Source organism: Podarcis cretensis, assembly GCF_951804945.1.
Source record: "Podarcis cretensis genome assembly, chromosome: 13".
NCBI lineage: Eukaryota > Metazoa > Chordata > Lepidosauria > Squamata > Lacertidae > Podarcis > Podarcis cretensis.
Genome location: NC_137182.1, coordinates 10,459,814 through 10,531,489, shown reverse-complemented (window position 1 = coordinate 10,531,489; position 71,676 = coordinate 10,459,814). Strand labels below are relative to the sequence as shown.

The window sequence follows — 71,676 nt, the reverse complement described above, 5'->3', positions numbered from 1 at the left end:
ACAAGGATTTCAAATAGAGCAATATTGGACCTCTGAGAAGTAGAAGCATGCATATGTACTCAGTGCTTGGTTTGGGCCCCTTTTGCATCAATTACTGCCTCAATGCGGTGTGGCATGGATGCTATCAGCCTGTGGCACTGCTGATGTGTTATGGAAGACCAGGATGCTTCAATAGCAGCCTTCAGCTCTTCTGCATCACTCAGTCTCATGTCTCTCATCTGTCTCTTGGCAATGCCCCATAGATTCTCTATGGGGTTCAGGTCAGGCGAGTTTGCTGGCCAATCAAGCACAGTAATCCCATGGGCATTGAATCAGGTTTTGGTACTTTGGGCAGTGTGGGCAGGTGCCAAAGTCCTGCTGGAAAATAAAGTCAGCATCCCCATAAAGCTCGTCTGCGGAAGGAAGCATGAAGTGCTCCAAAATCTCCTGGTAGACGGCTGTGTTGACCCTGGACTTAATGAAGCACAGTGGACCAACACCAGCTGATGACATGGCTCCCCAAATCAACCCAGACTATGGAAACTTCACACTGGACTTCAAGCATCTGGCATTGTGTGCCTCCCCATTCTTCCTCCAGACTCTGGGTCCTTGGTTTCCAAATGAGATGCAAAAGCTGCTCTCATCAGAAAAGAGATTTGCCAAGAGACAGATGAGAGACATGAGACCGAGCAATGCAGAAGAGCTTTTCCACGATATTCTAATTTTCCGAGTTTCACCTGTATGGCTGAATGGAGACATCTGAAAATAGTTCCGTGTTTAAAAGGTGATAAAACGAATGGCCTGAACGTTCTCCCCTGCTGAGATAGCGACAATACTGAAAACAGATCTGGCCTTCGTAGTGTAGTTGCGGCCTCCGTTGTTGTTTAGCTTAGTCCTTCCCTTTCCTTGCCAGGCAAAATGATTTCTCCCTCTCCCCCTACAAGAGAGCTTTGAACCTTTGTCACACCACAGAGCTCCCTTCACAAATTTGAGACAGAGTGATGGTTGGCCATAGTGGCCAGGTCCAAAGATGTTTTTTTAAGAAGCGGTTGGATAATGGCCTCTTGAAGAGGGCCTGGGAACACTCCCTCACAGAGGGAAGCATTCACCACCCTACAGAGCCCATTAACCCAGCCCTTCCTGGCTTGCTTTTATGAGCCACGATGGTCAAGGAGACAGGTTTCGCTCATCCAAGCAGCCTGTCCACATCCTCGGAGGTAACTGTATGAATCTTTGCTCTTCACAAAAAACACCTCAAGGCCAAAGGACCAAACCATGTGAGATACCACAAATCCATGGCTGTCTCTTCCACAAATAAAAAAATTACATTGGGCTACATTGTGACTGTGGGGGGCAGTTTAACCCTTTCACCCCATTCCATTTTTCCAGTAAAGGTTGCTGCCTTTACTGCTACTATTTGCCTTGTTAAGGACTGTCCATTCAGAATGGTACACAAACACTTTCTCTAAAAATAGCAGCGGGGGGGGGGGCAGAAAGAAAATTGTGTGGCAGCAAGCTCTTCCCCCAATGTTCTGTTCCTGATCCAGATCGTTCCTGCTCTGCAGTTGCTAAATCTGAAAGAGATGGGAATTTCAGTCTGTGCCCGATGAGCCTCTGTTAATTCCCTGTCTTAGCATCTCTTGCAGAAGTGGCTGCTTATTACACAGAAAATGCCTTAATAACTGTTGGAAAAGCAGCTTTGTGATTCCTTTAAACAAGGTACCTTGGGTTAAGTACTTAATACGTTCTGGAGGTCCGTTCTTAACCTGAAACTGTTCTTAACCTGAAGCACCACTTTAGCTAATGGGGCCTCCCGCTGCTGCTGCTGCTGCGCCGCTGGAGCACGATTTCTGTTCTTATCCTGAAGCAAAGTTCTTAACCTGAAACACTATTTCTGGGTTAGCGGAGTCTGTAACCTGAAGCGTATGTAACCTGAAGCGTATGTAACCCGAGGTACCACTGTACAGTGGTGCCTCACAAGACGAAAATAATCTGTTCCGCGAGTCTCTTCGTCTAGCGGTTTTTTCGTCTTGCGAAGCATCCCTATTAGCGGCTTAGCGGCTTAGCGGCTATTAGCGGCTTAGCAGCTTAGAAAAAGGGGGGGGGGAGGAAAAAAACTCACAAAACTCGCAAGACTCACAAGACGTTTTCGTCTTGCGAAGCAAGCCCATAGGGAAATTCGTCTTGCGAAGAGCATCGAAAAACGGAAAACCCTTTCGTCTAGTGGGTTTTTCGTCTTGCGAGGCGTTCGTCTTGCGGGGCACCACTGTATTTGTCTTTTTCCTCCCATTTAAGACCACTGAGGAGACAGATTGGTGTATGGGATGCAGCCAAGGCTTCTGCAATATGGATTATTTATACAGTGGTACCTCTGGTTATGGTGCTGGAGGAGACTCTTGAGAGTCCCATGGACTGCAAGAAGATCAAACTGATCCATTCTGAAGGAAATCTGCCCTGAGTGCTCACTGGAAGGACAGATCCTGAAGCTGAGGCTCCAATACTTTGGCCACCTCATGAAAAGAGAAGACTCCCTGGAAAAGACCCTGATGTTGGGAAAGATGGAGGGCACAAGGAGAAGGGGACGACAGAGGGCAAGATGGTTGGACAGTGTTCTCGAAGCTACCAGCATGAGTTTGACTAAACTGCGGGAGGCAGTGGAAGACAAAAGTGCCTGGCGTGCTCAGGTCCAGGGGGTCACGAAGAGTCGGACACGACTAAATGACTAAACAACAACAACAACCTCTGGTTACGAACTTAATTCGTTCCGGAGGTTCGTTCTTAAGCTGAAACCATTTTTATCCTGAGGCGCGCTTTCACTAATGGGGCCTCTGGCGCGCGATTTCTGTTCGCAACCTGGGGCAAAGTTTGCAACCAGGAGCAGCTACTTCCGGGTTAGCAGACCTCATAACCTGAAGCGTTTGTAACCAGAGCGTTTGTAACCAGAGGTACCACTGTATTGAAATTATCCTCTCTGAACACTTTTAGTATTGGTTATATAAAGATCAGCATGGAAACAGCACCACCTGCAGGAAGGAAGGCAGCATATGCAATTCTAGAAATTGTACACCTGGTTTGGCTCCTCTGTGACTCAGTTTGTTGCTGGACATGGGCAGCAGTTAAGGCTGGGATTTTGGAAGGCTGAGAGCATTTGGAATTGGGCCAGGTCTTTCTGTTTAAATCTAAGATGAATGTAAAAGCCTGATCCCTCCACCCCACCCTAGCTAAGAATTCTCAAAACTTATACAAAAATTGTCCAGTAGCACCTTAGAGAGGAAGGACGTGGGTGGCGCTGTGGGTTAAACCACAGAGCCTAGGACTTGCTGATCGGAAGGTTAGCAGTTCAAATCCCCGCAACGGGGTGAGCTCCCATTGCTCGGTCCCTGCTCCTGCCCACCTAGCAGTTCGAAAGCACACCAGTGAAAGTAGATAAATAGGTACTGCTCCGGCGGGAAGGTAAATGGCGTTTCCGTGTGCCGCTCTGGTCCGCCAGAAGCAGCTTAGTCATGCTGCCCACATGACCCGGAAGCATTTCGGAGAGGAGCTGTTGATGGGAAGGAATGAACCCCATTTCTCTGTTGCACCTTCCCAAATGCCCCTGTTCCTCTAGAAATTCAAAGAAATTGGGAGGCAAAGCTGCACACAGCACTGTTAGTATATAGCATGTAGTTTGGCCCTTGAATATAGACCACTCTACTTCCATAAGGGGGACGCCGGTGGCGCTGTGGGTTAAACCACAGAGCCTAGGGCTTGCTGATCAGAAGGTCGGCGGTTCGAATCCCTGCAATGGGGTGAGCTCCCGTTGCCCGGTCCCTGCTCCTGCCAACCTAGCAGTTTGAAAGCGCCTCAAAAGTGCAAGTAGATAAATAGGTACCGCTCCAGTGGGAAGGTAAATGGTGTTTCCATGTGCTGCTCTGGTTTGCCAGAAGCGGCTTAGTCATGCTGGCCACATGACCCGGAAGCTATACGCCGGCTCCCTCGGCCAATAAAGCGAGATGAGCGCCGCAACCCCAGAGTCAGCCACGGCTGGACCTAATGGTCAGGGGTCCCTTTACCTTTACTTTTAGCACCTTAGAGACCAACAAAGTTTATTCTTGGTATAAGCTTTCATGTGCATGCACTTATACCAAGAACAAACTTAGTTGGTCTCTAAGGTGCTACTGGAAAATTTTCTTATATACAGTGGTGCCTCGCAAGACAAAATTAATTCGTTCCGCGAGTTTTTTCGTCTTGCGATTTTTTCGTCTTGCGAAGCACGGACTTTGGAAAAGCTTCAAAAATCACCAAAGTCCTCAAAAACCTCAAAAAAGGCTACCACACACCGCGTGCTATGAGTTGCTCCTCGAAGTGAATGCACGGTTTTAAGAAAAAGGAAACAAACTTGCAAGACAAAGGAAACAAACTTGCAAGACGTTTTCGTCTTGCGAAGCAAGCCCATAGGGAAATCCGTCTTGCGAAGCAACTCAAAAAACGAAAAACTCTTTCGTTTTGTGAGTTTTTCGTCTTACGAGGCATTCGTCTTGCGAGGTACCACTGTATTTCGACTGCGTCAGACCAACACAGCTACCTACCTGAATCAATTTTCAAAACTGCTCAGGATGCTTATTCCAAATGGATTTTGAGAGTCCAACATGCAAGGTTCAGAGAACTCCTAGAAGCATGCTAAATGGGGGGGGGACTATTATTATTATTATTATTATTATTATTATTATTATTATTATTATTATCCCACCTTTTCCCCTGACCAGGACTCAAGGTGACTTACAGCTAAAAATAAGGACAGAACAATTTCATTTTAAAAAACCCCAAGCCAGCCATGAAGAATCGTTCAGGTGGCCAAACACAGTCTTAAGCAAAATGAGTGCAGCAAGCCACCCCAGTTTGTTTTGTCCATTTGTTGTTTATTTAAAAGGCACAGTGACCTGAACAATTCTATCTTTGATTATTGATTCTAAGATATATGCACTGCACAGTGGTACTGTCCATTTCAATACACCGTTCAAATTAGGGCTCTGGTTTTACTTTGGTAAGCAGGTATATCATATCCCTGCTATGATATACACAAATGTAAAAATACACTAAATATAAACAACTGTCTCTGGTATCTAACAGGTCTTCAGGCCTCCAAGGTCCTGTGTCCAAATGTCCATAGCTGGTATCCTGTGTTGCTTGCAGAACTAGAACCAGAAAGAAAGAAAAAATAAAATAAATATATCTGGGGTGCATTTCAGGGATGGGTACTTCCAGAAGCTAAAACAATAACTTTCATAATGGGAATAAATGCAGAGCTCTATGCAGGAAAGAGAGGGAGTTCTTCTTCACCTATTACATAATTAACTTATGGAACCCACCGCCACAAGATGTGACATCACTGGCATAGAGGGCTTCAATACAATATTCAACAAATTTGTGCTAACTAAATAGAGCCAGGGATTGATTAATCCATCTCCTTCTGTGTCACTTTAGCATGTGGAATAGACCAGCAAGGCATGTGGAATAGCATGTGGAATGAACCAGCAAGGTAAATAGAGGTAAAGGTAAATAAAGGGACCCCTGACCATTAGGTCCAGTCGTGGCCGACTCTGGGGTTGTGGCACTCATCTCGCTTTATTGGCCAAGGGAGCCGGCGTACAGCTTCCGGGTCATGTGGCCAGCATGACTAAGCCACTTCTGGTGAACCAGAGCAGCGCACGGAAACGCCGTTTACCTTCCTGCCGGAAGGTAAATGGAATTTCTGTGTGCTGCTCTGGTTCACCGGAAGTGGCTTAGTCATGCTGGCCGCATGACCTGGAAGCTGTCTGCGGACAAACGCCTGCTCCCTTGGGCTATAGAGCGAGATGAGTGCGCAACCCCAGAGTCGTCCGCGACTGGACCTAACGGTCAGGGGACCCTTTACATTTACCTTTAATCTACTGATGGTAATGGGGCCCTTTATATGTCCAGCTGTCCTTTGTCAACAACAAATTGCTGCTGTTTTTTGTGTTGAATATATGCTATATGGTAATTTATGGACCTAATAGGAATCTAAAGCCATTTTACTTGTTTTTTTATCTTATACAGTGGTGCCTCGCAAGACGAAATTAATTCACTGGGTCTAATCTTCGTCTAGCGGTTTTTTCGTCTTGCGAAGCAAGCCCATTGACGCCTTAGCGGATTAGCGCTATTAGCGGCTTTTAGCGGCTTATCGGCTTAGCGGATAAGCAGATAAGCGGCTTAGCGGCTTAGAAAAAGGGGGGGGGGGAAGGAAAAAAAACCCGCAGGAACTCGCAAGACATTTTCGTCTTGCGAAGCAAGCCCATAGGAAATTCGTTTTGCGAAGCACCTCCAAAACGGAAAACCCTTTCGTCTAGTGGGTTTTCCGTCTTGCGAGGCGTTCGTCTTGCAGGGCACTACTGTATTTTGAAAATATACATCCAGTTTTTTCCCCTTCAAAATTTTTTGGGGGGCCCCCAAGAGAGTGGGGCCCTAAGCTATAGCTTGTTTAGCTTATACAGTACGTAAATTCGGGACTGGGTGGGCAGGTAGTCCTTCACCCTGCTTGCAAAAGAGGACACAAATTTGCACAAGATACAAAGAACATGAGAATTTTATGCAAGTGTGTGCCCTCTTTTGTAAGTAGGGCCGGCAGCCAAATCCACACACCATGGACTGGACCCCCACCTTCAATTACTGTTGCCAATGGCACTCCTGATACCACAGGGTCCAATTTAGAACATACCATAATAACTATTGCTGTACACTTTCAAGATGCTGTGTTCACTGCTATTGATGTTTGAGAGGGCATCCGGTGACAGAAATTGGTTACGGGCTTGACTGCTGAGCAGAAAGATGAGACAGGGTTCCGATTCTTCCAGTTCAGCTTCTTCAAGAAAATATTGTAGTTGTCCATGTATTCAGATACCCAGGGGTTCCTGTATTGGGGGGAGGGAGGAGAGAGAAAGAGCGAAGGAGAGTCATGGCAGGATAAAATGGAGAATCCGGGGTGGGTGGGTGTACCCTCTTAACTTTAGAAGCCATGTGGCTACGTCAGATAACTTTGTAGCCTTCTGCTCAGTTGCACTGTTGCTCATGGGAATCCCATTGCATGAAGAAAATGGCTCCAGCACCAGTAACTTCTAGAAGTGGGCTATTTAATTTCTGCAGCCTTTTGGTGGAGCTTTAAAGGCTCAATTGATGGACTAGTTCAGACGGATTCTGGCAACACGGTGATGAGAATGCCTCTTTCAGAAATACGGAGTAAGCCAAGTGTAGGCAACATAGATGTCAATCTTTGCCTTTTTTTAAAGGGAAATTCCCTTAAATTCCTCACAAGAAAAGGGAAAGTTTGAGAGCTATGGTAGGCAAACTAAGGCCCGGGGGCCGGATCTGGCCCAATCGCCTTCTAAATCTGGCCCACGGACAGTCCAGGAATCAGCGTGATTTTACATGAGTAGAATGTGTCCTTTTATTTAAAATGCATCTCTGGGTTATTTGTGGGGCATAGGAATCCGTTCATTTTTTCTTTTTTCAAAATATAGTCCAAACCCTCACAAGGTCTGAGGGACAGTGGACCGGCCCCCTGCTAATAAAGTTTGCTGACCCCTGGTGTAAGCCCTTGTGGGTGCAATGATTTGAGCTTGGAAGGACAAACACCCACCATTCATTATGGTTTGAAGAATTTACTGCATTGTAAAGGACAGTTGTACCTTGTTTCTCGAACGTAATCCATTCCGGAAGACCGTTCGACTTCCGAAACGTTCGAAAACCGAGGCCCAAAGGGCTGGCTGCAAGTTCCATTGAGAAAACTGATAAACACCCAGCAGAATCCGTTCAACTTCTGAGGCACGTTTGAAAACGGAAGCATTTACTTCCAGGTTTTCAGCAAAACATTCAGCTTCCAAGATGCTCATAAACCAAGGTACCACTGTACATCTTATAATTTTCCATCTCCTTTGAACACGCAGACGGCCAACAAAAGAGACCTTGCATTGAACGGATCCTGAGACCCATAATGTAATGTATGAGTGTAAATGTTACTGTTCTGTTGCTTCCCTTGGTCCCACCACCACCACACCAATAAAGTATTTGCAAAGACTCTTACTCAGTGTAGTAGCCATCGTCAAAGACAAGATTGGAGAAATTCCTATTTGCGCTACAAAATCCACTTCGGAGTCTGGGCCAGGGTACGTAATCTCTTTGGTAAGTACTTGGTTCGGTCCTGGGATAAACTTCTATGAAAAGAGAGAATATTCAGCCACCAAATGGAGTTGGCACAGTTGTATGTCTTCTGCTGTCATTAAGAGTATTATACATCATTTTGTAGTTCTTTGGGAATATTGAGTTAACTCAACTGACCTGGCTGAAACACAGTAGATCCCACATGTGATTTCTTAATTTCACGAAGTTGCATTTGAGTAGCTCGCTGCGTTTCCAAGAGAAACTGTTGATAGTCGCTCCAATTCTGGCCCTGTTCTGGGCAGATGCAAGGAGACGGTACTTGATCTGGAGAAGGGGGAAGTCCACATTTGTAACACAGGCACTGCAAAATTAGTTCTTCTTCACTCATGCCCAAAAGGCAGACTATATTGCATGTTAGTCAACAAAGAATCAGTCATACTCAGAGGAAATGTTTAGCTTCCCAGGAGGACTTCTTTTCTTTTCTTTTCTTTTCTTTTCTTTTCTTTTCTTTTCTTTTCTTTTCTTTTATTAAATTATTTTATTTTTAATGCAAAATCATAACAAAAATTACAAACATTGAATCCAAAATAACACTATACAAACAAGAAAGAAAAACAGAACAAACAAAAAAGGGGGAAACAAAGCAAAAAACAAGACAAAAAAGTATACATCTACAAATAAAAGCGTATCATCATTCTAATCTGTTCAATACATACATATACACATATTGACTTCCTTCATTTGTTCTAAGACCACAAAATTTTTACTCTTACTGTATTGTTGTGTCTAATGTAAATTACTTCCATCTTTGTACTTTTTTTTACACCATTTTTCTTTTTCTTTAACCCTGTAAAGCATCATTCATTACATACCGATATGCTTACTCCAGAACAATGTTTTTTCATATACTCTTTAGCACATCCCCATTCTTTTAATAATTTCTGGTCCGATTGTCTCCTTATGAATGCTGTGAGTCTTGCCAGATTTATATATTCACAAAATTTAATTTGCCATTCTTTCATTGGTGGAATTTCTCTCCCTTTCCAGTTTTTTGCTATAAGCATCCTGGCAGCTGTCGTTGCATAAAGGAATACTTTCCTTTGATTGTCGCGAATATCGTTTGTGATTATACCTAAAAGGAATGCCTCCGGTTTTTTACTGAAATATATTTTAAACATCTTTTAAAATATTTGATTTCTTCATAAATTTCATTCCAGAATTGTTTAATAGGGCGGCATTCCCACCACATATGAAACATTGTTCCTATTTCTTTTTTGCATCTCCAACAGGTATTTGATTTTAATTTGTAAATTTTAGCCAATTTTACCAGAGTTAAGTACCATTGGTACACCATTTTCATGAAATTTTCTCTGACTGTATAACATGCCGTAAATTTAATATCACATTTCCACAATTTCTCCCATTGGTCCAGCCGAATTGCATATCTTATATCGCATGCCCATTTAATCATAACTTCTTTTACTTCTTCATCCTTTAACTCCCATTCTAATAATAAATTATACATTTTGGATATATTCTTTTTTGAGTTTTGTAATAATACTTTTTGTAATTTTGATTCTTCTTTTTCAAATCCTATTGCTTTATCCTGATTGAATATTTGGGCAATTTGGTGAGGAGGACTTCATTTCTAAGGACTCAGCTATGTTAGGCAAAAAAACAACGCTTTGAATGTGTTATAAACATGCAGCACCAGATGGCGCCAGAGAGCAAACAATTTTTCTATGCGATTTCTACATAGGGTTTTTTCTTCTTCTTTTGTTACATCAATTTAATTTCTGGCTTATTTATAGTATTCCCCCCCTGTGTAGATCCACCCTATATCTCACTTACCCGATCCTTCTTGCAAGAAGCATATTTAAACTATGGAATTTGCTACTACAACAATGACGTGTGCTAAGAGGCTATTGTAGGCTTTGCTGGGTGATGGGAAAACAACCACAGCTTTCTCTTTTTAAAAAATAAATGCTAGAAAAGAAAGGTTTGCTAACAGTGTTGGGTCCCTTAGTTGCAAAACCTGAGTGGGTAAAGAATGGAAAGAATATCTGCCCTTTGGGTTGGATAATCAAAATACAGTGGTACCTCTGGTTATGTACTAATTCGTTCTGGAGGTCCATTCTTAACCTGAAACCATTCTTAACCTGAGGTACCACTTTAGCTAATGGGGCCTCCCACTGCCGCCGTGCCACTGCCACACGATTTCTGTTCTCATCCTGAGGCAAAGTTCTTAACCCAAGGTACTACTTTCGTGTTAGCGGAGTCTGTAACCCAAGGTGTTTGTAACCCAAGGTGTTTGTAACCCAAGGTGTTTGTAACCCAAGGTGTTTGTAACCCGAGGTCCCACCATAAGATGTAGTCAACTACCAACTTGGACAGGTTGAAAACAGAATTAGACAAATTTATGGAGGCTATAAATGGCGAAATATATTGTGTTGATTTCCCCCCCACTTAACAATTAAAATTATTTTTTTAATTTAAAAAGGTTTTCCTTAAAAATAGGAAGCGGTATAGAAATGAAATGAATAATATAATACATAATGATATTGCCTCCAGTATTACAGGCAGTCGCTGGAGATCATGAATGTGAGAATGCATGTTACAGTGCTCAGGTCATGCTTGCTGGCCACTGTCAGAACAGAATGTTGGTTTAGATGTGGCTTTGGCTGGACCTCGCAGTGATCTCCTTAAGTTTTTAAGACTCATGCGGCAAAGAACTGCAGGACTCTTTACCTGGTGGAATACATGCATCTGCCTGTTGAGCTAGTCTCTCTGCTTCCATCTTCTGTACTGCGCTTTGCTTGGGAAGAAGGTGGCAAACCTGCGGATCTTCTTGGACCTGCTGAAATGGTGGTGGAGCCGCTTGGCTTGTGGACAGCCTCCGGCCCAGGTCCATAGGATAAGGTGGTCGAACTTCTTGGCAGCCAGCTGCTTCAACATATTTCACAGGTTCAGGCTCAACAGGTGTATGGAACTCCTTGGCCTTCAGCTGGGCTTCCAGTTTCAGCATCTGCACAAACAATTCACACAAGATGTGGATCTGGCTGGAAAGATTCATTAGAAACTTCCTGCAAACACAATACTCAGTGTCCACCATTTCTCTGAGGAAAATAAAGGTAAAGGTAAAGGTACCCCTGCCCGTACGGGCCAGTCTTGACAGACTCTGGGGTTGTGCGCCCATCTCACTTAAGAGGCCAGGGGCCAGTGCTGTCCGGAGACACTTCCGGGTCACGTGGCCAGCGTGACATCGCTGCTCTGGCGAGCCAGAGCCGCACACGGAAACGCCGTTTACCTTCCCGCTGGTAAGCGGTCCCTATTTATCTACTTGCACCCGGAGGTGCTTTCGAACTGCTAGGTTGGCAGGCACTGGGACCGAGCAGCGGGAGCGCACCCCGCCGCAGGGATTCGAACCGCCGACCTTTCGATCGGCAAGTCCTAGGCTCTGAGGCTTTAACCCACAGCGCCACCTGCGTCTGAGGAAAATAGGCATGCCCTATCCAACTGGGTGGCTTCCAACATATAGAAAAATATAACAAAACATTTAAAAGCTTCTCTGTACAGTTGTACCTTGGTTTAGGAACTTAATCTGTTCCTGAAGTCAGTTCTTAAACCAAATCCATTCTTAAACTGAGGCGCGCCTTCCCTAATGAGGCCTCCCGCCGCCGGTGCCCTTCCACCGTTCGGCTTCCGTTCATAGACTGAGATAAAGTTCGCAAACTGGGACACTACTTCTGGTTTTGCGGAGTTCGTAAACCGAATAGTTCATAAACAGGACTGTTTGTAAACCGAGGTACCACTGGCCTTCAGATGTCTTCCAAAGGTTGTGTAGTTACATATCTCCTTGGCCCGGGGTCACACAACTCCATACCCTCCAACATTTCTCTGATGAAAATAGGGACGTCCTAAGGAGAAGCGGGACATTCTGGGATCAAGTCAGAAAACGGTTGAGAAGAACGTTGCCTACCTGTGAGGCATCCATTGTCGGCACCTGGTAGTGATAGTCGTCATAGTGTATGTAGTCTTTAGTGTACAAGGTGTTGTACATATCCTTGTTCACAGGTGGCTGAGCATTGGGGGAGAATGGAGGAGAAAGGGATAATTCAAATTATTATGGTTTCCATCGTCAGATTGCTCACGAAAGCAGCAGCAGAATGGAGAGAGGTTCTAAGTTCTTCTGTGACACACAAACTTTCCCCCCTGAACAGTTTGCAAAGAGAGAGAATAGAATTTATTTCTGAGGTCAGTCTGAAAAGGGGTTTGTGTTTGTGTGTGATGGGCTGTGGGGCATGAAGGCTGCGCCCTGCAAGGCCCTTTCCACCTGGCCTAAGGGGCAGGGCCCAGACTCACCAGCCCTACTATGTTAAATATGTATTCTGTAGCTGACCTCCTTTGTAATGTTTTATTTTGAAATCTTTAAGATACCGTATTTTTCGCTCTATAAGATGCACCAGACCATAAGACGTACCTAGTTTTTGGAGGAGGAAAACAAGAAAAAAAATATTCTAAATCCCAGAAGCCAGAACAGCAAGAGGGATCTCTGCGCAGTGAAAGCAGCAATCCCTCTTGCTGTTCTGGCTTCTGGGATAGCTGCGCAGCCTGCTTTCGCTCCATAAGACGCTCACACATTTCCCCTTACTTTTTAGGAGGGAAAAAGTAAGTCTTACAGAGCAAAAAATACGGTAATATTTTCGTTTTCTGTTATGTTGCTTTGACTATCTTTGAATTTCCTCAGATTGTTTTATTTATGTTTTATTGATTTAATATGCTGTAAACCACTTTGAGGTTTTTCTTAAAAATATAAAGCGGTATAGAAATTTTAAAAATTAAAATTAAATTAAATTATGCTGCACTTTCAGAGAGTCAATGCAATGTGGATACATCTGGAATAGGTATGGCATCAAAACAATTAACTCACAACTATTCTATTTCCGAATATACTCTACTGATTGGAAGTTGCAATTTAGGCATATCTATTTTGCTGCAGATTTTTAATTGCCAAAGCATTTCTTAAGAGCCTGCAGGATCAGGCCAACGGCCCATCTAGTCCAGCGTCCTGTTCTCACAGTGGCCAAGCAGATGCCTGCGATAAACCCACGAGCAGGATCCGAGCACATGAGCACTCCCTAAAGTAGGTTTTGAAAATTTGGCCTGTTTTAGCATCATAGAATCATAGAGTTGGAAAAACGCCCGGGAAGGCCAAGACACGGCTCCCAAGACATGGGAGCGTCTCTCCAGTGGTCACCCTCTGGCTATAAATCTTCCTCAGTCCAGAGAGACCGGTGATAAGTGACCCCTCCCTCCTGAGAGGAACACGCTCGTCTTCTTGCATCTCATTGCAGAAGAAAGAGACAATCGTAGCTTTAAAACTACTTTATTCAACAGTCTATATACAGAGACTCCATGAGCATGTCTGCTGTCTCTCAGCAGCAGTACAGAACAACCATCACACACAGAAGTGAAAGTAACTTCTCACAGTACTCCAACAGTAAGGAGACTTCCTGTCTCACGCTCTCAGACACTCACATGATATAAACAACCATAGTGCTGTCGAGGAGGCAAAGGAGAAAGTTGCTGTTGTTGAACCTAAAGTAATACAAGTGGGAGCCCCAGCCTTACAGAGGCAAATTGAGGACTATAAGTTGAGGCCTTTTACGACTGAATTTAGAAAAAGTCAGATTTTGAGGATCGGAGCCCTGCCTGGACTGGAGAAGGAAAGTTGGATAGATCTCTTCATGCAGGGATTTACTGACTTTTGGGATTTGGACTTGGGTCATGAGGAGATTGGAGCTGCGGGGGCCTTTAGATTTGGAGGAATTTTGAAACATGTCCTGAAATACCTTATGGATTTTAGAATTAACCATGGAGATTTGGTTGACCTGTCGAGAAGGAATAAAAGCATTGCTAGGTTGGAGCTTCCCCGAGATCTGCTCTTCAGTATCAAAGGAAGGAAAATAAGAACAAGATCAGTAGAAGACAAAGTAAAGTGCATGTATAAATATGAAGAAGACCTCCAGAAGGGACTTGGAAAAGAGTTAAGAGCCTCGGACAGAAGATCACCAGGCTGATGGACTATATGGAATTGACGAATGACTGGCAGTATCCGAGACCAGGGAGAAGAGATGGTGGAAGAAGATTGGAAAAAGTTTAAAGTTTATTTTTAGAAATAGAAATATTGTAAAATTACTGAGTGTTAGAAAAATGTTGGAATGAAATCTTATGGCTTTAGTAGAAATGTTATAAGGAGTTAAGCATAAATAAGCATTATAGTATTAATGGAAAATAAGGGTAGAAATAAGTTAAGATATTTATATGACAGAAAATAGAGAAAGATGGAAAGGAATTGCTGAAACAATTAATAGAAGTGGAATACAAAAAGGGAGGTGAGAGGAGGTTGATGAAACAAGGGTATGAAAGATAGAGTACTGAAATGGTATGATGTATGTTTTTAAATTGTTTTTGTTTTGTTTTGTTTAGGTCAATGTGTCAATGTTGTGTTTTGTATTGTTTATATATTGTATTGTATTGTTTTTTCCCTTTCTTGTTTTTTTTTCTTTTTTTCTTTTTGTCTTTTTTCTTCTTTTTCTTTTTTGTAAGTTTTAAAAGTAATAAATATTATTTAAATATATATATATATATAAACAACCATAGTGCTACTTGCTGAGCAGCTGGAGAGATAAAAATCCTAACAGGGACCCCGAGAATCACGCTCCGAACTGCAGCAGTATGCACCTGTCCCACAAGGAGATTGAACCTTCAACCTTGGTGCCACGGCCTAAAAACACCAATTTATGTCTTACCTTGGAAAGGGCAATTCTTTGCATTACGTCCGTCATGTTGCACTGGTTCTCTGGAACAAAGGAAAATGACAATGGAGCCATTAAGGGATTTCCACCCCCTGTTGTACCACAGTTCAAAATGTGCCCGGTGATGGTTGGCAGAACGTTGCAGGGCTGATGTTGGAATGTGCACTTTCTTTCGCCGCTGTCGGATTAGATGAGAGCTCTTGGCAAGGGTGTCATACCCATAGAGGCTAGTGGCACGGGGTGCCAGGGCACCAAGTTCTGAAGGGCGCCAGGGAAGAGGCAGAGGCTGGACGTGGCACCTCCCGGCATCAGCTCGCCGCCCTCGCCCGCCTCTGGGGAGAGCCAGTGTGGTGTAGTGGTTAAGAGCGGTAGACTCGTAATCTGGTGAACCGGGTTCGCTTCCCCGCTCCTCCACATGCAGCTGCTGGGTGACCTTGGGCCAGTCACACTTCTTTGAAGTCTCTCAGCCCCACTCACCTCACAGAGTGTTTGTTGTGGGGGAGGAAGGGAAAGGAGAATGTTAGTCGCTTTCCGACTCCTTCGGGTAGTGATAAAGCGGGATATCAAATCCAAACTCTTCTTCTGAACACGAGATGAGCGCTGCAACCCCATAGTTGCCTTTGACTGGACTTAACTGAGTGAGAGAGTGAGTGAGCCAGGTAGGGGCAGAGAGCTGCGAGCGCGCCCCCCCAAATGTTGCGCCCGGTGCGGCTGGCACCCCCTGCACCCCCACGCTATGCCACTGCACAGTCCATAAGAAATCCAGTTGCAGCGCTCACAAAAACTTATAAACGCCACTGCCCCCTCCTACTACCTGCCTCCTGTTCCAGCATCTGAGTTGTTGCTTTGAGGAGTGACAGGCAGCAGGGGCATCTCACCCATAGAGGCTAGTGGCGTGGGGCACCAGGGCACCAAGTTCTGAAGGGTGCCAGGGAAGAGGCAGAGGCTGGACGTGGCACCTCCCGGCATCAGCTCGCCGCCCTCGCCCGCCTCTGCCATGCCGTGCCAAAGCAGCGCCACTCCCGGAGCCTCCATCTGCTGTGGCCACCGTGGCACAAAGTGGCCAGCTGAGCCGGGAGGCATCATGTCCAGTCTCCGCCTATTCCCCGCCGGAGGAGCCGCCCTCCAGCCGCTGCCCACCTCCTCCAATCCCATCAGCAACGCTGTCCTCCCTAAAAAAACTCTGGGAAACGGGTGTGTGTGTGTGTGTGTGTGTGTGTGTGTGTGTGTGCCAGAGGGAGCTTTGCTTAAGACAGCCCTGGCTCTTGGGCAAGTATAAGCTCTCATTTCTATAGAGTGGTGGGGAAAACTTCCCCCTTGCTGCTGAATTTCCCCTGATAAATAATAATAATAATAATAATAATAATAATAATAATAATAATAATTTATTTATACCCTGCCCATCTGGCTATGTTTCCCCAGCCACTCTGGGCGGCTTCCAATCAAGTGTTAAAAACAATACAGCATTACATATTAAAAACTTCCCTAAACAGGGCTGCCTTCAGATGTCTTTTAAAGAGAAGATAGCTGCTTATTTCCTTCACATCTGCTGGGAGGGCGTTCCACAGGGCGGGCGCCACTACCGAGAAGGCCCTCTGTCTGGTTCCCTGTAACCTGGCTTCTCGCAATGAGGGAACCTCCAGAAGGCCCTCAGAGTTGGATCTCAGTGTCCGGGCTGAACAATGGGGGTGGAGATGCTCCTTCAGGTATACAGGACCGAGGCCTTTTAGGGCTTTAAAGGTCAGCACCAACCCTTTGAATTGTGCTCGGAAACGTACTGGGAGCCAATGGAGGTCTTTCATATCTCTCTTCTGTCTGATCAACAGACAGAAGCCTGCTAGAAGGGAAAATGTAATGGAAGAGGGAAGCCTCGCTCCAAGTTAAAATACACAGAGAAACAACCGTAGTGTCCCTATGGGCTCTGGGAAAATTTGCTCCTGAGGGCTGAAAGACCCTTGGGAATGGTGTATGGGAGAGATGGTGGGAATGGCCCCAGATTACCACAAATAGGAGAGCAATTGAGGCCGCCTTCGCAGTCCTGTTTCCTCTGTGCGCACAAGGTTTCCAATGAAAGGTTTTTAATCTACGTTCACACAATGTGATCCGAAATGCATATGCACATGCCCGGATATTATGAGCCCAGAGATGGAAAGAAGACACAGTCCCTACCAGAGAAGAATGGCAGGTCAAACTGATGGGCTATGCAGAAATGGCAAAAATGACCGGAAGAGTCAGAAATTGGGAAGACTAAAAATTTAATAAGGAATGGGAGAAATATATAATTTATTTTAAAAATCATTGTAAGCAATTAAAATTATTAGTAGGACCGGAACAACACTTGTAGTTGAATGTTGGACTGTGGTTCTAATGGAGATTTAATAGAATTGGATCAACAGAAAAGATACAGGAGAAAAGAAAAGATAACATAAGGACCCACAAAGGGGAGGAGGAAAGTCCATGGGAATCTATGGAATTTTCTTTTCGTTTTGGTTGCTTGATGGTTGTTTCTAAATTTGAAAATTTGAAAATTTGAAAATTTGAAAATTTGAAAATTTGAAAATTTGAAAATTTAATAAATTTATTTTTTAAAAGGGAAAAAAAACCCCAAATGCATATGCATTATAAACATGCTACTGTTTCCGGGGCAGGAAGATAGGAGGAGTGGATCACAGCACAAAGAGTCTTGATTCAAATAATAATAAATGTTGTGTGTGTCCATGTCTAATCTTGTGCCTTTTTAAAATTAATTTATTGGTGTGTGTTTTCCTTTCTGTAAATCTATCAAAGAATAAAATAAAATCAGGATTAAGGGGTTTTTCTCAGAAAGGTGGAGGGCTTGTGTGCTATGCCCAATGGGTGTCGTGGGGGCGGCACTCGCCCTGCTTCTGACAGGAGATGCTCTGTGGGAGACAATGACCAAAAATGGGGGGTTGAAGAGGATCACTTGGAGAGGAATGTTAGTGGTGTCTACTAAGGTAAAGGTATGGGATGCGGGTGGCGCTGTGGGTTAAACCACAGAGCCTAGGACTTGCCGATCAGTAGGTCGGCGGTTTGAATCCCCATGACGGGGCAAGCTTCCGTTGCTCGGTCCCTGCTCCTGCCAACCTGGCAGTTTGAAAGCATGTCAAAGTGCAAGTAGATAAATAGGTACCGCTCCGGCGGGAAGGTAAACGGCGTTTCCGTGCGCTGCTCTGGTTCGCCAGAAGTGGCTTAGTTATGCTGGCCACATGATCCGGAAGCTGTAAGCCGGCTCCCTCAGCCAATAAAGCGAGATGAACGCCGCAACCCCAGAGTTGGTCACGACTGGACCTAATGGTCAGGGGTCCCTTTACCTTTACCTTACTAAGGTAAAGGTAAAGGTAAAGGCCCCCTGGATGATTAAGTCCAATCAAAGGCGACTATGGAGTTCCAGTGCTCATCTCGCTTTCAGCCTGACTAAACTGCTTCTGGCACAATGGAACAACTTATGGAAACCAGAGAGCACGGAAATGCCGTTTACCTTCCCGCCGCAGTGGTACCTATTTATCTACTTGCACTGGCATGCTTTCAAACTGCTAGGTTGGCAGGAGCAGGGACCGAGCAACAGGAGCTCCTTCTGGTGTGGGGATTCGAACCGCCAACCTTCTAATCGGCAAGCCCAAGAGGCTCAGTGGTTTAGACCACAGTGCCACCCGCGTCCCTTCTTGGTGTCTACTACCCTCAACTTGGCACCACAAAGAAGTTGACTATGATAGAGCGTATGGCGATGGAGAGTCACCACCAGTGACTTCACACTATAGCTAAGAGGGCTTTGGGGACATTTCAGCACCTTGTTGCTAGCCAGCCGTCGCACCCTAAGGAAGCGAAAGAGCCGTTACCTCTGAGCTGGGGTCTTGACTGCTGCTGTTCTGGCATTGTGGTGGTATTGCTTGACCGGGCTTTGCTAGGCCAAGAGTATAAGGCTGGACTCTTTCTGGAGAGGCAGAAGAATGTTCACCCTTTATGAGGTATTGGAGCTCTTAGCACGTTCCAAAGCAATCTGATGCCACGGAAACAAAATGGCCCTGCCTCTTTCCTCCTCCATGTTTCCTCAGGCCAGAAGAGACACCACCCGATGACAAAAGTCAAAAATTCTCCTCCTGATAGTATTTAAAGGAGTAGGAGAGATTTAGTTTTGAGAGAGTTCAGATTTAAACATGTGTTTGGTATGTTACAAATGGTATGCTACAAAATACAGGTGAAACTTGGAAAATTAGAATATCGTGGAAAAGTTCATTTATTTCAGTAATTCAACTTAAAAGGTGAAGCTAATATATGAGATAGACTCATGGCATGCAAAGCGAGATATGTCAAGCCTTTATTTGTTATAATTGCGATGATTATGGCATACAGCTGATGAAAACCCCAAATTAACAATCTCAGAAAATTAGAATATTAAATGAAATCAGCAAAACAAGGACTGCAAATAGAGGAATATTGGACCTCTGAGAAGTAGAAGCATGCATATGTACTCAGTACTTGGTTTGGGCCCCTTTTGCATCAATTACTGTCTCAGTGTGGCGTGGCATGGATGCTATCAGCCTGGGCACTGCTGAGGTGTTATGGAAGACCAGGATGCTTCAATAGCAGCCTTCAGCTCTTCTGCATCACTCAGTCTCATGTCTCTCATCTGTCTCTTGGCAATGACCCATAGATTCTCTATGGGGTTCAGGTCAGGCGAGTTTGCTGGCCAATCAAGCACAGTAATCCCATGGGCATTGAATCAGGTTTTGGTACTTTGGGCAGTGTGGGCAGGTGCCGAAGTCCTGCTGGAAAATGAAGTCAGCATCCCCATAAAGCTCGTCTGCGGAAGGAAGCATGAAGTGCTCCAAAATCTCCTGGTAGACGGCTGCGTTGACCCTGGACTCAATGAAGCACAGTGGACCAACACCAGCTGATGACATGGCCCCCCAAATCAACCCAGACTATGGAAACTTCACACTGGACTTCAAGCACCTGGCATTGTGTGCCTCCCCATTCTTCCTCCAGACTCTGGGTCCTTGGTTTCCAAATGAGATGCAAAAGCTGCTCTCATCAGAAAAGAGATTTGGGGAGCCATGTCATCAACTGGTGTTGGTCCACTGTGCTTCGTTAAGTCCAGGGTCAATGAACTTTTCCACGATATTCTAATTTTCCGAGTTTCACCTGTACTTTTGGCATGGCCGAGGGCAGGGCCGGACCAAGACGTTTTGGCACCTGAGGCAAACCACAAAATGGCGCTCCACTCTCCACCTGGGAAGAAGGGGTGAGTGAAGGTCTCTGAGGGAAAAAGGAGACCAGCAGTGATTCCTATTCCCCAAGAGGTCACTGTAGAGGCAGCACTGGGGATAGCTGCCATGCATTCCTTGGAGATCAGATCTGCTGCCCCTGTGGATCCTACCACCTGAGGTGATCGCTTCACCTTGCCTCATGGGTGGGCTGGCCCTGGTTGAGGGCTTGCTGTGCCTAATAAAAAATTGGGCTTTTCCCCTTGGGGATATATATATATACTGTTTGGGAGCCATATATATATATATATATATATATATATATATATATATATATGGCTCCCAAACAGTAATTAATATATATATATATATATATATATATATATATATATATATATATTACTGTTTGGAACCTCCCAACAGTTCAAGCTTGTAAAAGTAATAATTCCTTTACGGCTTTATCAGAAGCTCACATTGGGTGGCATGCAGCTACGTTTTACTCTGAGTAAACCCATTAAAATTAGGAACCAGGTGCATTAATTTCAATGGATCTCCTCTGAGTAACATTTTTTCTGACTAATGCCTGGAGTGTATTAACTTTATCCTATACAATATATCCCATACAGTGGTACCTCAGGTTACATACGCTTCAGGTTACAGACTCCTCTAACCCAGAAATAGTGCTTCAGGTTAAGAACTTTGCTTCAGGATAAGAACAGAAATCGGGCTCCAGCGGCGCGGCGGCAGCAGGAGGCCCCATTAGCTAAAGTGGTGCTTCAGGTTAAGAACAGTTTCTTTTCTTTTTTTATAAATAATTTTATTAGTTTTCATCCAGTTATACATTTTATATCGAATACAACATATTATACCTGTTTTGAACTTCCTTCAGCGCCTCTGAAATCATTCGTACTTATACCTTTAGTACACATTCCCTTTTTCCATATTGCCATTATTCCTCCTTATTCCCATTTTTTTTTATAAACAATACTTATTTGTATTTTTACAGTGCCTCTTGGAATCCCACTAACGTTGTGTTTATACCACAAATGTTTTTCAGGTTAAGAACAGTTTCAGGTTAAGAACGGACCTCCGGAACGAATTAAGTACTTAACCTGAGGTACCACTGTACTTTCAATCTTTAATTTGTGGAAACTCCATGGTGTTTACTGGGAAGTAAATTTCACTGGTGCCAGCAGAACTTCATCCCAAGTGAAAATTTAGCACTGCGGAACTGAATGACATTTTGCAGTGTTCTTTACTTAATATTACTGTTCCAACAACAAAGTAGTATTTTTCTGAAATCTGGGATCCTGCCGGTTGCCTAGGATTGCCCAAAACAACAGGAGAAAGATCTCAGCTCGCATTAAAGGGATTACAATCTACTTCCTTCCTAATCTGGCTAAGGCCCCTGATGGGAAACCCCCCCAGGCCTGGGATTTAAGCGTTCGCTCAATTAATTAGGAACCAACCCCTGTCGTAAACCAAAAACACCCTATAAGGAAGCAGCTTCTCTTCCTCTTGACCCCAAGAGTACTACTTAAATTCCCACGTCAACGAAACAGAATTTTCCTCCTTTCTTTGCAGAATTCCTTGAATACCAGTTGTTAAAATGGAAGATACGATAGGTGTTAGGGACTCCAACTGAAAACTCCTCCAGGCAACCACAGCTAGATGTTTGGTAGAGGAGTTCCAGGAAGGAGGCCAAATAAAGTGCCATCCAACCATCTTAGGGACTCCACTCCCGATTTGTGTAGGAGTTATTCCTTAGACTTTTGTGTAGGAGTTATTCCTGAGCCAGTGTGGTGTAGTGGTTAAGAGCGGTAGTCTCGTAATCTGGGGAACCGGGTTCGTGTCTCCACTCCTCCACATGCAGCTGCTGGGTGACCTTGGGCCAGTCACACTTCTCTGAAGTCTCTCAGCCCCACTCACCTCACAAGAGTGTTTGTTGTGGGGGAGGAAGGGAGAGGAGAATGTTAGCCGCTTTGAGACTCCTTAAAGGGAGTGAAAGGCGGGATATCAAATCCAAACTCCTCCTCCTCCTCCTCTTCTTCTTCTTCTTCTTCTTCTTCTTCTTAGCCTTTTCTTCTGCTGAAGATGTTCTACAAGGCAGCGGAGGTTGGGGATAAGCAGTTTCCTTCTCCTAAATGAGTTACCTTCTCAGATTGACCATTCCAATCTGCCCCTCACTTCCCTCTACAGCACATGAAGAAACCAATACATACAAACATACACATTTCATATAACCTTTCATGCCACAGTTCTTTGGTTGGGATTTCTTCGTTCTTCCATCCTTGTGCAATTAAGACTCTTGCCACCGTTGCCGCCTACATGAAAATGTTCTTCAATTTCCTTGGCAGGTCTCATTCAAACTGGCTTAAGTTACCCATTTCTGTGTAGAGCTGAACATCAAACAAAGTTGGGGGCATACAGCCCATTAGGTACAACAAATGCATAAATGCACAAAAGCTGTTGTTTTGTCATCATTATTATTTTAATAAGCATGACCCGCCCTTCGTGTTAAGGTCCTAGTGTGGGTTACAACCATCTAAAATACATCAATAAAACAGTTTCCAAAGCTTACAATAGAAGGGAAAACGCAACCACAGAAGTAGGGTTGGTCCACTAAAATGTTCATTGCAGTTGTCATTGGCAAGGGTGAAGAGGTATATCATCATCTGCTAAAAACTGTACAGTGGTACCTCGGGTTACAGATGCTTCAGGTTACAGACACTTCAGGTTACAGACTCTGCTAATCCAGAAATAGTACCTCAAGTTAAGAACTTTGCTTCAGGATGAGAACAGAAATCATGTGGCGGCAGCACGGCGGCAGCGGGAGGCCCCATTAGCTAAAGTGGTGCTTCAGGTTAAGAACAGTTTCAGGTTAAGAACGGACCTCCAGAACGAATTAAGTTCTTAACCCGAGGTACCATTGTATAATGAAGATGAACTGCTTCGGAGAGGGACTTCCACAGCTTTAGGAACTGTCACACAGAATGCCTTCTCCTGGGCCACTGCCGCCCAGAGCTTCTGAGGGTAGCAGAATTTGCAAGAGGATCCCTTTTGCCCATAATAACACCTGATAGGGACTGTTGGCAGGAGGCTGTCTTTCAGACTGCTGCCTTCAGAAGGCCCATATCTGCTGATGAAGAGCAAAGGCAATAGCTCAATGTTGAGTTAGAAGTACCAAAGTCTGTTTGTTCTTCACCCTTTGCATTTATGGAGTATCAGAACAATGGAAAGCACAGAGAGGTTTCCTGAACAAAAGGGCTGGAGGTTGAGTAATAATTATATATTACTCATCTCTCTCAAAATTGTTCCAGGTCCTTCAGTTTTTGGTTTATTCCCCCCCCCCCAGCCTGTAAATTTGTAAACGTCACGCACACATACAAACATCTGGAGGTTGAAATAAAGAAGCCCAAATTGAAAATCTGGGAAAGGACCTGGGATATTTTTTGAAGAGCCTTCGTCTGCAGGCTTTTCCATGGCTATGGCTCAAGTAACTTTGCCCAGGCATCTCTCTTGTCCTTCCATACTTTTTTAAAAACTGCTTTTACTGCTGCTTCAGTTGCTGCTGTAGTAAAAATGAGGACAACTATATTTGCTTTTTGAGACTGAAGACAACTTGAAGACATTAGAGGTGCTAAAAACCCTCTCCACCAACCTTTTGGTAAACAAATTTCCATCCAGATGGAAATAATGGCTTGTTATCCTAATGGCTTTTTAAAAATGCTGAAAGCTAAAAGAGAGAGCAAGCAATACCCCAATTCTGAGCAATAAGACCATACAACACATGTAATCTGTGGAGTGATCTCTACTTGTGTTAACAGGGCACCCAGGGAGAAGAATTTGAGAAGAGAAAATCTGTTTAAGTGTTGACAGATTATTTGGGCAGTACGAGGTCAAACCCCGATTACGGTTTAATAACAGAAACTCTTAGGGATGTGCTCGATGTGATGGCTTGTGTCCTCCCCCCCCCCTATTGACAAATGTACATGTTGTATTTATTTCTTAGTTTCAAGGGGTTAGGATGAGCATTGCTGAGCTGAGCTGATGGATTCTGAGCACGCTTAAGGTTTACTTAGTTAAAGCCTTGCTGGCTTGAGGGCCTTTTCACACCTTTGCCCAGTTTGCAACATAAACCATGGCTTGCCATGAACAAGCGATATGTTGGTGCTAACAAGTAAGAATGCTGAACCACTCCTGTTTTTCTCCTCGCTTTGTCAGGCCGGAAGTAGCAAACCATGGGTTGTGGTCTACCATGTTTCATTGTCTTTTACGACCCCTGGGTGGTGACCTCACTGGGCGCGGTAATCCAGTCAGGAAAAAAGGGAGGCAGACTATGTTTAGGGCACCTTTTCTAGCCTCTCCCCCTTTTCAGGGTGAGCAGGTAAAGGTAAAGGGACCCCTGACCATTAGGTCCAGTCGTGGCCGACTCTGGGGTTGCGGCACTCATCTTGCTTTGTTGGCCAAGGGAGCCGGCGTACAGCTTCCGGGTCATGTGGCCAGCATGACTAAGCCACTTCTGGCGAACCAGAGCAGTGCACGGAAACGCCGTTTACCTTCCCGACGGAGTGGTACCTATTTACCTACTTGCACTTTGACATGCTTTCGAACTGCTAGGTTGGCAGGAGCAGGGACCGAGCAACGGGAGCTCACCCTGTCGTGGGGATTCAAACCACCGACCTTCTGATCGGCAAGTCCTAGGCTCTGTGGTTTAACCCACAGTGGGGTGAGGAGAGTGGATCCTAAAAAGGGCTGCTCAGTCATGGATACAGCTACCGAGCTGCTCAACTGCCTCGTTCCTTTTATATATATATATATATATATAATATTTTTATTCATTTTTCCAATACAAAATTTATACAATTCATAGATCTTTTTTTTTAACTCCATTCTCTTTTTGACTTCCCTCAACTTGACTGATACTCCTTCCCTTCTTAATTTCTTACACATTTCTAAAATCTTACTTCCATTGTTTTTTATAAATTAGTTCTTATTTTTGCTCACAGTCTAATGTTTCTTCTCACAGAACTTCATTAAAACTTACAAATGTTATTTGATTATCACTTAATTTATGCATATATTCTATAAACTTTTCCCAATCTTCTGTAAATCTCTGATCTTGTCGATTTCGGATCCTTCCCGTCAATCTATCAAGTTCTGCATAGTCCATCATCTTCATTCTCCATTCTTCTGACGTAGGTAGCTCTTCTTGCTTCCATTTCTGGGCCATCAATTCAACTGCCTTGTTCCTTGAGTCAGAATGACTGAATCTGTATCCACCGCCCATGTGCCGGTTCATGACTAGGGGCTTCCAGATTTCATGATCCTGATTCCATTACCATTTGCCGATCGCCATGGGACTTTGGGGGTTTGGGTTTGGGGTGGGTTTTTGGAAGATGCCTGTGCGTGAATTTGTTTTATGTGTGTGGATCAGTGCACGTTGACCAGCGCGCAGTCTTTGCAGTAAGGCTCTGTTCCGATGGCATGAGTAGTCACTACAACCAGTAGATTCTTATCTGCTATAGCCTTCATCCGCCTTCACAGCCGTTGTAAAATACCGCTTGTTATCATCCGCCTGTTCTGTCGTTGAGGACTTCTTGGATCATTCTTAGTCTAGCTCCTTCCCTTGGACCTTACCGCCTTGGGTGACCCTGCTGGGAGTACAAGAGTCCCAAAGGCTTGGATCACAAGGGTCATAGGAATGTGCAAGCCCACTCACCATGACAAAGTGATGATCCAGCGAGTCAGTGGTCTACCAAGACATGGGAATCAGCACTCATGGTTTGTTGCTCTCCCAGTAAACAATGGCGTTAAGCCAAGGTTTGTTCTTTATGGTTTATGGCTTGCTGTGTCGCACTAACAGGGCCATTACACGATAGCAAGCTCCAGTTTGCCAGTGAAATTACATTCAGCTGGGTGCCACTATCAATCCCAATGAATGTATGTACATGAGACATGTGCCTTCAGTGTACACTAAACATATTAGGCCTTGTACTCAGTCACAATACATTTTCAGGTGGTATGAGCATAGCTCACATTGCATTTTGTTTGTGGGTATATTTTCATACGCTGCACTTTTGTGGCCACACGGCTAGAGGATTTTTTAAAATCCCCTTTTCATTGTATGTTTTGTCTTCATGCATGATGTTTTATTTATCATACAAATATATGTGTTTGCATGGTCACATATGCAGCAAAACTATTCTTTCACCAGCCAGCACTCAGGTTGTCGTAGCATGTGGTCTCATCCTCTCATTCTGCAATGTGAATATGGCGGCGGGGTGGGTGGGACTAATGAATATGCTTTAAAAACATAAAAAGTGAAGAGTCCTTGAACAATGGCTGGTTGTGTTCATAGCTCTTCCTTTTATTCATTAAATTTATAACCCATGCTTCCTCCAAAAAGAGCCTATTTCATGTTACTACTGGAATCATTTGTTTTCCTGTGTAGAAAGATCATTCATTCATTCATTCGTATAGAGGAGCCACTCTATCATGAAGGCCTGGAAGGGATAACCAAATAACACACAAGCCACTAACTCGAAAACAGCAAACAGAATAATAATATTTCATCAAATTTCAGAGGCAAACACACCTACCAGATAGGCATTAGTTTCAAATGGAGGAACGCATTGCCTCATTTTGAGCAAAGCCGTATATTTACTTCCTTATGCTTAATATTAAAATCAAAAGTGTAGTGTAAGAGTGATTGTAAAGCAAACCTAAACGTTTATTTAGAAAAGCTATGTGAAAAGTTAAAAATATTTAATGGGGGGGGGGGGCTTTTCACACCTGCTGTTAATGGCCTCTTCCCCCCTCATTACCTTGGAGAGGAAACATATTCTCTTGAAAACGTTTTCAGTCACTCAGTCTAAGGTAAACATACCTGTGGCCCAGTGCTTCTTCGTATCAAATATCCAAGGCTTTGTTAAGTCTAAAGACTTGAGGTATCCATTCCATCGTGGTTAACTTCTGAGGTGATGAAGGCTCAGAGATGTGATCTCACGTCATCTCTCGGAAGACACTAGAAAGCATCTGAAATGCACAAAAAAAGCATGCACACAAATTCATGCTCTTTTATAGCACCCACACTTCTTTTTCGTCCACCTTCCTCCTTTCCTTCTGCTTTTTCTCCCTGAGCATCTTGAAAAGCCTAATCGTGATTTTGTCCCTGCTTCAGGTGTTTGTTTTCCAAGCAGAAATGATGATAATGGAACAAACTTCGATTGGGAAAGGTGGTGGAAGAAAGGGGTTATGTTTACTGCATGTATGGTATTAAAAGAAAACATTATGAAAATGATGTATAGGTGGTACTTAACCCCGGTAAAATTAGCAAAGATTTATCACACAACTGATAACTTATGTTGGAAGTGTAAAGGAAAAGAAGGCACCTTTTATCATATGTGGTGGAAGTGTCCCAAGGCTAAGGACTTCTGGGAAAAGATTTATAATGAGTTGGAAAATGTGTTGAAAAATACATTTGTTAAGAAACCAGAAGCCTTTTTACTTGGAATAATAGGATTGGAATTGCCCAAAAAAGATGTTAGATTATTTTTGTATGCCACTACAGCGGCAAGATTGCTTTTAGCTAAAAACTGGAAATCTCAAGAAATACCAACTGTGGAAGAATGGCAGATGAAGATGTTGGACTTTTTGGAGCTGACCGACCTGACTGGGAGAATACACGATCAGAAAGAAGAGGAATACTAAGAAGACTGGAAGAAATTTGAAGATTATCTAGCTAAATATTGTAATATAAAATAATTAGAAGTCACTTGAAAGTATCAAATAGGCTTAGGATTAGAATAAGAATGAGTTGTAAAGTATTATGGATTTAGACTAATAAGAAAAGAGAAGAAGATAGTAAATTGAAGGAGTTAATTTTATTAGAAAGATGATTTTGGAGAACTGTTACAGTTTTTTCCTTTTAGTATTGTAATGTGTTTTCTTCTGTGTGTTTTATATGTTATATTTGTTAAATGTGGAAAATCAATTTTAAAAATTTGATTAACAAATGCGGGGGGGGGGGGGAGATAATGGAACAAACTTCACAATGTAGACCTAATAGGATGCAACCACAGCCACTTCCGGAATGGCTTATGATTGAATAGACACGATACAAAAGGAGGAAAGTGGATATTGGAAGGAAGAAGAAATGGGTATCGGTGTAATATGGCTGGAGGCCGAAGTGCCTTGGTCAAGTGGATCACAGCAAACACAACAAATCAGACAAGCTATCTCTGTAGTCGTAATGGAAGATCAGTCTGCAGGGACTCTCAGAGATTTATTTTATTTCATTTACCAGAGCTCTTCAAGAGCAGAAACACAGAATCTACACAATTTTTCTCATCATCTTTACAGCATCTTAAAAAGCAGAGACATCACCTTGCCAACAAAGGTCCGTATAAGTTAAAGCTATGGTTTTCCCAGCAGTGATGTATGGAAGTGAGAGCTGGACCATAAAGAAAGCTGATCGCCAAAGAATTGATGCTTTTGAATTATGGTGCTGGAGGAAACTCTTGAGAGTCCCATGGACTGCAAGAAGATCAACCCTATCCATTCTGGAGGAAATCAGCCCTGAGTGCTCACTGGAAGGACAGATCGTGAAGCTGAGGCTCCAATACTTTGGCCACCTCATGAGAAGAGAAGACTCCCTGGAAAAGACCCTGATGTTGGGAAAGATGGAGGGCACAAGGAGAAGGGGACGACAAAGGACGAGGTGGTTGGACAGTATTCTTGAAGTGACCAACACGAGTTTGACCAAACTGTGGGAGGCAGTGGAAGACAGGAGTGCCTGGCGTGCTCTGGTCCATGGGGTCACGAAGGGTCGGACACAACTAAATGACTAAACAACAACAACAACATCATTACTTTGGTCTGATTGATTCTGCTTCTGATAAAGAGACCTGCTTCTACCCCATTCGTTTCAGCTCAATCAGCCACAATTCAGTGCCCTGCGACGAGCTATGAGAAACTGGCTGGATTTACTAAAAACTGGTTAGCTTACTTCATCAACACCGTACTGATTAAGGCCAGAAAAGCTCTCCTCCAATTTACTGTCCTTTTGTGGGGGGCAAATGTGGTGATACTTTCTGGGGGTAGAACTTTCTTACAAGATTTGCAAAGGGCCTACCTTTCAGTGACAATAGTTGTGATTCCCTTGCTCCACAGAATCTGTGTTTGTTATACATTAAGCCTGTAACTCATGCACATTTAACTTGCATGCATTCAGCGAAATAAATAAATAGGGGCAGAAAGGGGGTGGGCATCTGGGGGGAAAGAGTCTGGCAATCCCACCCACTTTTGAACCCAATGTGTTTTGACTATACGCGGGTTTGGCTTTGGGTGCGATCCACAGAACGTAAACTCCATGTAAGTTGCAGGCTTACTCTACAGTGGTACCTTGGTTTACGAACTTAATCCGTTCCGGAAGTCCATTCTTTTTTTAAAAAAATAAATATTATCAATAAAAAAGTTTGTGTATGTTTATTCAAAACCTGCCATTTCATTTTGTTGTTTCTTTAAGTATTTTGTAAAGGGTTCCCATTCATCTTTAAAGTCACAGTTATCCTTGTCATGTAATTTATGTGTCAGTTTTGCCAGTTCTGCTTAGTCCATCAGTTTCCCTTGCTACCGTTCTTTGGTCGGGATTTCTTCATTTTTCCAACCTTCTGCTATTAAGACTCTTGCCGCCGTTGTCGCATACATAAAGATATTTTTCAGCTTGCTTGGCAAGTCTTTTCCTACAATCCCCAGAAGTCCGTTCTTAAACTGAAACTGTTCTTAAACCGAGGCGCACTTTCCCTAATGGGGCCTCCCACCACCAGTGCCCTTCCACCATTTGGCTTCTGTTCTTAGAACAAGGTACAGTTTGCAAACCGGGACGCTACTTCCAGTTTTGCGGAGTTCGTAAACCAAAACAGGGCTGTTCTTAAACCGAGGTACCACTGTATTTGCCATTGAAGTGGTGAATAAATAATCCTGCATCACCAATTTGCCACATTTCTTCACAGCTCAAGCAGCAGCCCAGCTGTTTTTAATGTGCCAGGGAATAAGAAGCAAGCAGCAAACCGCCCTGTTTCTCAGAGACAGAAGAAGCCGGATGTGATCGAATTCCCATGAGGGCTGAGAATTTGACCAATGGGATGAGCAATGTCACTTGCAATAGGCTTTCCTTCTCCTCTGGTATTTGCTTCAGTGAAGGATTATATGGCTGAGGGTGTTTTAGGAATATCAGGTGAACCAACCATCTTAGTCCGACTCTGCCATGAATTCTGAAATGTTTGTCTTCTCTCTAGAAAGATCACCTTTCCCTCATTTCCTCACTGAAAACCCAAGTCCCCCGGTTTCCTTAAAGTATCCTATCTACCACCTTGAGTATTTTTTAAAATAAATACACTATATGAGTGTTAGTTTTTGTTGAGTTTTCATATATTAATTTTTTTTTTTGCAAAAAGGTGTGTGTGTCTGTGTGTTTAATTAAACTTTCTCTACTCTGATTTCGGTATAATTATTTCACAGCATTAAGTATGGGCCTTCTTTCCTGGTGCAATGAAATCACTAAGACTAGGAACTGTAAACCGGGGTTCCCTGTTTTAATTTTAATCTCAGCTATAACCAGTGGTGGAGCTTCATGCACCGGGGGGGGGGGGCAGAGAGCAGGCAGGGGTGTGGCTGGGGGGTGCCCCGGGGGCGTGGCATGCTGCCTGCAGGGGCGTGGCCCAGTGCGCAGGGGGGGGACCATGGTTGCACCCCACCGGGATCCTGGTGCAGGGGGCGGTACACTCCCCCCGCCCCCATCTTCCTCCGCCAGTGGCTATAACTTCATGAGATGGCTTCTGGCTAGTCACTGTCTCTTAGCCCCAACCTCTTCATTCCCTATACAGTGGTGCCCTGCAAGACGAATGCCTCGCAAGACAGAAAACCCGATAGACGAAAGGGTTTTCCGTTTTGCAGGTGCTTCGCAAAACGAATTTCCTATGGGCTTGCTTCGCAAGACGAAAATGTCTTGTGAGTTCCTGCAGGTTTTTCCCCCTTTCCCCCCCTTTTTCTAAGCCGCTAAGCCACTTATCAGCTGATCCGCTAAGCCGCTAAGCCGCTTAACAGCTGATCCGCTAAGCCGCTAAACCGCTTATCAGCTGATCCGCAAAGCCGCTAAACCACTTACCAGCTGATCCGCTAAGCCGCTTATCAGCTGATCCGCTAAGCCGCTAAGCCGCTTATCAGCTGATCCACTAAGCCGCTTATCAGCTGATCCACTAAGCCGCTAAGCCGCTAATAGCGCTAATCCGCTAAGCTGTCAAAGGGCTTGCTTCGCAAGACGAAAAAACTGCAAGACGAAGAGACTCGCGGAACGGATTCTTTTCGTCTTGCGAGGCACCACTGTATTCGAATAATAATGCTGGCCTCCTTTACAGGCCTATTCTAAGAATTATTGAGATACAGTGGTACCTCTGGTTATGTACTTAATTCGTTCCGGAGGTCCATTCTTAACCTGAAACTGTTCTTAACCTGAAGCACCACTTTAGCTAATGGGGCCTCCTGCTGCTGCTGTGCCACTGGAGCACGATTTCTGTTCTCATCCTGAAGCAAAGTTCTTAACCCGAGGTACTATTTCTGGGTTAGCGGAGTCTGTAACCTGAAGTGTATATAACCTGAAGCGGATGTAACCCGAGGTACCACTGTAATGTATGAGAAGCATTTCAAATGCACTCTATAATTATAAAGTGGCATTACAGTTATTAGGATTGTGACATCAAACAGAACTGGAACAGAGGTGTGTTAGACAGCATACAGGTGTCTAGCAAACGAAGATTTATTCGACAGCTAGCTATCTTAAGGCAGCATACCAAATCATGATGGCTGACCTCTTTTTACAGGAGAACTGAGGGATACATGTATCTGGGGCTATTTGCCCTACTCTGGTCCTATAGAGCAGTGTTCCCCAACCTTGGGCCTCCAGCTGTTTTTGGACTACAATTCCCATCATCCTTGACCACTGGTCTTACTAGCGAGGGATGATGGGAGTTGTAGTCCAAAAACAGCTGGAGGCCCAAGGTTGGGGAACACTGCTATAGAGGAAACCACGGAGAAAGATGGCAGAGTTGCTTAGTTGTTGCAGCACCATGGAGAGCTCCTGGTGAGAAACAAGGTTGGAAGTGAACTGAGACCCTTTCAGCTTCTGACTGGAGACCATCTCCCCTAAGGTCCACCCCCTTTTAGAAATCCAGGGGTCAGCAAACATTTTCAGCAGGGGGCCGGTCCACTGTCCCTCAGACCTTGTGGAGGGCCAGACTATATTTTTTTGGGGGGGAATGAACAAATTCCTGTGCCCCACAAATAACCCAGAGGTGCATTTTAAATAAAAGGACACATTCTGCTCATGTAAAAACACACCGATTCCCGGACCATCCACGGGCCAGATTTAGAAAGCGATTGGGCTGGATTAGGGCCCCATTAGCTAAAGTGGTACCTCAGGTTAAGAACAGTTTCAGGTTAAGAACGGACCTCCAGAATGAATTAAGTTCTTAACCCGAGGAACCATTGTATTATTCTAATGCTACTACAGGACCCAGATGACCATCATCTTGTTTTTCAGGTAGGAGCTGAACAAGGCAGTTTATTTGCCACCCCCAGGACTGATACTGGTTTGAAATGGACCAGATAATTGGTCTCATTCAAGAGCGTCTAATGCAGGGGTCTACAACCTAAGGCCCATGGGCCACAGCGGCCCATGGGGGTCGTTTGACCAGCCCATGAGCCGCCCACTTGGCGAGTCCCTGTGCATGGCACTAAACCAGTGCAGTGTGGCATGGGGACTCACTTCTGTGGCGCCGGAAATCATGTCTGTGCAGAAACAGACTCCGGAAATCGCCCTCCGGCCCATGGAGGGATCTCCGCTGGAGTGAACTGGCCCAGGCGAGGTAAACCTTGCTGACCCTGGTCTAATGTTTTGTGCAAGCACCTGCTCAAGAGCCTTGCCCAATAATTGTATATTTGCAAGCAGCTACAGAGCCTAGGACTAGGAAGGTCGGTGGTTCAAATCCCCATGACGGGGTGAGCTCCCATTGCTCAGTCCCTGCTCCTGCCAACCTAGCAGTTCAAAAGCAAGTGCAAGTAGATAAATAGGTACCACTCCAGCAGGAAGGTAAACAGCGTTTCCGTGCGCTGCTCTGGTTCGCCAGAAGTGGCTTAGTCATGCTGGCCACATGATCCGGAAGCTGTACGCCGGCTCCCTTGGCCAGTAACACGAGATGAGCGCCGCAACCCCAGAGTCGGCCACAACTGGACCTAATGGTCAGGGGTCCCTTTACTTTTAATAGTTCTTGTAACCCTTGGGGTCCAACAAAGTTTATCATCCTAGGAGCAAGTCTCAAACTGTTCCTTTGTGCTGTGAGTGCACTTATTAACTTCTGGTACAAAAGTCTGCTTCTGCTGGATGTTATAAAACAAAAAGGGCCCAGAGAAAGACCACGTCTCTCCTCATCCTCAGGCAGCAGTCACTGAACTTCATCTCATAAAAATAAGACTAGATGGTGTTCTGAACCCATCCGTTGACTGAACTGCAAAACTAGAGGTGTTCAGGCTGAGAGGAATACAGCTCAGGTACTTTCAATAACTCTGTTGTCACATATCGTCTATTATCGCGTTTGCCTGTCATACTGTTAAGCCCTAGAAATGGGTCGGTTTGTTTGAGTTAGTGAAGCATTTAAAAAAGGTAAAGGGACCCCTGACCATTAGGTCCAGTCGTGACCGACTGGGGTTGCAGCGCTCATCTCGCTTTATTGGCCGAGGGAGCCGGCGTACAGCTTCCGGGTCATGTGACCAGCATGACTAAGCCGCTTCTGGCGAACCAGAGCAGCACTCGGAAACGCCATTTACCTTCCCGCTGGAGCGGTACCTATTTATCTACTTGCACTTTTGACGTGCTTTCGAACTGCTAGGTTGGCAGGAGCAGGGACCGAGCAACGGGAGCTCACCCCGTCGCGGGGATTTGAACCGCCGACCCTCTGATCAGCACGTCCTAGGCTTTGTGGTTTAACCCACAGTGCCACCCGTGTCCCAGTGAAGCATTTAGCAAACCACTAACTATTGAATAGGCCAGACATAATATTGCTTCAACTCGGCATACTTTCACCATCCTCTATTGAAACCACTTGACTAGTTGCATGCCATACTGCCTGCCTCTAACCAAACCTCTTCAGATATTTGGTTCGAATAAATTCTCAAGAATTTTGAGGAAGTAGACTCCGTGTGATTGCTGCTGCTGCTCTGCGCTTTGTTTGTTGTGTGAACAAAAAATGACACCGTGGGGAAGGAAGAAATCCTTCTCTGGTTACTCTATAAACTGAAGGAGGCTTCTGAGAGGATTATAGGCCAAGAGGCGCCCAAAGTACTGAGATGCTGTTACAGTGATATCAAAGGTAACCTGGCAAGTACCTGTCAACAGGTGAAGGAAGGAACAGGCCGAAGAAGAGCTATGCATCAGGATTAAATTCAGACTTATTTCAGCTGAAGGGATCAAGGGGGAGGGAACAGCAACTTGCTGTTTTATTTACAGTTTTGGCGAGGCAGCTGCCGAAACGTTTAGAGGAAGACGGATGGGTCAAACTGGCCCAGAGTCATATAGAGCACTGTTTCACAACGCTTTTCTGATTGTGGCCCCCTTCCGACCTGGTTTCTCTCATGTGTCACCCATGGGTGTAGGCAGGGGACAGCTGACACCCCCATAAGTAAAAATCAATACAAATCTGCCCCTAACAAAAGCCTGCCCCCCCAAAAAATCCTGGCTACATGTATTATTAATATTTTTTATAATTATTCAAAATACAATTACGTAAAATGATAGGAACATAATGAAATAGTGTTGAAGCAGATAAACATAGAAGCGTGAAGCTGGAAGTGACCCTCCCCCAGGTCATCTTTCTAGTGCAACCCCCTACAGTGCGGGAAACTCAGCTAAAGCTGAGTATTTCTGAAGGAGCGTCTCCACCCCCATTGTTCTACCCGGACACTGAGGTCCAGCGCCGAGGGCCTTCTGGCGGTTTCCTCACTGCGGGAAGCAAAGCTACAGGGAACCAGGCAGAGGGCCTTCTCGGTGGTGGCGCCCGCCCTGTGGAACGCCCTCCCACCAGATGTCAAAGAGAAAAACAACTACCAGACTTTTAGAAGACCTCTGAAGGCAGCCCTGTTTAGGGAAGCTTTTAATGTTTGATGTATTATGGTATTATGATATTTTGTTGGAAGCCGCCCAGGGTGGCTGGGGTATAAATAATAAATTATTATTATTATTATTATTATTATTATTATTATTATTAAGCATCCATGACAGATGGACATCCAACCTCTGCTTAAAAACCTCCAAGGAAGGAGAATCCAGAACCTCTGGAGGGACATCAACCATCCATGTATTATAACAAGTGAACAACACTTATTTGACCCCAGTTATTTGACACAGAGGGGGAAAGCTACAGATACAGGCCAAAAGGCAAACAGGGAGTTCTGTATATTTGGGAGAATTTTAAAAAGCAAGTGGTCCTCACTGACTTGGTGCCAGTGGTGGAGCTTCATGCTCCGGCACTGGGGGTGGGGGGAAGAGCAGGGGGGCAGGGCTGGCGCACGTGTGGGGGGGATCGCTCTGCTGGGGGCGGTGTGCTCCCCCCCGCACGCCTCTTCCTCCGCCAGTGCCTGGTGCAAAAAGATCTTGTGATCCGAAGGAGCCCTGGCTGCCTAGATTAAACACTATAGCCCCACACACCCTTACCTGGGAGTAAGGCCTACTGAACTCAGTATGGCTTTCTTCTGAGTAGACACTTAGTTATTTACTAGCAGCACCAGACGACCCCTCTCGGCTAGGTGCTGGGGTGGATTTCACCCCACATCTTGCAGAGCCAGGCTGATGCTTCCTACAGTCTTGCGCCCCTTGGCAACATCTGAAGGCCCTGATCCACTAGGCGCTGGGGTGAATTGCACTCTGCACCTTGCAGAGTCAGGCCTTGGATGCCACCGGGCCCAGCACTGGCGGCCGCAACAAGCAGCTCTGGCTTGCCAAGCCTTACCCTTTTGACGTGCAGCGTAAATTAATAATGCAGAGTCTTCTTCAGTAAAAGAATAAAATCTTTACAGTGGTACCTCGGGATGCGAATGGGATCCGTTCTGGAGGCCCATTCGCATCCTGAAGCAAACGTAACCCGCGTCTGCGCGTGCGTGGGTCACGTTTCGGCGCTTCTGTGCATGCACGTGATGTCATTTTGAGCATCTGCGCATGCACACACGGCGAAACCCAGTAGTAACGCGCTCCGTTACTTCCGGGTCACCGCGGAGCACAAGCCAAAAATGCTTGACTCGAAGCGTATACATGCCGAGGTATGATTGTACTGGGTTACAATAAATTTGTTTGCAAATAACAGGATAGTGAACAGAAAATTAAACTAGCTTCAGAGCTTACACAGAGTTACTGACAGGGGTGTCTTACCCATAGAGGCAAGTGTTGTGGGGCGCCAGGACGCCAAGTTCTGGAGGGTGCCAGGGAAGAGGCAGAGGCTGGATGCGACGCCTCCTGTTATCAGCTTGCCGCCCTCACCAGCCTTCACCTCTTCCCGGCCAGAGGAGCTGCCCTCCAGCTGCTGCCCGCCTCCTCCCCCGGCCCTGCAAAGCTGGGTGCGTCACCGGCAGCGCCATCCTCCCTACAAAAGGTTGGCAACTCGGGGAAAGGGGAATGGCAGGAGCTGGAGGGATCTTTGCACTATGGCACTGGATATACTTAAGACGGCCCTGGTTACTGAGTCAGACAGACTGCATTGCGCACATTTTTTTTCTTAAAATTGACTCCCCCCCAAATAGGGGGCGCCTTATACATGGAGGCATCTTATAGACGGAAAAATGGGCCAAAACAAACAAGATGAATTTTAACAGGGAGAAATGTAAAGTATTGCACTTGGGCAAAAAAAATGAGAGGCACAAATACAAGATGGGTGACACCTGGCTTGAGAGCAGTACATGTGAAAAGGATCTAGGAGTCTTGGTTGACCACAAACTTGACATGAGCCAACAATGTGACGCGGCAGCTAAAAAAGCCAATGCAATTCTGGGCTGCATCAATAGGAGTATAGCATCTAGATCAAGGGAAGTAATAGGGCCACTGTATTCTGCTCTGGTCAGACCTCACCTGGAGTACTGTGTCCAGTTCTGGGCACCACAGTTCAAGAAGGACACGGACAAACTGGAACGTGTCCAGAGGAGGGCAACCAAAATGGTCAAAGGCCTGGAAACGATGCCTTATGAGGAACGGCTGAGGGAGCTGGGCATGTTTAGCCTGGAGAAGAGGAGGTGAAGGGGTGATATGATAGCCATGTTCAAATATATAAAAGGATGTCACATAGAGGAGGGAGAAAGGTTGTTTTCTGCTGCTCCAGAGAAGCGGACACGGAGCAATGGTTCCAAACTACAAGAAAGAAGATTCCACCTCAACATTAGGAAGAACTTCCTGACAGTAAGAGCTGTTTGACAGTGGAATTTGCTGCCAAGGAGTGTGGTGGAGTCTCCTTCTTTGGAGGTCTTTAAGCAGAGGCTTGACAACCATATGTCAGGAGTGCTCTGATGCTGTTTCCTGCTTGGCAGGGGGTTGGACTCGATGGCCCTTGTGGTCTCTTCCAACTCTATGATTCTATGAAAATATGGTACTTGCCATGATGGCTGTGCTCTACCTTCACAGCAGGAGGCATTGATGCTTCTGACTACCAGTTAATGGAAGGGAGTGTGCTCTTGTGTTCGAATCCTGCTCAGGGGTTTCCCACAGGCATCTGGCTGGCCTCTGTGAGAAGTGCGTGCTGGACCAGACAGGCCACCAGCCTGAACCAGCAGGCTATTTTTTTTATATATGTTCTTACGCTAGAATAGCTTAATTGAAAAAAGAGGAGTCAGTGACTGCTAGCCTAGATCAAAGCGCATTACTCACGTATGATTCAGGTGTGTGAACAGGAGTTTTAAGGCGGGCAGAAAATCACCTAAGCATTGGGTTTGGGCGCCCATAGCAAAGAACAATCTCAGCCGAGTCCAGGTGGCTCCTTGCATTGCGTTCAGCTTTCCCCATTGATCCCTGAATTTGGGGTGACCCAATGCAAAAATCCTGTGGATCCCTGCTTTGTAACCACGTTTTTGTGCCATTGCAGCCCCACAAAACAGTGGGTGCGTGGTTTTTTTGGTGCAGGCTGTAGCCATGGACATTCTATGTGATCTGATGGTGAATTTGGGGTGATCCAATGCAAAAATCCTGAGGATCCATGTGCTTTTACCTCTGCCCTCCCAGGCAGCCTCCTTTATCGCTAGCGTCCTTTATCTCTCCTCCTGATTGGGAACTGTGACCCTCAAAATAACTTGTTTGACTACAAGTCCCATCATCCCTGACCGTTGGGCAAGCTAACTAGGGCTGATGAGAGTTGTGATCCAGCGTATATTGCTGGAGAACTTCCCCACCCCTTGACTACATAATTCACATGTGGCCACCATGAATGGTGCAGTCTAATGTTGCCTGCAACGCTCGCATGAACTTGTAAACCCCTCTACGCATATTTCTATGGCTCATGAGGGAACTTGGAAAACATGGAAATGTCTCCAATGAAGTCCTGGCACTGGGCATGTCAAGTCTGTGAGATTTGCTGCGATTCCTGCATTGTTGGGGGTCAGGCTAGATGGTGCTTTCGGTCCCTTCCAACTCTTCTGTTTCAGTGATTCACCCGCTAACTAATAGGTTCAAATAGGTATGCCAAAGGGATAATCTGAGCCCTCATGAAAGTCAGGCGATTTCAGCAGAGAATTTACATTTATGATTTCACCAGCTGAAGGTTTGAAGTCATTCTCGGAATATAAAAGGCTGAAAGGTGAGAGAGGAGCAGCTGGTTTGATCTATGGTATAAAGCGGGACAATAAGTAAAGCAATTAAACAGCATCAAAGGGAAGCAATCAACGTGAATTTCCCCAGAAGTGAAGTTGATGCCTCGATTGCTTTTTTTCCTCTCCCCGCTGTGTGGTTATATATATATTTTAATTAGACACTGTGATATACCTCTTCTATCTGTTAAGAACTGGACCACCACCCAGGTTTCGTAGGTGGGGCAAAATAGAAGCAAATCCTTTAATCTGCTAAAATGGATAATTTCTAGAAGATCAAACAATGGGTTCTCCCGCAACTGAGCTACTGAACCAGAGTTTAGACCTTTCTATAATTGAAAACCTCGCAATGGTCTCTTCACCTCAAGTACTCAGGGCAAATAGTCCACATCAGCTGATCATGATCTCTGATATCCTAATTGGCTTTAAAAAAACACACAAAAAACACGCCCAAAGGGTGAACATCCCCAGAAGATTTAATCTGGAGAGATTGTCTTGACAAATACTGGCGTTCCTGAAGAATGGTCTTTCTTCAGTTTCAACCAAGAGCTTGTTATCTTTTAATAAATTCAATAGTTTGCAAACTTTTCTGTTTGCCCGCTTTGGATAAAAAGTTCATAGCCAAGATGTGTATGTGTGTGCATGGTCTAATACTTATCTGTCAAGATTCAGGTAGGTAGCCGTGTTGGTCTGACGCAGTCGAAATAAATTAAAAAATTAAAAAATTGTCCAGTAACACCTTAGAGACCAACTAAGTTTGTTCTGAGTATAAGCTTTCGTGTGCATGCACACTTCTTCAGATACATGTAGTTGCTCTCTAAGGTGCTACTGGACACTTTTTAAATTTTTTATCTGTCAGGGATTGCCTCTACTGTTAGCTGTTTTTTGTATCCCTGCCTTTAATACATCTGATATGCATAGCTTAAGCAGGTGGAATCCCACCCCCTGCTGCTCATCTTCAAGCCAGGAAAAAGCTGCATCTGGATACCAGGCCACTGTAAAAGGTAGAGGGGTGGGGGTCTGTTAAAAATAACGATCAGACACCCTGATTTTACCTGCAGGCACAATTCTCAGCCACTCCATTCGTATATAACCTACTATCAGAGACAGGCAGCAATCAGAGTCTCTGCAGCCAAATCCACCCCAAGGATATCTGTTTCTCTGCTACCACTTAAGATGCAAAAGAGGGCGGGAGATTTGCAGAGGGGCAGCTGCAGAAACAGGACTTTCCTGCAGGGATCTTGCAGGGGGAGGGCAGTCATGGGCTTCACCGCCCCCCTTTCTCCCCAAAGTGCCCCAGAGCAAAAAGTTATCTGCTGACCTGTTTTACTTATTTATTTATATGGGACATATTTGTTAAAAATATTTTTTTAATTAATTTTTTACAAAAACAAATTCAAAATAAGAAAGGGGAAAAAAACTTTTAACATATCCATATATGGGATTCTCTGAATCTAGTGACTCCCCTCTGGTCCCCTGCGTGGGTCCTTAAAATAAATCTTCTAAAACTACATATCATTATGTAGTTTTTCATCTCTCTAAATCATCCATACCTTTCGTTTCTTTACAAGTTATTTTTAAAGTCCAGCTAACGTTTTTATTTGTTTACAATCGTCTCCTAAGCAAGTTATGAATTTACCCCATTCTTTTTTAAAGTCCTTATATTCTTGATTCCTGAGTCTCCCAGTCAGTTTTGCCATTTCAGCATAGTTCAGCAGTTTGGCGTGCCATTCTTCCCTAGTTGGAACAGTTGGTTCTTTCCACCTTTGGTCTAGTAGCATCCTTGCAGCTGTTGTCGCATATATAAACAGTCTTTTCTGGTCTTTTGAGATGTTGGAAGCTATTTATTTGAGATATCCCCCCCTCCCTCGCTTGCAAATTGAAGTTCTCAAGGCAGCTAACAATATTTCTACAACACTTTCAACATTTTAGAATCCCTTACTGGGCAGGGCTACATCCATCCATTCATCATTTTATTTGTATGGTGCCTTCCCATGCCTGAGGCAGATACAATGGAAAAAATTACGTAATTACAAACGTAGCAAAAGTCGTCACGTACAATAAATAAAACCGAAGAAAGCACACAACCAAACTGAACAATTTCTGGGGGATTTCCGCATAAAACATAGTAAAATAATAATAATAATAATAATAATAATAATAATAATAATAATTTATTAAAACGAAATAAAAAAATTCCTTCCAGTAGCACCTTAAAGACCAACTAAGTTAGTTCTTGGTATGAGCTTTCGTGTGCATGCACACTTCTTCAGATACACAGTGTATCTGAAGAAGTGTGCATGCACACGAAAGCTCATACCAAGAACTAACTTAGTTGGTCTTTAAGGTGCTACTGGAAGGAATTTTTTTATTTTGTTTTGACTATGGCAGACCAACACGGCTACCTATCTGTAACTGGAACTCTGGGCAATCTGGCTGGGCTTCTCTAGACACTCTGGGCGGCTTCCAAAAAAATATTAAAATACTGTAATTATTATGTACTGAAGTTCTCACCCTGGGTCGGCAGGGGGATACTGTAGATAGCTTTCACTCAGGTCCACATATGCAAATAAGGCATTGAAAGCGACTTTCAGTGATTGGATAGTTACAGAAGGTTGCTACTGTTGCGTTGTAGTGGAGCTCTATATAAGCAGGCTGGCTGAACCCTTCAGTTCAGTTCTGTTCTGGCCTGTGAATAAACAAGAGCTGTTTGAAGAATCGCTGTGTCGTCTGATATGTTCACCCACAACTTCACAGTAATACATCAAACATTAAAAGCTTCCCTAAACAGGGCTGCCTTCAGATGTCTTCTAAAAGTCTGGTAGTTGTTGTTCTCTTTGACATCTGGTGGGAGGGCATTCCACAGGGAGGGTGCCACTACCGAGAAGGCCCTCTGTCTGGTTCCCTGTAACTTGGCTTCTTGCAGCGAGGGAACCACCAGAAGGCCCTCGGTGCTGGACCTCAGTGTCCAGGCAGAACGATGGGGGCGGAGACGCTAAAAGATCTAAAAGAGAGGTACACAAAACTATAAATAACAGCTACAGCACTCTGTCCCCAAACAAAAGCCCCTAAACGATACCCCAGCCCTTCATCACCCAGGATGCCTGGAATGTTTCATCCTTCTTCCCAATGGCTGACACACAAGTGCACAGAAGCCTCTTCCCTCTTTCCTGCCCCAGACTCAGATTTATTTATATTAAGCTTTCTTCGGAGGAGCTCAAAGTGGTGAGTATGGTTCTCTCCCCTATTTCATCCTCACAACAATCTTGCAAGGTAGGCAAGGCTGAGAGAAATGATGACCGGACTTGAACGTGGGCATCTCCCAGTTCTTCCCAGTCCAGCGCTCTAAGCATTATATCATTCTGGCTCCAACTGAAGGACCACTCTGCTTCTGAATTTCTGGGCCATGGCAGGTCTCAGGGTAAATACCATATTTTTTGCTCCATAAGACGCACCTCTTTCCTCCTAAAAAGTAAGGGGAAATGTCTGTGCGTCTTATGAAGCGAATGTGTGGTCCCTGGAGCCACATTGGCCAGGAGCAAAAAGCAGATCGTGCTTTTTTTTTTTTTTTTTTTAGAAACTGGGGGGGGGGGTTTGAAACGAAGCCACTGTATTAAAAAAGTTACAAACTGGGAGTCGTCTTATACATGGATAATGCAGAAGGGCGACGGGCAATTGGTGGCAGCTGCGAGCAGGAGATTGTCAACGGCGATTGGGCCGGTGATTGGCTACTGCTGTGGGAATTGGGTGGGCGATGGGCGGCTGCTGGCAGTGAGTGGGCAGACGATTGGTGGCTTTGGCAAAGCGTGTGATTAGCAGTGGCGGTCAGGCGGGTGAGTGATTGTTGACAACCCCCCCCCCCAAAAAAAAAAAAGCTTAACAACTCTGGGCAATCTCTCTCCCCCCCCATTTCCTTAATTTGGGTTCCCCCCAAAATAGGGGTCGTCTTATACACGGGGGCATGTTATACATTAAAAAATACGGTAGTTTCTGCCACTGCCTCTCAGTGACCCATCTGCAAATTGGTATAATACTGATTCACCTTACAGGATTGTTGCAAGGATTCCTCAAGTAAGGCGCATATGACCACTTTAGACAGAGTATGATATAAATGCTAGACACTATTCTTATTATTATCATCATCAAGTGCCTGCCTATACTGTTTTTTACCTGATTCTTTCTTTCTTTTTCTTTTTTTAAAAAACAAGCCTAAAGACCTGGCTCCAGGTATTTAAAGAGAACATAAAGTGGAAGAATATTTAATGAAATTGGTATTATAAACCACCTGAGATTGCAATCTCAGTATTAAAAAGGCAAAGCCAAAACGCTGCTGATACGTAATTTTTTGAGGAAGCAAGCTTATAGATTCAGAGATTTAAATCAGCCAGCACCTTTCTTGCACTCAGTTTACAAGCATTACGGTCTTGCTCAGGCATAGGCAAACTTGGCCCTCCAGATGTTTTGGGACTACAGTTCCCATCATCCCTGACCACTGGTCCTGTTAGCTAGGGATCATGGGAGTTGTAGTCCCACAACATCTGGAGGGCCGAGTTTGCCTATGCCTGGCCTGGTTAAGTGTACTCCTAAGGAGTTCTAAAAGGGACGCGGGGGGCGCTGTGGGTTAAACCACAGAGCCTAGGACTTGCCGATCAGAAGGTTGGCGGTTCAAATCCCTTCGACGAGGTGAGCTTCCACTGCTAGGTCCCTGCTCCTGCCAACCTACCAGTTCGAAAGCACATCAAAGTGCAAGTAGATAAATAGGTACCACTCCGGCAGGAAGGTAAACGGCATTTCCGTGCACTGCTCTGGTTCACCAGAAGCGGCTTAGTCATGCTGGCCACATGACCTGGAAGCTGTACGCCAGCTCCCTTGGCCAATAAAGCGAGATCAGCGCCGCAACCCCAGAGTCAGTCACGACTAGACCTAATGGTCAGGGGTTCCTTTACCTTTACCTTTAAGGAGTTCTAAGGATACACTCTTGAGAGTCCCATGGACTGCAAGAAGATCAAACCTCTCCATTCTTAAGGAAATCAGCCCTGAGTGCTCACTGTAGGGACAGATCCTGAAGCTGAGGCTCCAATACTTTGGCCACCTCATGAGAAGAGAAGACTCCTTGGAAAAGACCCTGATGTTGGGAAAGATGGAGGGCACAAGGAGAAGGAGATGACAGAGGACGAGGTGGTTGGACAGTGTTCTGGAAGCTACCAGCATGAGTTTGACCAAACTGCGGGAGGCAGTGGAAGACAGGAGTGCCTGGCGTGCTCTGGTCCAGGGGGTCACGAAGAGTCTGACATGACTAAACAACTTAACAACAACAATAAGGATACACTTGGAAATAGTAAATCTTAGAGGAATCAGTGGGGGAAGAATGCAAACTTGAGTTTGCAATAGTTAAGGGCTGGTTTAATCATCCCCTTTGTTAGAGAAATGCATTTCTCGTGGATCCACCACCACGGACCAACTTTCACACCACCTGATGTCACCGCAGAGGCAAAGCTGAGCAAGGCATCTGCCCACACATTCAGCTGCCACTCACCGAGAACTGTGCCAAATCACGTGTGAACCAGCCCATGTTCACCACGATGCGAAGCGCCCTGGACTCTGCCTGTGCGTAATAGTTGAAAAGGCCCGGCGTTTATCCTCCTTTTTGGAACAGAAAAGGCGCACTGGTTTTCCAGCGAGCCTCTTCTCCTAACCCAAACTAAGATGCACAGAGACGCACGTCTAGTTTCACCCCGTTTACATTGGGCTTCTGGCCAAGTTGTAACGCGCGTCGGATACCTGTAGGGGCCTCGTGGTTATGGGAACGCACCCCGACTTCTCCGATTTAAAACTCTGAAATGGGGCCAGCCCGTCTCCCTTCCGCGCACCCCGCTCCTTCACCGCGATCGCCAGGGCTTATTAATAAACAGCAACACACACTAGTACTTCCTTACCATTAAATGTGTCGACCGAAAGTTAGAGCACTATCCTTCGTGAGAAAAATGTCCATTGCATTAAAAAGAGTTGTCTTTAGCATATTTATTCGTTCTCGTGCTTCCTTACACCATATTTCACTTTGGGAATTTTTTATTTTTACAAGGGATGCTTCTTCTTACTAAAAAAATTGCCTAGCTAGAATAAAAGGCCACGCCACGAAGGGAAACAAAAAACAAAAAACATTGTCCTGATAAATCCGAAGGGCATTTGTAAATACTGGGGGGCGGAGAAGGGACTGCCGTAAAATAAACTATATTGGCTTTCAATACGAGAAAAGCGCACCGCAGTTTTACGCGCGCTTGTTTTCTCGGCTTCAAGGCAGCGAATGGGCCTTTTTGCTTCCAGAGTTTATTTAATTCTGGCTGGATCAGAGCCTCAGATTTTCCTCCCGCTCCACTGCCCTGAATTTTTTCACACACACAAACACACACATATATATAAAGGAGAGAGATTTGGATACAAGCCTCGGTGATTTAAATAGAAATTGCTTTTCGAGCCACCGTTGTGCTCAGAATGAGGCTTTTAAGTGCCTACGAATAAACTTTAAAGTAGGCTGCTACGAAGGCGCGTCCGCAGGAGAATATTTACAAAAAATAAAATAAAAGCATCCGTCACTGAACCGCAGGGATGAAATATTATGTTTCTCTCTCTCTCTTTCTCTCTGCAACCGATTTATTTTCATCCCTGCAGAAAAGGTGGCTCCAAAATCGTTGATCGGATCATTTGCATGGTAGCTGTTGTTTTTTTAAAAAAGAACACTTTGAAAATTATGCTTTTCGCGACAATAGCGCCATAAATAAAAAGGGGGAATTTTAAACTGAGTGGTGTGGGTAGAAAGCCATTTATCTTCGAAAGTTTGTCATTGCCTTACCGTTCTCTGCCCAATAGCCCTGCGAGTCCGGTGTGGCGAGGCTCTAAAGGATGCAAATTTTGAGTGGCAGAAAAGCTTCAGAACTGCCTTTTACGCACCAATAAAATGGGAGAGGAAAATAGTGGTCAACTACATCATAAATAGTTCGGACGGGATTGTGTATTCAAGGCAATCTCAGATCAGGGATCAGGAATTAACACGCAATTCTGCTCATGGTTTCTTGGAAGGGTGTCCCATGAAGTACACTGGGATTTACTCTCATGTAAGTGCCTCGTGATGTATAGGATCTCACCCTGAGAAACGGCCTCTTCTGCTCTCAGGGTGGAACCAAAATATCGCAAATGCACAGATATCTCTTCTGAATGGTTCAGGGAAATCGAAACGATTACTTAAAAATGTATATATATTTTTAAAAACTGTTCAAGGCACCAGTGCGTCGTCGTCCGCGTACGATGCAGTTTCATCAAGTAATTTCTTTTTTAAAAAATCAGGTAATTTTCTTTATGCACACCTGTTGACTCACAATTGAAAGCAGGTTTTCAAAACCACGTGTTTCTTGGATATCCAGCCAAGGGAGTGCTGTTTAATTCATTGTTAATGATGATTAATGAGGCATCTGTACCTCGTGGATGAATTCTGATCAAAACGGTACTCTTCAGGTGCTTTCTGCTTTGCAAGATTTCGTAATATATTCTCCCTCGCCGATTCTAATTTTATTTCGTTCGTTAATTAAAAGATAGACACCTGGGAGAGCTGTAGAGCTAAATATCTGAAGGCGACTGCTACATGCGGCGGGAGATAAAAGGCGCTGGATTCCCCAAAATTCGAAATGTCACGAGCAAAACAACTGAATTGTTTCTCACGAACTAGGGATGTTGGGGACGCAGAATCCAGTCTCCAAAACTGCATATAATGAACGCCAAAAATTCAAGAATCGAGGGCGTGATATTATTATTATTATTATTATTATTATTATTATTATTATTATTATTATTTATTATTATTACTATTATTACTATTATTACTATTATTATTATTAGAAACCGAGCTGATCAGACATTGGAAATAGAAAACCGAGTCTGAAATAAAATGAAGATGAGCGTGCTGGAGGGGGTGGTGGCGAGTGCCAGCTGGTTTTGTTTCATCTTTGGGCCAAGTTATTATTTACACGGTGTAATATAATTTGCACCCATCCTGTCTGGCCAGATGGAGTGATGGAACGGGCTTCCGGGGCGCTGCAACGCGAACACGCGTAGGCGCAGGTTGCATGAAGTTTCCTGGAGGCGATCCCGAAACACCTTTCGAATCGCTTCCCTTGGGACCCGAAGCCCCACTGACGCAAGCCCCTCCAAGTAGTCTGACTCCAGAAAAGACCAAGTTTCGCTTGTTGTCGAAAAGTTCTTTGCGTTCTTCCCTCGCCTCCCAGGGCAGCTGCAAGGGAGCAGCCACTTCGGAGAGGCGAGGGCCGCGCAGACACGAAGCAGGGAGCCTGAGCTGGGACCATCCTGTTACTCAGAAGTAAGCCCCGTCGAAAGCGCGCGGGCAGCATCTCTGGCGAAAAGATGCGCTGGGACTGAGATCCCCCTCATTCTACCAACACATTCAACTCATTGGTCCCCCCCCCCCAACCTGTCCCACGTTCACTTTAATTCCACCCTCCCCCCGACGGGCAGAAGCAAGCCTCGTCGATCCACAAGCGCTTCGCCGAAAGAGGAGGAGCGGAGGAGGGGACCCCCGGGGCTACCGAGGCCAAGGGACCAGATCCCCCTCCTTGGCAGCGGCGGCGCCTCCGCCCGCCCCGTCGACGGGCTGCAGCCGCGCCACAGCCCCTCCTTCTGGGATCAGCCAGCCCCGGGCCCCGGGCCGGGAGGCTGGGCAAAGCGCGCGGGGGCTATAAGGCTCGTCGACGGCGGCAGAGAGGCAGCCCCCTCCAGGCTGGCCCAGACGGCTCTGGGCGGGGACTGGTCCGCCTTCGCCGCGCCTCCCTGCCGCCTGGGCCATGAGCGCCCGCGAGTTGCCTCGCCAGCCCGCGCCCCGCGCTCCTCGCTCGCCCCCGACGGCGCCCGGCAGCCCCTTGGCGCCTTGGTCTCGGAGCAGCAGCAGCGCCCGGGACGCTCCCGCCATGGCCGTCTACTGCAGCGAGGCTTTCAGCGTGTATCCCCAAGCAGCAGCCGCCGCGGCGGCTGCGGGCACGTCGGGGCAGAGGCAGCCGGGCGCCGCGTACGCGCTGGGCGACTACGGGCCACCGCCGGGCGCGGGGGGCTACTTGTGGGGGGTGAGCGGAGGGGGCCCCTACGTGCCCAGCGGAGGGGGCGTCGGGGGTACCGCAGGAGGAGCAGCAGCAGGAGGAGGAGGTGGCGGTCCCGGGGGCTCGGGAGCCCCTTTCCTGCCCTATGGCTGCCCGCCGAGGGGCGTCGGGGCGCCGGCGCTCTTGGGCTCGGCTGCGGGGCCAGCGGGCGGCTCCGGGGCGCCGTCGGAGCTGGGCTGGCTGAGTCTGGCCAGCCAGGAGGAGCTGCTGCGCCTGGTGCGCCCACCCTACTCCTACTCTGCGCTCATCGCCATGGCCATCCAGAGCGCGCCGGAGCGCAAGCTGACGCTCAGCCACATCTACCAGTACGTGGCCGAGAATTTCCCCTTCTACAAGCGCAGCAAGGCCGGCTGGCAGAACTCCATCCGACACAACCTCAGCCTCAACGACTGCTTCCGAAAGGTGCCCCGCGACGAGGACGACCCCGGTGGGTGCATCGCCGCGCGTGGGAATGGCGGGGAAGCGGGGGAAAGAGTGCCTCTGAGCATGGGTGGAGAGGTCCACGAAGGCAGGTGTCCCCCGCCACTCCAGGCTAGCACATCCCCCCCAAAACACGGAATTTTAGGGTTGGGAGAGAGACCCCATCTGCATTTGCAGGAATCTCAAAGCATCCTTAGCTGAGATTTTTAAAGTCAAATTTAAAACTTCTCCCCCCTCCCCAATTTTTTAAATTGGTTTTCGCAATATTATAAACAAACAAACATAAATCATAGCCTTCTTGAAAATGACACTTATTAACTTTGTTAAGTGACTTCCCCGCTTCCCCTCGGTTGAATTTCATTGCATATCCTTTTAACGGTTTCCCAAATCACAGTTCTTATAAAATTTAACTGGAACATGAACATCCTTAAATCTTCACTTTATGAAATTAAACATATTAATTCATCACTTAACATAAATAAAATCCTAAGCCAATTAAGTATCTGCAAGCTGTTTTCAGTTAATTTAACTTAACATATTTATCTAAATAATCATTGAATTTGATCCACTCTTCTTAACCTTACCTAATTGAGGCTGCTCAGTCTTTTATATGTCGTGTGCATTTATTATGTCTGGACATTTTTTGTTGTTGCCTAAAAATTATGCCCATAAAGGCTGAAGGTATGAATGAACTCAAGTATCTGATCCCGATGTCAAAACATTCTCCTCTTGTTCCAGGTCTAGATCTTCCCTGATCCCTCCTTCCCTGGCCAGGAGAGGAGGCACCATTTTGGGGTCCTCCTCAGGTGCCAAAATCCCACTGCCCCCTCACATTGCCTGGGTCCTGGGGTGTAGGTCAATACCCTGCTTTTCTTTTAAAGAGTAACCTCCGGCGGGACTTGGGAGGAGACCTAGAGGGGTTCCCAAGTCCTAATCGGCTCAACTTGGAAGACAGGTGGCAGTGATCCGGGGCAGTTGTGCGGAAGTGAGTGCCATTAGTTAACTTGCAGAGGACTTTGCCACACCATGCCTGTAGCGGTTTAATCAGAAGTAAGTCCCAGGCTCAATGGGCCTAACTAAATACACACCGATGCATCTGTGCAATGCAGTCCTCTTCGTGCTTATAGGATTGCACTGCTAGCGTCCTTAGGATCAGGTGTTAAGCTGTACAGGTGGCCTCCCACTAAACATCACTTCATTCAAAAGAGAGACCCCTTAATGCTTTCTATTTGGCAAGCATGTTTGCACATGCAGTTGCAAAATGCACGCACTCCCCCCCCCCCCGCCATTCCTTAAGGGAATTAGGATTTTGAACCTATTTGATAATGAGCTGGAAATATTTCAGGATTAATTACGGCAGAGTGAAAGGGATGTGATCTGTGTGTGGTATGTGTTCAATTCGACATGCCTTAGAGCGATGTGCTTCCCTGCTGAAAGAAGCGGAGATTTCTTCGGCCTTGGAAAGGAACTTCCTTTTCCGATCAAGTAAGGTGTGTTATCGCACCTAGTTCGTAGTAACGGTCTTCCTTTGTACATGGGAGAATTAGAAATTCTCGCTCATATACACGCCGGCACATAGATTTGTTTTGGGAATAAGCAACCTATCTTAAGTTGTCTCAGTGCAAGCCCTGTGGAGTTTGATTCTTGAATACATTCTCTTCTGCCTTAGTCCCAATCTTGCGGATTTTGTTTTCTAGTTACAAAATGGCTTCTGTCAGCATCCTATGGGAGAGAGCAATAGCTTAGTCATTGTGCGTCTGCTTTGAACGCAGAAGCTCCCATGTCCTGGGATTTTTGGATAAAGAACGGTATATAAACTGAACACATAAATAAATGTTCAAACCCCAGCATCTCCTGAGAAGTCTGAAACCCTGGATAACCTCTGCTGGTTAATGTAAACAGTAATGTGCTGATGGACTGGGCATAAGAGAGCTTCCTATGTCTAGATGCCCATGGAAATCGTAAGAAGCCATTTGCTTCATAGAAGGATTCTGTCTTTTTAGAAAACAAACAAACCCCAAATGGTATGCGATGCGTATTTAAGAACTGAATTGCACCCAGTTAGCTCATAGATGAAAAATTGCAGATCTCTCCCCTCCCTCCATCTGCGATAGGAGGACAATAATTCTGATCTAATTGTTAAGGATTCCTGAGGTAAAGTTTGTGATGTGCCTTGAATACTCAGAAGTTCCCTATAAACTCTGCTGATCGTTCCCTAACTGGGAGTTTTGGTACATGAATTTGCCATTAGGCATTAAGATAGCAACTTTGTTGAGAACCTCGATGATTTCTGCGTACCACATACAGAGTAAAAGAGTGCTGCAAAGGGCAGCTGCTCCTCATCTCTTTCTAGGCATGCTAATCTGTTCACAGGGCCACCAAAATAAAATACTAGGTGTTGCCCATTTCCATCCATACAAATGCAGTAAAAGGCTGAGATGTTTGGGGAGCTGGTCACCCCCTTTTCTCCGAGCCTATATCTTCATGCTCTTCGCACTGTTAGATAACTGCTAGATGTCTGGCCCGCAGATTGAAATAACAGATAAGTAGCAACACTGTTCGCATGTTTCTACATAGACTGCAATTCTTCGTTTTCTTTTTGAAGAAATTAAATAGCAGTCGGGGTGTGTGTGGAGGTTTAACTTCCATCGTGGCCCCGATCTGGATTTCCACACAAACACACCTGCAGCTGTTATTTGCGTCGAAAATACACAGTAATGCAGGTGTTGAGCTATGCGTGACTGGTGTCTCAGTTCATTTGGCCCTTGGTCCCAGAGAAACACACCTGTGGCAACAGACCACAGAAAGCTAAAGGCTCTGCTTCCTTCTCCCGTTGACCTCAAATCATGCACCCTTTTATATGTGGATGGGCAGACATGTGAACAGACCAAACATGGCCACCTCTGTCGCATCTAATATGAGCCTCGGCTCACAGCTTTGTTTTGTTTCTGCTTATATTTCTAGTGTATGCAGCTTGTAAAAATCATTTTATATGGACATGCAGGATAAAAATAGGGCAACATAGCATTTGTATGAACTAAATGCATAATAATAATAATAATAATAATAATAATAATTTATTTATACCCTGCACGTTTGGCTGGGCTTCCCCAGCCACTCTGGGCGGCTTTGGGACTAACTTTTTGGCCCTGTATGCATTTTTGTAAGAATTATTACTTATTTTGCAAAAATTATATACCACTTAGCTAAAAGGAAGTTGCTTTCATAAAATAGAATTTAAAAAATGTCATTTTAACAAATCCGTAAAAGACTGTAAAAACAGTAAGCATAATGAAATTATCAGAGTATAGGTACAATAGACGGTGTTTTAAAAAGCTAATGCTGCTGATAAAATTAGTTTCCTAGGTAGATATAAAGATTTTTTTTTTTAAAAAAAAAACAATAAAAAAGCTGGAACAATACACGGCAACTTTAATATAGCTTGTCATAAAATCGCAGCAAAGTGAAACCGCAGAGCGCGGCAACAGCAAAAGCATTCTCAGGATTTATGACACTTCACCCCTCCCCAAAGGCTTGGACAAAGATGCTCATCATCACCTGGCAATGAAAAGGAAACAGCGCTGTGGCGAGACACACCCCAGAGCGGGGGCTTTTCCGTAGGCACAAAGCTGCCGCAGAAAAAGTCCTTACTGGTCTGCAGTGCCCATCATCCCTGACCGTTGGCCTTACTGCCCGGGGCTGGCGTGCGTATGAGCCTGACGACAGCCTGCTCTTGCATCAGACGCAACTTGGGCCGGCCCAAGCTCAAGACATTTTGCCACCCGAGGCAAAGAGCAAGATGGAGTCCCTCTCAGTTCCACAGACAGAAGCCGACTGGACTGGAAGCTGAACCAGAATTTCAACGCTGGTGATGAGGCTTACCGTACCTCAGGCTAGTTTAGGGGTCCCCGGACATATCCAGGTCTGTAGCCCAACAGAGGGAAATGGCCAGGAGGAACTGTTGTGAGTGGTTGCTATCACTGCCCCCAGCATCTGACGCCTAAAGCAACTGTCTCACTTTGCCAAACAGAAGTGCCGTTCCCGAACTCCGTGTTCCTTGGCAGTCAGGTTGAGATGCCCTAAGATGATGACTTTTTTAGTAAAAGAAAAACCGACGGCTCAAGCAAGCACTAGGGAGGAATGGGTTAGGGTTTCTGTTCGGAGAAGCATTGCTCTTGCACATTGAGCGAGGCAGGGAAGATGACCTGGACAAAGAGGCAAGAAGGAGAAGCTTGCTGAGGTGCCTGGCTAAAAGTTGTGCTCCCTTCCCAGAGAAAATTACCTCAGTGGTGAGGAAACCTCGCTATACACAGCCGTACACAAACATAGATTGTGTACGTAGCTGTACACAGTCACACTTTCTCACTTACTGCAAAATATTTTCCAGGGATAAATTTGTAACTGAGAAGCTGGGCTGCAGGTTAAATGAAAATTGGGGATCCCTCCTTCCGTGAACAACCACGAGGAGGAAAAGAAAGGGCAGTTATTTCCTTCAGATGAACCACAATCTACAGATCCCCAGCTTTCATTTTTCTTTTTTCAAAGAAAGAGTGTGTTTCTAGCATTTGTAGAACCTGAGATATGAGGCAAAATGTACAATTCTCCATTTTTTCGGTGAGAAAAAAAATGCTTCCTCAGTGTTTTCTTCTCCCAAATTTGGATACCCATGCCCCAGGCGATGTGGGGCTTGCTATGCCAGACTATTATGTCAGTTGTTCTTTGAGGGGCGTTTGTGGGTGCTATTGAGGGTGGCAAGAGATAAACTGGGGGCATCACACGTGTGTGTGTCGGGGATGGGAGAAGATGCCACCTTATGTTACATCCACGGAGGTGTTAAGTCTCCGTTCAAATGGTCGTACAAGGAATGTGGCTAATACAATGTCTCCAGATGGCTTGAACAAGTGTTACAAGTGCGGATCTTGAACAGGAAAGAAAAAATCTGCAGCTTAGAAAGACTTAATTTCAGATGAACGAGGCAGGGATTTAAGGGTGATGGGCATCCTGAACGCTTGTCGACTTCAGGTTTTAACAGCTGTTATAATTGGCTAGAAATCCTCCTCTTTCATAACAAGAAACCAGCTTCTGCCCGTCATGGTTCATTGCGAAAATATGCTTAAAAACAGATTTATCTTTTAAAGCACTGGCGTGTGCTTTTAAAACCAACTTGCAAACACATGATCTTTGGAACAGTTTGCAGATGGGAGATTCTGGAAGAGGAGGTTGGGAAGAGAAGAGACTCTCTGCCATGCCGTAGATGGTATTAAGTTTGGGCGTGGGGAAGCCAGATTCAAACCCTTGCTCAACCAAGAATGCTACTTCCATCACAGGGCCAGCCAATGGGGTGCTCTCCAGATGTTGAACTACAACTCCCAGCATCCCTGAACATTGGTCATGTGGACTGGGACTGATGGGAGTCATAGTCCAACAACATCTGTCCTGCTTTTATTCCAATTGCTGCCTAATCTACCTTCCCAGGTGGTGGTTGTTGTTGATAAATGAGACAGGAGTTCTGGGCTATGCGTGTCTTGTACACAAGCTGGCTAGGAGGCAAACCCAACACACCCATTGACAAAATCAGCATCCAGTTATTGAGCAAAAATTGGTGAAGAGATATCATGTAATTTCCGTTTGTGAGGCTTAGTTCACCTTTTGAGACTCCCTAGAAACCTCTTATCATTGTTACAGCAGAAGAGAATACTTGTACAGTGGTACCTCTGGTTACATACTTAATTCGTTCCGGAGGTCCGTTCTTAACCTGAAACTGTTCTTAACCTGAAGCACCACTTTAGCTAATGGGGCCTCCTGCTGCCGCTGCGCCGCTGCTGTGCGATTTATGTTCTCATCCTGAAGCAAAGTTCTTAACCTGAGGTACTATTTCTGGGTTAGTGGAGTCTGTAACCTGAAGCGTATGTAACCTGAAGCGTATGTAACCCAAGGTACCACTGTAATACAAATGAAGCACCTTGATCCATGTAGGATTTTTCTGGGGGTACGCAGAGGTACGCATACCCCTAAACATTTCTGTGAATCTAAGTTTGGCCTCATTGAGGGGCAGTATTTCAATGTGAGTAGGAAAATGAGAGGGACGCGGGTGGTGCTGTGGGTTAAACCACTGAGCCTAGGGCTTGCCGATCGAAAGGTCAGCAGTTTGAATCCCCGCGACAGAGTGAGCTCCCGTTGCTCAGTCCCAGCTCCTGCCAACCTAGCAGTTCGAAAGCACACCAGTGCAAGTAGATAAATAGGTACTGCTCCGGCGGAAAGGTAAATGGCGTTTCCGTGCGCTGCTCTGGTCTCACCAGAAGCTGCTTAGTCATGCTGGCCACACGACCTGGAAAAACTGTCTGCGGACAAACGCCGGCTCCCTCGGCCTGTAAAGCGATATGAGCGCCGCAATCCCAGAGTCGTTCGTGACTGGACTTAATTGTCAGGGGACCCTTTACCTTTAGGGAAATGAGAGTACTCCTAAACATTTTTTCAGGAAAAAAAGCACTGTGTGTACGCCTGAGGTAGGAAGACAGTGGATTGGAATCTGCCGGTAGATCTCTGGACGATCCGACTCCTGAATTGTTTAGCGATGAAAAGAACTCCCCCCACCCCTTAAATTAGGCTGCCAAAATGAAGAAAGCTAACCGGGAGTGGACTTTGGTGTGAAAGGAGCCGAGTTCAGTTCTGACGCTGAAATCAAATTCCTAAGCACAGCACATAGAATTCTAGTCGGAAGGGACCCCAGGGGTCATCCATTCCAACCCCCTGCAAAACAGGAATCCTACCCACAGCCAACCCTGGGTGGGTCCGAACCACCAACCTTCTGGTTAACAGCCAGACACACAGACTCATTGCGACACAGAGGGGCTCAGAGGCACTCCGTAATGGAGCGCTTGGGGCAAAGACCTCCAGAAATGATTCAACAAATCTGAAGTCCGCTCGCTCTGATATACAGTTTGACTCACAGGCTGATTGAAGCAAAAGCCGTTTTACACTTCATATATTAAACTGCAGTGTAAAATGTCAACTGCAACAGTTTTCTTGGCAAGAAGGATTGAACAAGTCTACTTTTCTGCAAGTGTTCACTGCTTCCAGCTCCCTGTCTGTGTTTACCGTTAAAAACAAAAAAAGGCAAAGAGAGATGGAGAACGATTTTGTGGGATCCCGGTTCCCAGCAGCTGTGTGAATCATTTGTTAGAACTTACTTGGTCTCAGAGCCCCAAAGGGAACAACACACTGATTAAGGAAATGATTTATTTCAGTTGTAATAAAATATTTGACCTCTGATGCCCTGTCCTTTGCAGAACAAAGGATGCCCAGTTTAATGAGTAACGAGCATATGGGAGAAGTAAGATACTAAGTAATGCAGACAGAACTGTGGCTTAGGAGGTGCATTGTACGTGGGATTTAAATAAAGGCTTCCGTAACTTTTCAGCCGGCCGCTCCTGAAGGTTGGGGGACGTTCTGCAGCGGTCTTGTGCGAGTGCGAGCACTGGAATTTAAAGTGAAAATTGGGAAGTCTGTGTGTTTGTATGTGTGTGCATGTAGTTTGTATGTGAGTAGCTCTTTGGATCATGGCCAGAACCAGAGAGTTATGAACAGGGCTGGATTTAGGTTTGATGAGGCCCTAAACTACTGAAGGTAATGGGGCCCTTTATATGTCCAGCTGTCCTTTGTCAACAACAAATTGCTGCTGTTTTTTGTGTTGAATATATGTTGCATGGTAATTTATGGACCTAATAGCTATCTAAAGCCATTTGCACATACAGCGGTACCTCGGGTTAAGTACTTAATTCGTTCTGGAGGCCTGTTCTTAACCTGAAACTGTTCTTAACCTGAAGCACCACTTTAGCTAATGGCGCCTCCTGCCGCCGCTGCACCGCCGGAGCATGATTTCTGTTCTCATCCTGAAGCAAAGTTCTTAACCTGAAGCACTATTTCTGGGTTAGCGGAGTCTGTAACCTGAAGCGTATGTAACCCGAGGTACCACTGTAACAAAATATGTATTTTACCAAAGTGATTGATATAGAAATGAGCAAATCAGTGATATTTTAGGGAGCAGGCTAGCAGGCGGGGCCCATTACTTACATCATAGGAGTCTACACAACACAAAACACTGTTGCTGTATGTAGGTTTTATCTTATTTGTTTTTTATCTTATGTTTTGGAAATGTACATCCAGTTGTTTTTTCCCTTTAAATTTTTTTGGGGCCCCCAAGAGAGTGGGGCCCTAAGCTACAGCTTGTTTAGCTTATACACAAATCCGGCACTGGTTATGAATTTGTTACAACATTTGATAGTGGAGATTTCGCAGCGCGAACTTAACCTGGTAAAAGAAGAGGTTCTAACTCACGAAGTCAAAGTGAGCTGCGATGATTTCTAGAAACTAAAAGCTCAAGTCTGAACGTCCCAATTTAATTTTATAAACTCGAGATACACTTTTCTCACGCATAAAAGCACATCGTGCAAAAGGGGGGGGGGGGATACAACGCAAAATTTCACAAAAAGCCAAACGATCTCAAATAAAACATCAGCCTTCAGTCGGTTACTGGGATCTGCAAACCTGAACATTCGCTTCGTGACCTAAGTTGCATGCAATGCTCTGTGGTTAAAATCCTGGGATATGTTTAGATGATCATGCCCTCATTTGTAGGCCTGAGTGTGCTCATTTTGGGTCCAGGCTTGAAGTTTCAAGTACAAACATGGGTAAAGATGGTCATTTGCCCGTTTTCTTTTTTATATATATATAATTTTTATTGATTTTAACATATAAATTATAAAATGTACCACAAAACTTATCAGTTATACAATCTTTTTAGACTTTCATCAGCACCTCTGATGATCCACCGTTTTACCACTTTTTATGCATTTCTTAGCTTTAAATTGCCTTTACATATCTTAACAAATCATCCTTCCCCTTCTCCATTTTTGCAATACTTCCAATAATACTCCTCACAAAACGTCTTGCAAACCTACAAACGTCGTCTGATCTTCACAAATACTTTTCAAATAGTCCGTAAATTTACTCCAGTCTTCCGTGAATTTCTGGTCCCGCCAGTTTCGAATCCTTCCTGCTAGTTTATCTAGTTCTGCATAGTCCATTGACTTCATCCTCCATTCTTCAATTGTTGGTAATTCTTCTTGCTTCCATGTTTGGGCCAGTGATATTCTTGCTGCTGTTATTGCATATAAAAAGAGCTTATATCCCTTTCTATTTATATCACTCCCAACAATGCCCAGTAAAAATTTGCCCGTTTTCTTAAATGGAAACCTTTTTCGGAAGCCAAGTCTTAGTAGCAACCTGTCTTTCAAACTTGGTTCGGTGATATCTGGCGAAAAATACAATAACTGCTCCAAACTTTCCTACTATTGACCAAACACTAGGGTCATGACCCAGGAGCTCCTGTGTGGCTGTGTGAGACTGATGGGGACCCCATATTTTGCTTAACGCCCCCTCCCCGATTGCAATATGCCCAACTATTTTGTGCTGTGGGAGCTTCATGCGTTCTTCCCGTATGTGGATAAGAACACAGTGAACAGCCAGATGCCTTTGGGAAGACAGGACCTCTCTCTGCTTGTGATTCCCGGCAGCTGAAACTCGGGGCATCCTGCCTTCCATCAGTGGGGGTAGAAAAATAGGACCAACAGCTCCCTTTCTTCCCATAGTCATTCCTGAAGAGAGCCTGCAGAAGGAAAGTCCAAGTCATTTATAGCTGGAAACGCTTCAGTACTTGGGAGTGGCAAAGCACAGAGCAGTAGGGCCCACCACTGTTTATTTCCTTGGGGAAATACAGTCGTACCTCGGGTTAAGTACTTAATTCATTCTGGAGGTCCATTCTTAACCTGAAACTGTTCTTAACCTGATGAATTACAGTGGTACCTCGCAAGACGAATGCCTCGTAAGACGAAAAACTCGCAAAACGAAAGAGTTTTTCGTTTTTTGAGTTGCTCCCCAAGATGGATTTCCCTATGGGCTTGCTTCGCAAGACGAAAACGTCTTGCGAGTTTGTTTCCTTTGTCTTGCGAGTTTGTTTCCTTTTTCTTAAAACCGTGCATTCACTTCGAGGAGCAACTCATAGCAAGCGGTGTGGTAGCCTTTTTTGAGGTTTTTGAAGACTTTGGTGATTTTTGAAGCTTTTCCAAAGTCCGTGCTTCGCAAGACGAAAAAATTGCAAGACGAAAAAACTCGCGGAACGAATTAATTTCGTCTTGCGAGGCACCATGGTATTTTGTAAGGTGAATTATTTGAATTATTGCAAAAATGGCAAAGAGGAGAATTATTAGTTAAGATAATTACAGTGGTACCTCAGGTTAAGTACTTAATTCGTTCTGGAGGTCCGTTCTTAACCTGAAACTGTTCTTAACCTGAAGCACCGCTTTATCTAATGAGGCCTCATGCTGCTGCTGCGCCGCCGGAGCACGATTTCTGAGGTAAAGTTCTTAACCCAAGGTACTATTTCTGGGTTAGCGGAGTCTGTAACCTGAAGCGTATGTAACCTGAAGCGTCTGTAACCCGAGGTACCACTGTAAATGTAAGAGCTTGGCATCGAGTTCTTGCATAACAGAAACTTGTTTCGGAGCTGTTTTTTCTCGGTTGAACTGCATACATACTGCATTTTCAAATTTGAACGGTGGCTTTCATTTTTTGGCACATGGCATGTCAGGGACTGCAGACTATCATCACCAATGGATTGATCCGGAAGCAGATTTAATTAAAACACAGGTTTATTTGTTTGAAGCTGTTTTGGTTGGTGTTAAGTACAATAGGGAATGAATGAGTGAATGAGTATCTACAGTGGTACCTCGGGTTACATACACTTCAGTTTACATACACTTCAGGTTACACACTCCGCTAACGCAGAAATAGTGCTTCAGGTTAAGAACTTTGCTTCAGGATAAGAACAGAAATCGTGCTCCGGCGGCGCAGCGGCAGCAGGAGGCCCCATTAGCTAAAGTGGTGCTTCAGGTTAAGAACAGTTTCAGGTTAAGAACAGACCTCTGGAACGAATTAAGTACTTAACCCGAGGTACCACTGTATGTCTATACACACATGCCTTTCAGCAAAGATGGATAAATATTTGATAATTGCATAGTAATTTCTTATACTTCCCAGTGAACTCTCCCTCCCTGCCAAAAGCTTGCTAATATGGATTTCTCCATCCCCAAAGACTCATAGAGTTGGAAGGGACCCCTGGGGTCATCTAGTCCACCTACCTGCGATGCGGGAATCTCGACTAAAGCATCCATGACCGTTGGCCATCCATCCTCTGCTTAAAAACCTCCATTGAAAGAGAGAGTGCACCACCTCCTGAAGGAGTCTGTTCCACTGTCAAACAGATCATACAGTCAAAAGATTCTTCCTGATCTTTAGTTGGAATCTGCTTTCTTGTCCCTTGAAGCCATTGGTTCGGGTCCCATGCTGCAGAGCAGCCAAAAACAAGCTTGCACCATTTTCCATGCGATAGCCATCTTCTGATATCTAAAGGGCTATCATATCTTGTCTTGGTCTCCTCTTTCCCAGACTAAACATACCCAACTCCCTCAACCGTTCCTCGCAAGGCTTGGTTAATGATCTGTTAAGCGATTCAAAGAATTGGTTAGAAAGCCTTCGGTTTCAATCCTATACTTCCATGTGCCTCGACATCTGCCCCATTGAACTCTGTGGGACTTGCTTTTGAGTGGACATCCATAGGATTACAACGTAATAATTCTTAGTTGACCGAAAGGAGAGATTTTATAGCTTGTTAAATTTTATCCCTGGTACAGTGGTACCTCAGGTTAATAACTTAATTAGTTCTGGAGGTCTGTTCTTAACCTGAAACTGTTCTTAACCTGAGGTACCACTTTAGCTAATGGGGCCTCCCGCTGCTGCCGCGCCGCAGGAGCACAATTTCTGTTCTTATCCTGAAGGAAAGTTCGGAGTCTGTAACCTGAAACATATGTAACCCAAGATACCACTGTAATAAAAAACATCGTCTTATAGAGTGAGAAATAAGGTACTTCAGGGATTGGGAGCTGCGACCCTCAAAATAATATCTTTGGTACAGTGGTACCTCGGGTTAAGACCTTAATTCGTTCTGGAGGTCTGTTCTTAACCTGAAACTGTTCTTAACCTGAGGTATCACTTTAGCTAATGGGGCCTCCTGCTGCCACCGCCGTGTCATTTCTGCTCTCATCCTGAAGCAAAGTTCTTAACCTGAAGCACTATTTCTGGGTTAGCGGAGTCTGTAACCTGAAGCGTCTGTAACCTGAGGTACCACTGTATGCCTATTCTTTTCTAGTCCTCGGTATAGGAGCAGGCAGTGCTCCCCCCCCCGAAAAATAGGTGCTGGTACTCACCATGAAGTTGTTACAGTAAGTGCCACACCTTTTAACAACAAAGAAAAGAGGTACTGGTACTGTGTACCCTTGAGCACCCCCTGGAAAAAACAACCACTGGGACTGGGAGCCTGTGCCCCCTGGAAATGCTACTGAACTACAGCTCCCATAATTCCTGACCACTGCCCGTGCTGGTGAGGCTGATGGGAGATGGATTGCAGCAACATCTGCATTCCACAGGTTGCATAGGTGTAATGATCTCAGGCAGGCAAGCAAGCCCCGATAAGAATTCATGAGTCTCTGACAGTTTTATGGTACGTTTATTTACAGTTAAGGACCTGGTCTGTGACTGTAATAATAAATTCATTCAATATTTACAATTAACATCCAGAGTGGAGCTCCGAGCCTTCCGCTCTTAGCTACGAGTCGGTCACACTGAGTCTCCACCCTTTCGCAGCATGAAGGGCGCCAAAGTCCAGTCCTTCGTCTCTTGTACTTCTGTTGTGTTGTAACACTTTCAGCTCTTCTGGTTCGGGGAGAAGGTGGGTGAACCCCCCCCCCGCTATCCAACTAAGATCCCTCTAAACACTGCCTCCCTCCTGGTTGCATAGCAACCCCCTCAAAGCCGTCTATCTCCTCCCCTCCCTCTGCCTGTGAGCTTTCTGAGTCTGCTGCTCTATCTGAGTCTGGGAACTCTTAATAAAGGGGGGCCGAACTAACCCACTCCTGCTCTGTCTGTGGATGCAATCTCTCGTCTCCAGGGTCAGACTCTGGCTCCCTCTGTACTGACATTCCTTCATCTCCAGAGTCAGACTCTTCCCAGGCATTCAATTCAGCCATGTCCCTGACGCTAGGCCTGTAGGACCTTTGTCTCTCTTTGGCATTATCTTAATTACAGTGGTACCTCTGGTTGCGAACGGGATCCGTTCCGGAGCCCCATTCGCAACATGAGCAGAACGCAACTGTCAGGGGCTCAGGAGCAGAGGCACAGGGAAGAGAGGAGATGGAGAGCGAAGGGGAAGAATCCGAGGGGAGCGTAGGAGAAGAGGACAGTGGACCGAGGGATTCCATGAGCCTCTCCAGTGAATCGGAAGATTCACAGAAGGGGGCGCCAGTGGCCAGGGGTAGGGGGTTCCCAAGGGGAACGCCCCAGGAGCAAGGGGGCAGCAGGGACTCCCAGAGCAGTAGTTGGAAATCAGGACCAGCTTCCCCACCAGAGCAGAGTGGGGGGGAAGGGTCCCAAGTAGCGGGGCCAGTGCATTCCCCACCAGGGAGAGAAGACGAGGCAGGGCTGACCACGCCTCCATCAGAAAGTCGGACAACGGAGGGGAGGTCAGATCCGGCCAGTATCCCGGAAGAGGGAAGCAGTGACCGAAGTAGTGTAACGGTTAGGAGAAAGGTCACTGGGTTGGCGCGAGAGGCAAGTTCAAATGTACAGGAGCGCGGGACAGCAGAGAATGAGGATTGGGAACCGGGTCCTAAAGCCCGCAGGAGGCAGGGGGAGGAGCTAAGCGACTCAGCGTCGGAAGAGTCCAGAAAGGGCAATGCCCCAGCGGGCAGGAGGACCCAGAGGAGCAGCAGGGCTAGGATCTTAAACTGGTGTCAGAGGGGAGGAGACTCAGACGGGACTTCGCCGATCTAGGGTTTAAGATGTAGGGCTGCGCGCTGCGGCTTTGAAATGGAAATTGAACTTCAATAAAGATTTTTGTACATTACGACAGCCTAGCGTTGGTCCTCTGTGAGCTGGGATCTAGAGGCAGCTCTGACAGCAACCTATGTCTGAACATGCCGGGTCACGATTCGTTGCTTCTGCGCATGTGCGTGACATAATTTTGAACGAGTGCGCAAGTGGCGAAACCCGGAAGTAACCCGTTCCGTTACTTCTGGGTCGCCGCGGGACGTATCCTGAAAGAACTTAACCTGAACAGAACGTAACAAGAGTTATGACTGTACTTATAAAGGTATCAATATACTGCTGATATCATAAAAATATACCACAGAGGTTTACTACAATAGAAAAACAATGAAACTAAACAACAGCATCTTAAAAAGTTTAAAAACAAGTTAACATAAATTACGCATAAATTGTGGACTACGCAACTCCACAAATGTTCGGAATGTGTGGGATGGGACTAAGATGCTATTCGGGGAGTGTGCGGTTCTGTAGTCTAAAGGAAAGCCTTCCCTTTTAACCCCCTGCTCTCTTGTCGTCCTTCAGGAAAGGGAAACTACTGGACCTTGGACCCGAACTGTGAGAAAATGTTTGACAACGGGAACTTCCGGCGCAAGCGCAAGCGCCGCTCTGACCCCAGCAGCTCTACAGCACCAGCCACGGCTTCCACGCTGGGGACTCTGAAGTCGGAGGAAGGCCACTCCATCCCTTTAGTCCCGGGGAAGCCGTGTGGGGAAAGCCCCTCCTCCGATCTGGAGCCGATGGCGTCCATGAGGGACCATTCCAAGAGCACCTCCCCGCCTGTGATCGTCTCGCCCGCAGCCGGATGCCTCAGCAGCTTTTTCAGCAGCATGAACTCGCTGAGCAATGGCGGGCGCCTGGCTGGGAGCCTCAGCAGTGACCTACACCACAGGAACCTCCCTGCGGGACACCCGGGCGGCTGCAGCTTCGCCCAGGAAGTCGCCCCCGCGGAGCAGCTCCAGCGAGTTTCGGCGCCCGCTGCCGCCTACTACAGCCCCTTCCACCCCGGCAGCGGGGGCCAGTCAGGCCAGTACAACCACTTATACAACTTCACAGTCAATAGTCTCATCTATGCCCGGGAGGGCACTGAGGTGTAGGGCCTTAAGGGGTCGCAGGAAGAGGCCAAGTTTACGTTTCTGCATCCAGGAAGAACGTGCCTTTCTTGTCGTTTCTGAAAACAGACTTCATGCAGGGACACCTGTAACGCCCAAGAGCGAAAGTGTTTGAAAGATACGGATCTCTCTTTTTCATATATATTGGAATGGGGGAATTGTGCAGCCCAACCTGGACTAGACAACTCTCTTTCTCCCTGTTGCATTTTGCAAGCAAGCCATCGAGTTCTGCGAACGAGAGTCATTCGGACTGAGCAATCGGTGCTGAAATGAAATCGAAATTAGGGCCAAATATAGAAGAAGAGTAGCCACCGAAGTACGGCTTGTTGCTTGGGTTTGTTGCTTGTTTCTTGAGTCTCTGTTTACAAGTGCTGTGGTGTAAGAGAGACAGATGAAGAGATTTTATGAAGTGCCTTGAAAAATGTAATAATAATAATAATAATTCTAGCTGCCTTTGCCAGTCATGGCTTATTTGAAGCTTCTCTTAGATCCTAAAGCTGACCTGACAGGTGCTTATATCTATCCACCCCCAGCCCCATTTCTGCAGTCTACAGACAGGCACCAAACTTAGGTATATTGAGCCCCTGGTGGGCTGGCGACCAAGATGTCGCAAATGCAGACCTGCCCTTCTCTATGTATGCCACACTGGCTCCTGCTGCAATTTGTTTCCTGTTATTTGTCCCACTGTCTGCTGTGGCGAAAATACACAATTTACATCATTAATTACACAAATTCAGTTGCCATTAGGGTTGCCATATTTTGACGAGCAAAACAGAGGACGCATTTGCCGACTTCTGCTTTTAACTACGGATCTCTATGACGACTCTCATGTTACATACCGTATTTTTTGCTCTATAAGACACACTTTTTTCCCCTCCTAAAAAGTAAGGGGAGATGTGTGTGCGTCTTATGGAGCGAATGCAGGCTGCGCAGCTATCGCTGAAGCCAGAAGAGCAAGAGGGCTCAGTGCACACTGATCCCTCTTGCTCTCCTGGCTTCAGGGATAGCGCACGAAGTCTCTTGAGCGCACCCTGAGTGCTCCTCCCTCTTTGCTCAGGAAGCTTTGCGTTGCTTTCTTGTTTTCCTCCTCTAAAAACTAGGTGTGTCTTATGGTCGGGTGCATCTTATAGAGTGAAATATACGATACCCATAAAAAGGAGGACATGTCCTGGGAAAAGCGGACGTGTGGCAAACCTACCGGGTGTTGAGTTATTCCACCCCATTCATTTCATTGCAGAGAAACCATGGCGCAAAGGGGAGATTGGGGGGTAAACAGTGGCAGAGCAAGCCAATCAGGCACCTGGGGTGGCGCGTGTGCCCTGTCCATGGGGCCTCGGAGGAGTCTCCCTGCCTCCTCCCACTCAGCCGCCCTACAGCTGAGGGGGAGACGGCAGGCGGACCGTTTGGGGCTGCATGAAGCCTGCAGGGCGCTCACGCCACCGCGTCACACCCAGGAGAGACACGTGGCTTGGGTGCGCTGCAGGCCCCACGGTGAGTGCCGCCCACCATTTTGTCACACACCCCTCTGTGGGGACATCCAGGGCGGACTCCACCTACCACACCCCCTTGCTACAGCCCTGGGTGTAATGAATGACATAATGTTTACAGCAGGGGTCAGCAAACCTTTTCAGCAGGGGTGCTGGGTCCCCTGTCCCTCAGACCTTGTGGGGGGCCGGACTATATTTTGAAGAACAAAATGGACGAATTCCTATGCCCCACAAATAACCCAGAGATACGTTTTAAATAAAAGCACACATCCTACTCATGTAAAAACACCAGGCAGGCCCCACAAATAACCCAGAGATGTATTTTAAATAAAAGCACACATTCTACTCATGTAAAAACACGCTGATTCCCGGACCATCTGGATTTTAGAAGGCGATTGGGCCGTATCCAGCTCCCAGGTCTTAGTTTGCCTACCCGTGCTTTACAGGCTAAGATCAATAGTAGCAGCAAATACTGATTGTATTTGCTGGATTGAATTGTGTTCCAGACATGGGACGAATAAAGGACCTTTCCCCCTATTGTTCCCATCATGGTCGGCATTCTCCGACACCCTTACCTGTCCTAACCCAAATGTTGCAGTCGTGCAGAAGTCTACCTGATGAAAGCTCTGTGGGCTTTGGGAGGGGGGACTTTATGCAAGTTTAGCAGCCGTATTTTGCAGCCAAGACTACAAGCACACTTCGTTGAAATCAGTGGGGCTCGAGCTGAGAAAGGAGTCTTGTGGAACAGCCCTCCTGAGACGGTACTACTTCAGAGGTGGCCTATGAAGGACCAGCCACATCTGCTATTGGGTCCCCGGAGCACAGATTCACACAAAGCGGCAAAACGTCCTTGCAGGTTATTAACAGAATTTTATTTGAAGTGCATATATGCAGAACAAAGGTACAGGGTGATAAGTTCGCAACCTGCACACCCAGTCAGGGTGTGCCCCCTTTATATAGATTTGCAGAATACAGTGGTGCCCCGCAAGACGAATGCCTCACAAGACGAAAAACCCGCTAGACGAAAGGGTTTTCCATTTTTCGAGGCGCTTCGCAAGACGAATTTCCCTATGGGCTTGCTTCGCAAGACGAAAACGTCTTGCAAGTCTTGCGATTTTTTTCGCTTTTTTCTCCCTTTTTCTAAGCCGCTAAGCTGCTAATAGCCGCTTTGCCGCTAATAGCCGCTAAGCCGCTAAGCCGCTAATAGGGTTGCTTCGCAAGACGAAAAAACCGCAAGACGAAGAGACTCACAGAACGGATTCTTTTCGTCTTCCGAGGCATCACTGTACAATACCACCTGATTTCTTGTGAACCACCTGATTTCTTGTAAACCGAAAGTTATGGCGACTTCCCATGTCCTTACATGGGCTTGCCCCCCCTTTCCTTCCTGCACCAGCCTCTCCACGCCATGAACCTCGACACGTGTTCACATGTAAAACATGTGATTTATACTAATAGCAATAAGATGGGGCTTTGTCTCCTGCGTTACCCTCCTCCCTTTCAACTCGCCTCCTTGTCTTCAGTCTCCCCCCCGTCTGGGGCCACAATAATAACACCCATTCAACCTTGCTCTTATCTTTTACCCACCTAAGCCAGACGTTCCAAAGAGAGGCCCATTTTACTGTAACATTTAAGCAACAGAAAAAACCTCCCCCCCCCCTTGGGATAATATAGAACAATATTGTAATATGCCCCTTCAGCCTATATCTGTATCTCCACATTGACAAGTTCTCCCTGCATGTAGAAAACCACCCATGTGAGAGGGCTTCTGCTCTGCTGTTTTTCGTCTGTGCGGGTGTGTTTTGTCAGGGAGCCTGCGAGCACGCAATTCTACACCTGCCTATTCTGAAGCAATCTCAGTAGCTCTAGAAGGGCTGTGCGATTTGACTGCTGTAATCATAGATGCTGAGCCCTTGCTTCCACGTGATACATTCAGACCTTGGTGTCAGGATCAGGGATTCATTTGTTTTCTTCTGGCGCAACCACTTTGTTGTAAGCTTAGTACCAAAGACGTAAAGTTGTTAGCCTTCCAGTTTGACCAGAACAAAGGCCTTGGGTATATAGGTTTAGTTAAGAAAGAATAAAACAAACTTTTTTATACCTACAGTTTTGTAAATTATGACCTTGACATTGTACTTATTTATAATGCTTTTGGGAAAGTTTACTGTTTTGCTTTGTTAGTTTACTAAGGAAATTTAGGCACAATGGGAATAAAATGTTTAAAGTTGTTCCATTTTTTAAAAAGAAAAGACAAATTCTTCGCCTTCCATTCTCGTGTTTTTGCATTTAGTCCACAAGCTGTTGACATGTGAGCTTGGGAAAACGCTGTTGTTTCATGAACATGACTTCCTTTCTAAGCTCTCAGTTGTGTTGGAACATGTGTCTCATCACCCCTGACTATTGGCCATGCTAAGAGCAGCTCATGGAAATTGGAGCCCAACTTCTGGAAGACCAACATATCGCCCATCCCAATTTTAGGGTGCAACCTGCTCAGAATGTCTCCTGCACTTTGTTGACATCCGTCCATCTTGAGAGACAATGGAGTATGCCTCTGGAGGTGAAATGACCTCCCTGGGGCACAGGCCTGCACAGGCCCCATTCAAATGAATGGATTTTGCTCTTAACACTGTTCCCATTCGTTTCAGTAGGCCTCGTGCTTTAGAACTTCCTGGTGAATTGTGCACTTTTTAAAGCCAACCCTTCCAATGTACAGTGGTGCCTCGCAAGACGAAAAGAATCCATTCCGCGATTCTCTTCGTCTTGCGGTTTTTTCGTCTTGCGAAGCAAGCCCATTGACAGCTTAGCGGATTAGCGCTATTAGCGGCTTAGTGGCTTTTATCGGCTTATCGGATCAGCTGATAAGCGGCTTAGCGGCTTAGAAAAAGGGGGGGGAGGGAAAAAAAGTCGGAAAAACTCGCATAGGGAAATTCGTTTTGCGAAGCGCCTCCAAAACGGAAAACCCTTTCGTCTAGCGGGTTTTCCATCTTGCGAGGCGTTCGTCTTGCGGGGCACCACTGTAGTAATCTGCTCTAGGCACAAAAGCTTTGGTAGCCATTCAGAGCTTCATTGCTGCTACAACTTCCCTATTCATTCCAATGGAGGAGGTAGAGTCCAGGGGTCAGCAAACTTTTTCAGCAGGGGGTTGGTCCACTGTCCCTCAGACCTTGTGGGGGGCCAGACTGTACAGTGGTACCTCGGGTTACATACACTTCAGGTTACATACGCTTCAGGTTACAGACTCCGCTAACCCAGAAATATTACCTCGGGTTAAGAACTTTGCTCCGGTGGCGTGGCGGCAGCGGGAGGCCCCATTAGCTAAAGTGGTGCTTCAGGTTAAGAAGAGTTTCAGGTTAAGAACGGACCTCCAGAATGAATTAAGTACTAAACCCGAGGTACCACTGTATTTTGGAAAAAATATATGAATGAATTCATATGTCCCACAAATAACCCAGAGATGCATTTTAAATAAAATCACATATTCTACTCATGTAAAAACACGCTGATTGCCGGACCATCCGCAGGCTGGATTTAGAAGGCGATTGGGCTGGATCCGGCCCCGGGCCTTAGTTTGCCTACCCATGAGGTAAACCCTCCCTTGCCTACAGCAGTCTTTCCCTCCCTCTGGTGTGATGGAAGTACCGTACTTTTCCGTGTATAACATGTCCCCTTGTATAAGACGCCCACTATTTTGGGGGACTCCATATTAAGAAAATGGCCCATTGCAGGAGGCTGACCCAAAGTTGTTGTTTTTGGGAGAGGCTTGCACAGCGCTGACCTTATTTTAGAGTAAAGAAACCTCATCTAATACACGGAAAAGTACAGTAGCTTTGTGCAAACAAGAGATACAGGAAGACACTGCTACCTGGATCACATGCAGCTTATTAGAAATAGGGTCAAAGTTCAGTTGGGTACAAACTCGGGGACATCTCACGCTTTTTAGACAAAGGGCCAAATTACATGTTTTAATAAGCTACTTTTAATTTAAAAGTGGCGGCGGGGCAGGGAATCTGTATTTTTTAATTTATTTTTTTTGCCTAAAAACCTTTGTGGCTGCTACTTGCCTCGGAAAATGCTGCTTGCAGTCCAGAATGTGGATCTCGACCCTATGATTGCTTTTCCTTCAAAAAAAAGTAGCATCTGGTGAAACCAGAGCAGCGCACGGAAACGCCGTTTACCTTCCCGCCGTAGCGGTACCTATTTATCTACTTGCACTGGCATGCTTTCGAACTGCTAGGTTGGCAGGAGCAGGGACCGAGCAACGGGAGCTCACCCCATCACGGGGATTCGAACCACCAACCTTTCAATTGGCAAGCCCAAGCAGCACAGTGGTTTAACCCACAGCACCACCCGCTTCCCTCTCATTTTCCTACTCATATTGAAATACTGCCCTTCAATGAGGCCGAACTTATCCGACGACGAGAAAACAATTGCAAGGTGGTAAAAATATAAAATAAAAAGGGCCTTGGCTCTGCAAATTCTGCCCAAAATAGGGAGGCTGAATCGTTATGATTCCTGGGCCAATGCACACTTAACCTGAGGGCAGTTGAATTATAGAACTCCCCTTATACAAGGAAATGGATGTGGCAAAGAATTTAATTGCAGAAAAGCATTAGATATTAACATAAAATAATACCAGCAATTGCTGACTGATGATACCTCCTCCACTGCCATAACTCTTAAGAAATGCTTGATGTAACAAGAACATTTTCAGCAGACAGCGAAACATGGAAATTGCAGTCGCCTGCCTAATTTCCATTTGAAAATGTTCCAGAATACTAGTGTCACTACACCAAAAACTTTGGGTCAAGCTCAACGAGAGCGAGGCAACAGGATTGCAGGGGTCTGGCTGGTTCATAAGGACAAGTCCTTATAAACTTGGTCCCGGTCCATTTAGGGTTTTGTACTTTAGCAGGGACGCAGGTGGCGCTGTGGGTTAAAGCCTCAGCGCCTAGGGCTTGCCGATCGAAAGGTCGGCGGTTCGAATCCCTGCGGCGGGGTGCGCTCCCGCTGCTCGGTCCCAGCGCCTGCCAACCTAGCAGTTCGAAAGCACCTCTGGGTGCAAGTAGATAAATAGGGACCGCTTACCAGCGGGAAGGTAAACGGCGTTTCTGTGTGCGGCTCTGGCTCGCCAGAGCAGCGATGTCACGCTGGCCACGTGACCCGGAAGTGTCTTCGGACAGCGCTGGCCCCTGGCCTCTTAAGGGAGATGGGCGCACAACCCCAGAGTCTGTCAAGACTGGCCCGTACGGGCAGGGGTACCTTTACCTTTACCTTTACCTTTACTTTAGCAGTGACTGACTGTAACTCAGCTCAGCAATATACTGGCAGCTAGCACAGAGATTTCAGCAGCAGTGTAATATGTTACTACAGAGCTGATCCGGCCCAAAGCCTTGCTGCAGCTTTTTCCACTACCAGTCATTTCTGAACCAGCCTCAAAGGTTTGCCCCATGCAGAACACATTGCAGTAGTCCAGTCCACCAAGACCTGCTCCATTCCAGCCAGGTTTCCACAATCCAGGAACCCCATAGCTGGTGTGCTAGCAGAAGAAAATGCTCCTAGCCATGGAGGACATCTGAGCCTCCAGTGACAATGATGGCTCAAGCAGTACTCCTGAGCTGTGTACCTGCTCCTTCAGGGGAGCGGGTGGTGCTGTGGTCTAAACAACTGAGCCTCTTGGGCTTGCTGATTGGAAGGTCAGTAGTTCAAATCCCCATGACAAGGAGAGCTCCCGTTGCTCTGTCCCAGCTCCTGCCAACCTAGCAGTTCGAAAGCACACCAGTGCAAGTAGATAAATAGGTACTGCTCCGGCGGGAAGGTAAATGGCATTTCCGTGCACTTTGGTTTCTGACACAGTGTCTTGTTACACCAGAAGCAGTTTAGTCATGCTGGCCACATGACCCGGAAAGCTGCCTGCGGACAAACGCTGGCTCCCTCAGCCTGAAAGCAGGATGAGCGCTGGAATCCCATAGTCACCTTTGACTGGACTTAACCATCCAGGGGTCCTTTACCTTAAAAAAAAAAAAAAAACTTCAGGGAGAGTGGCCAATTTATCACAAACAGGTAACTGTCCAGCTTTCTGATCTTGGGAATTAATCTATGACCTAAAGCAGGGTTCAGCAACCTTTTTCAGCCATGGGCCGGTCCATCGTCCCTCAGACCATGTGGTGGGCCGGACGATATTTTTTTGGGTGGGGTGGGGTGATGAATGACTTCCTATGCCCCACAAATAACCCAGAGATGCATTTTAAATAAAAGGACACATTCTACTCATGTAAAAACACGCTGATTCCCGGACTGTCCGCAGGCCAGATTTAGAAGGCGATTGGGCCGGATCCAGCCCCTGGGCCTTATGTTGCCTACCCCTCACCTACCTTATGTTGCCTACCCCTCTTTCGATCACATATAGCAGAGATGTGGCACCTGTGGACCTCTGGATC

General features: G+C 45.8%; 2 protein-coding genes across 2 annotated transcripts; one reads left to right on the top strand and one right to left on the bottom strand.

Moving 5' to 3' along the window:
* Positions 1-4,856: 4,856 nt before the first annotated feature.
* LOC307200914 (uncharacterized protein) lies at positions 4,857-18,919 on the bottom strand. The gene is made up of 8 exons (XM_079949973.1): positions 18,809-18,919; positions 14,946-14,995; positions 12,113-12,211; positions 10,882-11,158; positions 8,311-8,457; positions 8,057-8,186; positions 6,695-6,887; positions 4,857-5,153 (listed from the first exon to the last, which is right to left on the bottom strand). Exons 1-7 carry the CDS (start codon positions 18,843-18,845, stop codon positions 6,719-6,721), a joined length of 909 nt encoding a protein of 302 aa, XP_079806099.1. The 5' UTR covers positions 18,846-18,919; the 3' UTR covers positions 4,857-5,153; positions 6,695-6,718.
* Positions 18,920-47,916: 28,997 nt separating this feature from the next.
* Positions 47,917-64,718, top strand: FOXI3 (forkhead box I3; the record flags this gene model as incomplete). Its single annotated transcript, XM_079949826.1, has 2 exons — positions 47,917-48,652; positions 63,166-64,718. The coding sequence occupies 2 exons, from the start codon at positions 47,917-47,919 to the stop codon at positions 63,735-63,737; spliced, it is 1,308 nt and encodes a 435-aa protein (XP_079805952.1). The 3' UTR covers positions 63,738-64,718.
* Between the last annotated feature and the right edge of the window lie 6,958 nt (positions 64,719-71,676).

Bases quoted from the DNA above. Each gene is read 5' to 3' on its own strand.
- LOC307200914 (XM_079949973.1), bottom strand. From the start codon at position 18,845: ATGCCAGAACAGCAGCAGTCAAGACCCCAGCTCAGAG. The intron at 11,159-12,112 runs GTAGGCAACGTT...TTGTTTGTGCAG, and splicing joins CGACAATGGATGCCTCACAG to ATGCTGAAACTGGAAGCCCA. The intron at 6,888-8,056 runs GTAAGAGTCTTT...CCCCCAATACAG, and splicing joins GACGATGGCTACTACACTGA to GAACCCCTGGGTATCTGAAT.